The sequence below is a fragment of the Cupressus sempervirens genome, chromosome 8 (genome assembly GCF_028749045.1).
Source record: "Cupressus sempervirens isolate cs-2001-9-10 chromosome 8, ASM2874904v1, whole genome shotgun sequence".
Taxonomy (NCBI): domain Eukaryota; kingdom Viridiplantae; phylum Streptophyta; class Pinopsida; order Cupressales; family Cupressaceae; genus Cupressus; species Cupressus sempervirens.
In genome coordinates, this window is record NC_143125.1 from 751,506,286 (window position 1) to 751,578,374 (window position 72,089).

A 72,089-nucleotide genomic window follows, 5' to 3' on the forward strand; every position below is an offset into this window, starting at 1 on the left:
GCATATTTAAGATTACAATATTTTTCTATATTGCACAGTACATGGCACATCTATTCTTGACAAATTGATGATTTTTTATGGGTTTGATGTAGATGTGTTCTTTATTGAGGTTTTCTTTTTCAATGTCTTATCAAAAGTGAATTTTCACTGCATTGTTAGAACTTTGTTATTGAATTCCACAAGAGTTAAGGATCACTTGCAAAAAAAATTTAAAATAAATATGTACACATAAGAGAAGCAATGAAAATGGAATATTATTAGAGAATTGATATAAAACATACAATATATTATATTGTGTACAAAAATATTAATCAAGATTGGGGCATATGCACCAAGTTGTGGTGCCAAAAAGGTGACAAGTTTTTTTTTCCTTCATATTTTCAGCTATGGCTTCGGTAACCCAAGCCATAGCACGTACACGCTATAGCATGTACGTGTTATTATAAAAATCAAATTTTTATATATGATGGGTTGCACACCTATAGCCCATCATTTTCATTTGAGGTTTTTACTATTCCTGCAGAGCAGCACGCACATCGATTGAAAAATCCAACATTTTCACCATCCCTTGCCAATATGCCTCCTTGCCGAAAAAATCCGAGATCACAAGCACACCCACACCGACGCCGTATGTGATCTAAACTTAACTTTGCTTTGTTTGATATGTTTTTCATATTGTTTTGTAGGGTTTTTACAATTTTTATTTAGATTTGTTTATTTATTTGGATTTCAATTAATTTTTTTATCAGGAAATGTCCATAATCAATTGGAAAATCCACAAAACCCTCAAGAACCTCAAAACCAAAACCCTCCTCAAGAAGAACAAAAAATTCCACAACCCGAACCAATTGCAAGACCTCTGCCAGACACACAAGAAAATATAATAAATGAAATAGAGAGAGGCAAAATTGAATTAAAAGGACTCATTTCTCGGTTGAAAGAATATGGAAAAACCAATCCAATGAGGGCTTAATTGGCATCATCCCTCGAATCCATTAAGACCCAGATAGCCTTAGTTAGTGGTCAGTTAGATATTTGGCGGGTTAAGAGGGATGAACAAAAAAGTTTTTGTGCAAATAAATTGTCATATGAAGATGTTAAAAAAAAAAGAAATACCAAAAGGTAGAATATGTGCATTATTTAGAAAACCCAATGAGCAAATTACTATTAGAGAGGGTACTAAACGATTTCCCATCCATTGGTGCATACACGATGCTATTAGAAATAATTTTTGGGATAGATGGTGGATGGTTTTTAATGCCCCTCCTTGCAACAATCATGAGGTCCCCATGTATTTTTTGAAGAAACTATATTGTGAGTTTATCCTTAGGGAGATCCCCAATTATTTTGATATATTAGACTCCCAGGGTAGAGGTGGGGGGTCATCATTTGAGAGGCCAGGAGCATTTCGTGACCCTAATGTAGTTAGGGCACCTGTGGTCAAGCCATAGTGTGAGCATATGACTATTCCTTCAGTTGTGAAGGAACATGTAGAGGCCAGTGCTCTAGGAACCATTAATGCTTTAATTTAGACCCTAATCCATTCCACGAGCCCATTAGTTGAGGGGGAGCCTTCTATGTGTCATGGTCACATGTGCACTTCATGCGGATCCCTATGCACATTTGGCACTCATGCTGGAGATGGTATGGATGATGGGCTCGTCATTGATCAATTCCTGAATGACACATTTGGCATTGACACACAAGTAAATTCAAATTATAATTTACTAATTTGATCACATTTCATATGTATAGTGAATGATTAATTAATTAGCATCTATTGACATTGTTCAAAATTCAGTGTCAGAGTGTTGCCGGGCCTAGCAGCGATCCTCCAGGCCCATTTTTTGTCCCCTCCATGAGTCCAGAGGTATGTATCAATTTAATCATTTTAATTAATACATATATTTATTAAGTAATCATATTAAGGGTTGATAAAAAAATTATGCATGTGCATCAGTTCTCCACAGGACCCTCAACCTTTACTACGAACTCAGAGAATAGACATCATACAAGCTTCATACAGGTACAGTTGTTTCATTTTAATTTAATTCATTTGATTTTATTTATTTCATGTTTCATGTTTCATGTTACATGTAATATGTATTATATGACATGCAGCTCATGACGTTGGACAAATCTCCTCATCTCCGATAGTCTATTGATCGTGGAGTGGCCACAACTATGGCTAGCTCATACCCATTGACTGAGGTATGAAAGAATTCTCTTCATTTTAGTTGTTTTTTATAATAGTTAGTCTCAAATTTTCTAATTTTATTTATAAGTGATTATATTTATTGAATTGTTGTAGGGTCTCATCATGCCTGATCATCCATGAGTCTTTGAGGTGGACTTACAAAGTGACTATTTGATGGCAGTAAGAAAATAGTTGATTTTGTGTGTACATATTTTTGATTTCAACATAAAATAAATATTGATTCATATCTACTTTTTTTGTATCAGCTCGAGTTAGAGAAGAGCCTCAACAAGAGGACAAGCGAGCATGGCAGGAGGACCCCGTCATCTCCACCATCTCCCTCCACACGATGATAGAAGACATCAAGAGATTTTTTTCCTTCCTCTTGTGGGAAGGAAAAAATATAGTTGATCTAGACATGTATATATATAGGCATCAGTGGACATATTTGATACACATTTGATGTATATGACATTTTATAGCTGATGTATGACATTTATTTGATGTATGACATTATTCGACTTATGATATTATTGGTTAATATATTATATGTTTGTTCATAGTGGTTATTATAATATATTATGTGTTTGTTAATGTACATGACATTATTGGTTATCATTTTATATTATATGTTTTTTCATGTATGACATTAAATTAGATACGTTCATGTATGACATTAAATTAGATATGTGCATGTATGACATTAAATTAGATATGTGCATGTATGACATTAAATTAGATATGTTTATGTATGACATTAAATTCAATACTAATCTGTTCAAAACTTTGATAGAATATTGATTAACAATAAAATTTATCACTATTTAAGCATAAGTTAATCATTTGCAATATGGCATCGTCATATGATTTATGATCTTGTTCATGTTTAAAGTTTTCCTTCTCTATCATTTGTTTATCAAGTTTAATTCAATACCTGATTAGTTTGAATTTTTGATACAATATTGATTAGCAATAAACTTTATTAGTCAAGATCGATTAGGACCTCCTGGCAATAAAATTTATTAGGCAATATTCATGGACCTCCTAGCAATTGGTCACCTAAATGAGAACCTTGAGATTTATTAAAAACTCCATCAAAGAAATCAGTAGTTTGAGAAGCTCTCCATTTGTTAAGCTTCAATACATAACCACCATTCTTTATCATCAATTAAAATATGTCAGAGATAGTAGAGAAAAGATGAATTATTTGCAAAAAATTTCATTTTAAAAATCATAAATGTAACATAATCACTAATAGTTTTATGTGTTTTCATACATTAATGATTGTAACATAATCACCACTTGATTGGAATGTGTTGTTATTATTCTATAGTAACTAGATAAGTTTAATAAATAGTTGTGATGTATAGGAAAGAGAGATATCTCACATGAGAGGGGGATGAATCTAAGATGACACATAAAATACTTGTAAGAGGGAGATATACTTGTTAATTAATTTACAATGCATGTTATGGAAAATCATAGAGCATCTTTAAAAGGAAATTAAAGAGCATGGAAAGTGGAAGGAACATGTTGTTTTGTAGACTTGTATTCAAATTTGGGTGTCGATTTTCTAATGAAGGATTCAAGCACTGCAATTTGGTAGTTTTGGCTCATGTTAGCCTTGTATCTCACTCTCTCTTATTCCCCCCCTCTTTATATTTCTATTTTTTCCATATCTATTTTTTTCCCATATCTATGTATCCATCTATCCTCTTTATCTCCCCCTCACTAATGCGGAGATGTTGAGCAAGAAGTGAGGTTTAAGCACTTTTTTCTTCCTAATCTACCAAACAAAACTTGTGGCCTTCCTAATATCTTATTCCTTTTGGATATCATTTTTGTGGCCTATCCAAAGTGATAGGGTCATTTGTGAACTCCTCCAAGGTGAGTACTTCACCAATCAAGATCTTGCACCTTTTTGTTTTAGAGACACTAGCCCTGTTCCAAGCCAATAACTATAACTCTTCACCAATAGCTTCACCAACCCCAAGTTTCAATTGTGACACCTTCCTTATGTTGAACTAATTGAGAATCAACTCTTGGTTTAACCCTCTAATTGTCATATAGTACAAAATGTTGACTATCATAGAATTCCTTGTAGGTCTTCTACTCTGATTTTCTGGACTTAAATTCCTCTTAAGTTGAAATCTAACTATTCTATGGGTAGATTCAGACACACTTTTGGAATTTATTTAAGACTCCAAAGCCTAGATTCCCAATTCCATTCCTATAGCACCTAACCCATGTAAAGTACATAGACCTAATAAGGTCACACTAGGTTTGGTTTTCAAAGCAATTACTAGATAATTGATTCATGGCCTCATACATCCTCTACTAACCAAAAATAACTCAAATCCAGCACTAAACTACCCATCAATTCAATTCAAAAAATTTAAATCTTTTTGGTCTCAATCCTACATGAATACACTAAGCTATTCAACTTAGGGACTAATGCAAAAATGGTTTTTCCATCGAGACAATTCTTGAGCTCTAGGAATCTATAATTATACCTACCTTACTTGAATTTTCTAGAATCTTAGAGAAATCCACTAGTTCAAATACAAGTTAGGGCTTCATTTGTGGAATGATCTCTTAACAAGCCTTTTCCTAGATTGTTTCTAGAAAACTTGCCTTAAACACTATAAATAAAAACTAAACTATCTCAAACCAATTTAAAAAATTATAATAACACAACTTAGGATCTTCAAAAAATCAACTTAGTTTGTAAGAATCACCACAAATATGATCGCACAACTAAAACCATACTCCCTAAGACACTTCTCTAACATGTACCATGCTTACTAACCTTGTAATGAGCATTTAATCTGAAGAATTGGTGGTCACCAAGCAAGAAAGTTGTGAAAACAAGGGTTAAAGTTCAAGGGACAGACCTATAGCAGGAGATTTGTCTTAATAATGATAGTGTTTGAGTTTGGGAACATGCTTGTGATGAAAAAACATTGATGTTTGCATCTTTGATTTGTTAGAAAAGTGTTGGCACGTGTGGGATTGACCAAGCCCTAGAAACAAGGGTTCTGAAAGGGTAAATTGAGGCTTCTGGGGTTAGGGAACTCTTAGATTGAAATTGAGTGTGGAATCTCCTAATTAAAGACATTTTAAGAGACTATGAAAAATTTGGAAACTAGATCTTAAATTTTCCTATCAATTGCTTTGTAATAGCATCATTCTTACATTGTTGGAAATAGGGGCAGCGTGAAGGATCTCTGATATTTTCCAAAGGGTATCTAAGTTTTATATATGTTTTGTGCAAGGATAAAGGGTATCCAGAAAATCCATTTCTTCAAGGAGTCTTTTGAGAAAAACAAAAGTTATTGAACAATTTGTCTTGCTGCTGTCACCGAATTGGAAAAACTTGCATTGACAACATTTGGGTACATTGAGCATTTTGGCTTAGAAGGTATTGAAACTGAAAGGTATTGATTGGAACATGTTAGATATGCCAAAACAAAACTATTTAATATGTTACTGATATTTATAACATTGAAATGAATTTATTGCTTGTCAATGACTATTTTAGCAATTACCTAGTTTGATCTCATCAATCATAACTTACTCAATTATTCATATTAAGAGGTACTATCATACACATAGCATCATTATACATAGCATAATCAAACTATAGGATTGAAACTCCTACAACATTCTACAATGCATAATTTATTCAATCAATATCTAGTAACATGCTAAAAAAACTATGTAAAATATTGAATGTTAATGACAACCAAAAAATGGATTCACATATTATCAAATCTATACCAATATTCATCAATAAATCAAGTAGCAGTGTTGCATAATTTATGCCTACAATCTCCCCCTTTCACATTAATGGCAACACTCATCTTAAAACATACATTAATGACAACAATTACATATCATAACACTACAACATGACAATACTCACATATCCTCTTGACTTATTCATGGATGAGTACACTCTTATTCTTCAATACTCAGCAATATTTATCATCTTCAAATTATGATGAAACACAATAATGTTTCCACTTTTTTCTATTATATATTCCACCTTATGAAAATACTCATAAAACTAGATTGCAACACTTCTCTACTTCATGTCTCTGCTTGACTCATATCTTAACTATAACACTTCTCTCCCTGAGTAGCATTCGCCAATAGTTCATTTCTCCCTCTTTGACTCATATCTTCTATTTTTACATCACTACCTTTTATATAAGTCCATGCAATATTTTATCTTCATCTCCATATAAATAATCTCCCTATAACCAATCTCCCCCACTTTGACAAAAATTTCAAAGGTAACAAATCATTCATAATATATGCCCCTTTACTTTTTATTATTCTTGATTATAACTTTCTTTCTCTTTATTTATCTTGGCATTACAACATCACACTAAGAATTCTCCCATAGTCATGCTAAGAATTCTCTCTCAATCATGCTAAGACTTCTCCCTCAATTCATACACATGATACTCTTCGTAAGTACATATGAAGTGATACAATCAACATATTCTTACATTGTCGAAAACAGGGGCAGTGTGAAGGATCTCTAATATTTTCCAAAGAAAGGGTATCTAAGTTTTATATATGTTTTGTGTGAGGATAAAGGGTATCCAAAACACCCATTTCTTCAAAGATTCTTTTGGGAAAAAAAAAATTTATTGATCAATTTGTCTTGCTGCTGTCACAAAATTGGAAAAACTTGCATTGACAACATTTTGGTACATTGAGCATTTTGGCTTAGAAGGTATTGAAACTGAAAGGTATTGATTGGAACAAGTTAAATATGCCAAAATAAACCTATTTATGCCTTGAAACCTCCTAGAGTTGACTATTTGTAGATTTTGCCCATCAAGACCTAGAAGGGTCTCTTGGAACACTTATACACTTTTACTCATCATACTTTTATTTGCATCAGAAGGGGATAGGACGAGGTTGGGGATAGGGTTTACTCGACCACTTGGAGCTAATAGAGTAGACAATTTGATCCCATGATGAAAGGCAAGAGAGATTTCGTAGTAGGCAACTTTGTACTGGCCAACACTACAAGTTTCAACATCACCTAAGATGGTATCGTAAAATGAAAATGAAGTGTGACCTCCAAAAAGAGAGAGAGATTATTGTAGGTCTCTACAACATGGTCTTGTAGGAATTGGAATTGCATCCATACCTCACACAAGCTCCAAGATATGCCCCATTAAAGATCACAGCCCTATGGCATTTAGTGACCCTTAGGGACATTCCAGTTTGGCATGCCCGAGAATGTTCGAGCATTGAAGGGGATAGGACAAGGTTGGGGATAGGGTTTACATGGCCACTCAGAGCTAATGGAGCAGACAGTTCAATCCCATGATGAAAGGTGAGAGAGATTTGGCAGTTGGCAACTTTGTACTGGCCAACACTGCAAGTTTTAATATCAACCAAGATGACATTGTAAAAAAATAAATGGAGTGTGATCTCCAAAAAGAGAGAGAGGTTATTGTAGGTCTTTGCAACACAGTCTTGTAAGAACTAGAATCGCATCCATACGTCGCATGAGCTCCGAGATATGCCCCATCAAAGATCGCAGCCCTATGGCATGTAGTGACCCTTAGGGACATTCCGATTTGGTGTGCGTGAGAATGTTCAAGCTCCAAAGGGGATAGGGTTTACCTGGCCACCCGAAGCTAATGTAGTAGATAGTTTGATCCCACGATGAAAAGTGAGAGAGATTTGGCAGTTAGAAACTTTGTACTGGCCAACACTGCAAGTTTTAGCATCACCTGAGATGGCATTGTAAAATGAAAATAGAGTGTGATCTCCAAAAAGAGAGAGAGGTTATTGTAGGTCTCCACAAAATGGTCCTGTAGAAACTAGAATCGCATCCATACCTCACATGAGTTTCGAGATATGCCCCGTCAAAGATTGCAACCCTATGACATGTAGTGACCCTTAGGGACATTCTGGTTCGGTGTGCTTGAGAATGTTTGAGCTCCAAAGGGGATAGGACAAGGTTGGGGATAGGGTTTACCTAGCCACGCAGAGCTAACAAAGTAGACAGTTTGATCCCACAACGAAAGGTGAGAGAGATTTGGCAGTTGGCAACTTTGTACTAGCCAACACTGCAAGTTTCAACATCACCCAAGATGGAATTGTAAAATGAAAATAGAGTGTGATCTCCAAAAAGTGAGAGAGGTTATTGTAGGTCTTCACAACACGGTCTTTGAGGAACTAGAATTGTATCCATACCTCATACAAGCTCTGAGATATGCCCTGTCAAAGATCGCAGCCCTATGGCATGTAGTGACCCTTGGGGACATTCTGGTTCGATGTGCCCAAGAATTTTTGAGCTCCAAAGAGGATAGGATGAGGTTGGGGATAGGGTTTACTCGATGGATAGAGCTAATAGAGTAGACAGTTTGATCCCACGATGAAAGGTGAGAGAGATTTGGTAGTTGGCAACTTTGTACTGGCCAACACTGCAAGTTTCAGCATCACCCGAGATGGCATCATAAAATGAAAAAAAAGTGTGATCTCCAAAAAGAAAGAGAGGTTATTGTAGGTCTCCACAACATAGTCCTATAGGAACTAGAATTGCATCCATACCTTGCACGAGCTCTAAGACATGCCTCGTCAAAGATCGCAACCCTATGGCATTTAGTGACCCTTAGGGACATTCCAATTTGATGTGCCCGAGAATGTTTGAGCTCTGAAGGGGATAGGATGAGGTTAGGGATAGGGTTTACCTGGCCACCCAAAGCTAATAGAGTAGACAATTCAATCCCACAATGAAAGGTGAGAGAGATTTGGCAGTTGGCACCTTTGTACTGGCCAACACTGCAAGTTTTAGCATCACCCGAGATGACATTGTAAAATGAAAAAAGAGTATGAACTCCAAAAGGTGAGAGAGGTTATTTTAGGTCTCCAAAACACAATCCTGTAGGAACTAGAGTCACATCCATACCTCGCACGAGCTTTGAGATATGCTCCGTCAAAGATCACAACCCTATGGCATGTAGTGACCCTTAGGGACATTCCGGTTCGGTGTGCCTGAGAGAGTTCAAGCTCTGAAGGGGACATGATGAGGTTGGGGATAGGGTTTACCTAGCCACCCAGAGCTAATAGAGTAGACAATTTGATCCCACGACGAAAGGTGAGAGAGATTTGACAGTTGGCAACTTTGTACTGGCCAACATTGCAAGTTTCAACATCACCCGAGATGGCATCGTAAAATGAAAAAAGAGTGTGATCTCCAAAAAGTGAGAGATTTTATTGTAGGTCTTTGTAGCATGGTTCTATAGGAACTAGAATCACATCCATACCTTGCACGAGCTTCGAGATATGCCTCATCAAAGAGCCCAGCCCTATGGCATTTAGTGACCCTTAGGGATGTTCTGGTTTGGCGTGCCCGAGAACGTTTGAGTGCTAAAGGGGACAAGATGACATTGGGGATAGGGTTTAGCTAGCCACCTAGAGCTAATGGAGTAGACAGTTCGATCCCATGATGAAAGGTGAGAGAGATTTGGCAGTTTGCAACTTTGTACTGGCCAACACTACAAGTTTCAGCATCACTGGAGATGGCATCATAAAATGAAAATAGAGTGTGATCTCCAAAAAGAGAGAGAGGTTATTGTAGGTCTCCACAACACAGTCCTGTAGGAACTAGAATCACATCCATACCTTGTACAAGCTCTGAGATATGCCCCGTCAAAGATCGTAGCCCTATGGCATTTAGTGACCCTTGGGGACATTCTGGTTCGGTGTGCCCAAGAACATTTGAGCATTGAAGGGGATAGGATGAGGTTGGGGATAGTGTTTACCCAGCCACCTGGAGCTAATGGAGTGGACAGTTCGAGCCCATGACCCTTTTTCCACTAAGTTGCAAATTTGAGTAATTTTTACAACTTTCAACAATGCAACTTTGCACAAAAAGTGCAATTTTTACATTTTTCACTTGATTCCAATTCTATGACTTAGAAAAGGTTTGGAAACAATAAAACCTCAAAGGAATATAGGAATATAGACAATTTTATGGTTATTTCCCAAAAGTTGCTAAATTGTTGCAAAAATTGCTAATGCAGCTTTGCAATTTTTGCGTTTTTTGGAATTTCAACTAACCACCAATCTAAATGAATCCTAATCATTCCAAATGATTATTATAGGACTCAAAACCACTAAACCAACCTAAAAAAGTGCAAAAAATTGCAAAATGCAAAAAGTTGCTAAAGAGCAATTTTTGCAACTAATAGTTGTCAAACTGAAAATCAGATTGTATGGTGTTCTAACCATCCAAATGGAAGTTATAACTATTTTAAGGCATGTACTTAAGATCCCCACACATGTGAAAGGTCATTGTACGGACAGTGGATAGCATTGGTGAATAAAAAACTTAGATTTCATGTCTTTTTTACTATTTTTTCAATTATGTATGGCATGTACGGATTGGTGGTGGTACAAGTCTTATATGGTTGGATAGAGGGTTGAGTCAAGATTCTATTTCAATTTGTTTGAGGTCTTTATCTTGTATACATAAAAAGTTATATCAGTTTTAGTGTAGGTAGGTCAGATTTACTCCAAATTTGAGAGTTTCAGCAAGATGAAATCCTAACTTGCAAACCCATTGTGGGATTTCGATGCCACTTTGTGGAATACAAGTTAGAAGAGGGTTCTTTGAGATGGAAGAGATTTAGGGCTATAGGAGCATGGCATCTATTTTTACCAGCAAGCCCTAGACTGAACATAATCTTATGTATAGTCTAGATTTGAAGGAAAAAAGAAGGATCAAGCTCCCAAACTGATTAATCTGACCCAAGTGAAGGGTGTAGAAGGAAAATTTTAATATATAGTAGAGATCCAAGGGATTGAAACAAGTCTATGAACCCATTTTTTTATGTTTTCCTTGTAACCCAGCCTAAACTAGCCATTTAGGACTGTGACACAAAGTGGGCATAACTTGATGCTAGAGTTGAGTTGGTGGTTAATCTTTTGCAATCTCTTAGGGGATGTTGAAGAGTGTTTAAAAATGAAAAAATAGTTGGGGCTCCTTTGTATGGTTTGGGATTTTGACCCTTAAAACTAGAAATTTTCCTAGTAGGAAGTGCTGGTAATAGTTTTGAAATTTGATTGTTGAGTGTTGAGAAACCTTGAGTTTGGGATTTTTCTTGTTGGTTTGAGTCTATAATAACCATTTCCATCTGAAAAGTCAAGTGTTGAAACCATTTAAGAAGTATTTTCCTTTGTAGGCCTATTGGTGGTAGGGAGCTCCTAAGTGTTGATCCAAGTTGTTTGAGTACCCTAAGTTTGAGGGTTGGGCTTGTGAAGTGGAGTCCACTTGCAGGGTAGAGTCTCCCTATATTAGAAGTCCATTGGATCCTTAGTCCTTGGTGTCTTCAATGAATGTATCTTCATAGAATGACCTTGGTGCCCCTACACCATTAAGTAATGATGATGAACAATAGTAAAATTATGAGATTTGTGCCTACATGTTACAATGAAAAAGTCATATCTATTTTTAAATTAAGAACTATAAAACAAGTTTGAAGAGAAGCTTAGGCTGGAAGACTTTTTTTCTATGAGATGACTACTCTTGGTAATAAGCTACCAAATATTGAAACTACACTCAAATCTAATATTTATAAGGATAAGGAAGAACTTTTGAAAGAAAGTAGCTATGCTAAGTGTAAGAATTTTCTCAAGGAAAAAAATAAAAATGACAAGATCTAGTAGCTCAATCGATAACACAAATTTTCCAATTGTTGGCCAACACAAGTGCAGGAGCACCAAAGTCACAAGCATGAGGCAAAATGAGAAATCCTTAGGTGGATTGGAAGACAAATGGCCTTCTAAGGTCAATAAAATTTTTTATGAGTTTAATCGTGGACATGTGATCTTGTTTTGATCATAGATTGATCATATTGTAATCAAAGCTTTAATGTAAGCCTTAATGGCATTATTGAGCCTACAAGGTACCTAGGGGTCACTAGGAATGGATTTGGATTGATCCTAGGTTAGGGGTGGATAGAAAAGAACTATAAAGGTCTTGAATAATGTAATAAGGCTATCAAAGCCTCTAAAAGATGTAAAAGGCACTAAAAGTGCAATATTTTGTAAAATTGCCAACATTGGCAATATAAGCAATAATGGGCTTAATCAAGTCATGTAAGGGGTCCAAAGGGTAGATATGATTTTTTTTTAATTTCTTTTGTTTAATAAGGTCTCAAAGGACCATATTAATTTAATGGGATATTCATGTAGCAAGGAATATCAAAAACTTGTCAATTGACAACTAAAAGTGTCAATTTGACAACAAAATAAGGTGATTAATGCAAAAAGGTGGTTAGAGGGGTAGTTAGGGAGGTTTAATTTGGTTTTGAGAGTCTAAATGAGTTTAGAACCTCATTCCCACATGTGGGAGACAAGTTTGGATGGTCAAAATTGATTGATAATGTAAGAGTTTGAGCAATGAATGCATAGTTTTCCCTAAAATTTGAGTGCATAAAAAGGGGTATGTGATTGCTCCCAAGATGGATTTAGTGTTTTCTCCAAAAAAAGAGTTGCATTTTATGTTGGAAGTCATCTAATATAAAAAAAGTGAAGGTTTTTGAACCATTTTGGGGTTCTAGAGATGTTGCAAAGTAAGAGTTCTAGAAAGCCCTAGGGTAAAAGGGGCTAGAAAGGAGGGTTTTGTAAAAACCATTGTAAAGTTGATCATGAGACCAAAAAAATAGAATAATCCTTGTATTTGAGTCATTTATTAAGAATTTTTTGGGTCATGGGAGTTCCAAAATTCAAGGGATTGTGAGTTGCTTTGTAAATGGCTTCAAACTAGGCCTAGTTGGCAGACTGAAATAGCCAGTTTTGAGTGATATTTTACAAAACAAGTGTAGTTGGTTTTGGAGTATATTTTAGAGTGAAGAAAATGGTATTCTAATCACCTAATATTTTATGAAGTTATGTGGAAATTTTTGGAGAAAACAACAAATTAGTGACTGGCAAGCGCTAGTTGGAACAAGCCTAGACGAGGCAAAATTGAGAAAGTGTAAGAGATGAGTTGCTAAGAGTGTGCAAGGAGTTGGAACATGTTATATGGGATGTTTTGAGATGATCCAAGGTTTTGGGGCCATGGTATGAAGCCAAGGACGAGTTTTGGTATGTTGGAGGCACTAGGGTACACTAGGTGCATGGTGAACAATGTGAGTGTTTAGAAGACAAACTGAAGATTTGGGTTATAACCTTTTAGACATGGTTGTAGGAAGATGTTACCAAGTTAGAGAACTCCTCGTGAACCCTAGTAGAGTCTAATTCCTTGGGTAGATTCCAAGAATACAAGAGAATCCCAAAGTTGAGATGTGGTTCCTAGGGGAATATAGGCTGGCTTTGCATCAAACACACACACTTGTTGTATAGTCATAGATATTGTGATCATTCATGAACTTGAACAACTAACACCATGTTAGAAATAGTTTTGTGAGAAAGGACTACAAAATAGAGGGAAATGGCCATCAAATATGCATGATTTAAATAGCTACATTAAATAGTCCTTTACTTCATAAATCACTTCAACTCAATCATTAAATTATACAGACAACCTCATCATATGTCACTTGAACAAACCTATCATGTACAAAATGAGGGAAAAATCCACAAAAATTAAATCTTAAAATGTTACAATAGTAAAAACCTCATGGAACACACATGGGATGAATATACATAATCAAGTATTAACCCTTTCCAACATTCCAACTTTATGATAATCATGAGTCAAAGTCCACCAAATTGGAATGCAATGATTGCAAGTATTCTTGGGTATCTATTACAAGCAACCATGGTTTGGAAGAAAATTAAGAGTAAATTAGTCTTGTAGCTAGGAAAATGAGCTTAATAAACACTTTTGAGATGGTCATCTCATGATGATCAAGGATAAATCATTCAAAGCATACGCTGAACCTACCCAATATATACCTGCATGTAGGAACTTAAATCACATTAAATGCTAGAACAAAATCAATAAATATAGTAAAATTCATTAATATAAGAACCATTTTATGGAAGACTAAATTAATTGTCTGTATACTTTTAACTCTTGTCAAATCCATCAATATACATTTTGTATCCTAAAATATCAAAAGTTCGATTTCTTTTTAGTAGACCTAAATAGTCTTTTGGTTCTCTCAACCTATACATTGGCTGATCTACATTATCCTTAGAGAGAACTATATCCGTAACTGCCCCATTATCATTAGATTGAGACCTATTTTCCTTCTTTCTTTTTGATGATTGTGATCCTCTGCAATTCCAGGCATAAGATGATTAACATACAATGGTACTTGAACAAAGAACACTAATAAATATTGAGGATGTGAATTGATAATACCATTTTGTAGATGATTTTGGCATCTCATCATTTATCACTTTTTCTTTGACTTTATTAGCCCTCTTCTTTGATGACCCACAAATGAAGAATTAGCACAGTAAAAAATCTAAGATAAGATTAATCCACTAAAATTAGAGAATGACAAAAATTGAATTTGGCTTTTGATTAAGAATTATCCATTTGTAAAAATCCTTGCTTTCTGAGTTACATGATAACCCTTACTTGATGAGTATTCAAAACTTCTCCCATTGTATCCTTTTTTTCACTAGTTTGAAGTTTCTGGTTACATGCACACAATCATGAATTTACATCACAAAGCATTAACATTCTAACAATTTTCATGTTCTTTCATTACATTTTGATCTAAACAAAAAATTCTAAACTTTCACTTATTCAAATGACTAATCTAAAAATGGGTCCTATTAAAGAATCTAATATAAATTCAAATAATGTATCTAGATTCTAAACAAATCAAAACATAAAATCTATGATTTAAACTAAATCTCATCACTTACACATCATAACAATACGATCCACCTTACTCATGTGGATCATCTGGGAAGAGGTTGTAACATTGTATTTGGATCCAATTGATCACTCTTTCTCTCTCTCCCTCTCTCCCTATTCAATCTAATGAGCCAACTAAATCTGCTCGACATTTTAATGTCTCAAGTATTGCCTCATGGTCTGACTTGTGAACTTTCCAAAGAATCTTATTATGTGGTTTTCCACCATATTTTATCAAGTGGAAATTTGATGCGACAAAAAGGTTTGAATAATGAAGAATCTTCCTCTTTGTTTGTCAATCCTCGAATAACCACAAGTTAGGGTTCTTCATAGAATATCGTTTAAGCCATGTGCCTATTACAACCACCGCACCGACATGGTACTCTAAACCTTCACCATCTATAATTGAGTGATCCAAAAAAAATTTGGCTTAAACAAAATGAAAAAATAATAATATGTCCCTTCTTCATTGTCTTCAAGTGCAATAACAGCAATAACATGGCCTACAATGACAAATGTACAAAATGCGGTCATCAATTCAGAAAATACTTGGGTAAAAACTATAAAGTTACATATTGAAATTACAAAGATATATAAATATATATATTATGAGGTTGCACTAGATCTAACAAGCGGTCAAAGTCAATAGATGAATCCATCTCTACCATTTCCAGTGCTTGTGGGGGATGATAGGTGTCAATTGGGTCCAAAACCCATATATCCCATTTGTCCACCCATTCAGTTAACTCACAGTCATCCCAATTTTCCTCTGCACATGATGGACAATAGCATGTCATTTTTCGTGTGTGGATACTCCATGAACTTGCATCAGAGCTTCTAAAAGAGTGTAACTCACTAGATCTTGTTAGTGTGCAACAATCCTGATATGGTGCAGTGTTAGTATTATCTATCAACCAAAAAAATCTATGAACCGTAGACTCACCTTCCTTACCTAGACCCATTGTAGCATTAGACCATTGGATGATGGATTTTGCATCTATCAATATTGCTCCATCTTTGTACTTTAGTTCTTCATGTGGCAAGGCTCTTTCAATGCATGCACCTGCACCATCGTGCTCTCCCTTACCATGACCAACCTCTGTGAAATTCCACATATATTGAATTCTACACAACCTGTGCATCTTGCTCAACCAATAGAACATCCATGCATTCTTCAATTGAGATGCGTAATTGTCTAACCAAATAATGTGTTAAGGATATGTTATGCCCTTGTTAGCCAAATTTCCATAAAATAGTTGAAAACAACCATGTACAAACTCCATAGAATGTGATCGATCATCGCTAATGTAAAAATGGTACTCTCTCAAAATCTTCTTGTCATCCTCTATACTTGTAGGTGAATGCATGAATGCTATGTGAACAAATATGGAAACCTGTTGAGAAGTATAATACTTTTCTTGCACCTCATTTTGTGGTTGTAGTGTGTACTTCTCTGTGAAATCTACGACTGAAACAATGGTATCTAGTGGAAATGTATCCTTGCACAACTTGAATTGCAAATCCAGCCATCAAGCTCTATGGGTATGCCTTGCATACTCGTAAATAATCTTTTCACAAAAAATCTTCATGAACTCATACACTAGAATCTTTTCAATGACTAAATCACATCTTTTACCATGTTTCCCATCTTTTAGAGCATATGTCACTATCTTAAATTTTTCATAATCTACTATTTCATTTCCAATTGCATGTGTACTATCCATATGTTGACAAGTTGATAAAAGTTGCAAAGAACCACAAAATAAGCATGTACCATCCAAGCATGATGTCTTGTAAAATTTTTGGTCATCCCCTATTTCACATAAAATATTGGATATGAATTCCCTTGAAGATCTTGGTGGCTCATTTATGTCACAATCCTGCAAAAGAAACTGAGAATGCAAAACTACGCATATATGCTTTAAAATATCAAAATGGTTAGAAAATTCAATATGTATCCTACAACAACAAGTTGTGCGTGTGTGATTTATCTTCACATTAAAAGGTTTACCCATCTCAAAAAATCTTTGACTTATTCAAATTTGAGGATACATACCAATAAATTTTGCAAAAAATTGTGTCTGAGTTGAGTCCAAAAAATGTTTTGGATGTGGGTCGCGATTTTGGTTAGCAATCCTCCTTCTTACAACATCTCTTTGATTAGGGGAAACACGTGTGTTATTTTTCCAAAAATCTTTGATCAATGAGTTCAAGGCTTCACTAATTTCTTTATCCTTTTGTGGTAGTCTACCGCTAAATGTCCATAACTCATTTTTTGTTGGATCTTCCAATCTCTCATGCCTTAGCATGGCTCTCCTTAGAGTACCTCTACCAATTTTTAATATTTTTCTTATCTTTCTCATGAGTCGAGCTTTCTTCATTTGGCTACTTACTATTGTTGATGTAAGTACTCATCTTGTGCTATTACTATCTTTGGTGCGTGATTTAGAACCCACTTTGTCATAAGCACTCATTAGATTCTTTACAATATTTTTTCATTTAAATTGTTCATCATTATTAGCTCAAGAATCTTCTTGATAGGCCTAAATTAAAAATTCCTCATCATTTCAACAAATAATTGGCATTGACCTATAATATTTAATTCTTCAAAAAATGATCTCCACATACGATTAACTTTTCTTTGACAAGTACGCTTGCTAATCTTGTCAGGCATTGATTTCAAAATGTTAGTATCAATATCAATCAAATATTTTGGTCTTCTAAAATGAATTCTAGAAGGTGTTATAATCTCTTCCATTCCCTCAATATTTTGAACATCAACATAAGGTCGAGTGTATTGCATACCTTAAACTGAAGATGATGTGCCTTGACAATAAGATGCAAAAGATGGAATATCACCTACTTGATGTGTTGATGTTGTGCCTTCAACATCAGAGGATGATATGACTTCAACATTGGAAGATGGTGTAGCAGACAATATGACTCCAACATTGGAAGATGGTGTAGTGGACTATATGAATCCAACATTGGAAGATGGTGTAGTAGACAATATGACTCCAACATTGGAAGATGGTCTAGCTTCACAATTCAATTGTCTTCTTGAGCATAATAGTCTCATTCATTCTCTTTGTCTTTCCAATTCTTCCTCTTTGTTTCTTTGTACCAGTGGTTCTTGATCCTCTTCGAAAGTCAATTCTTCATTATTGCTTTGAAATTTTCTTTGCTTACATAGTAATTTCATTTTATCTCTTTTAATTGCCAAATCTCTCTCCCTATCTTCATTTTTTTGAGTTTTTTGTTTCTTCCTTGGCATGATGATGATTTCTACATGTCAAATTATTCAAACATCTGAATTACTTAAAATGTGTAAATTAAAAATTATTCAAATACATATTAAAATTATAATTATTTGAATGAATACACAATATATATCAAATGACTTGTCAAATTTCTAACCATTTTGAAATAACATTTCATTCAACACATACAAATTTCAATGAATTCACTATATATTAAACAACATGTCAAATTATAATCGAATTTGTATCTATATATCAACAAAAAATATTTACAATAGATTATACTAACCTTTTTTATACAAGGAATATTCAAAAAGTCTTCAAATCATGTATCCAATGATTGAATTTGGTGTTTGCTAGCTTCCAAAAGTGTTGTAATAGTGTTTGCTATGTTGAAACCCATGATTTCTATCAGAATAATAGAGTGCATAATAGACCAAAAATAGAGAATGGATGAAATGGGTCCCAAAGTTTCTTTTTGACCATTTTTAAGTGATTTCACATAGTGTGTACGCACTATAAAGCACGTACACACTATAGTGCGTATGCACTATGTGAAAACACATCACTCTCTATCCTCCCTACTCTCTCTCCCATCCCCTACCCTCTCTCTCTTCCTACTCTCTCTCCCTTGTCCCATCCCTTACACACTCTCTCTCCCCTCTCCCATCCTTTACTCTCTCTCTCGCTCTCCCTCTCCCATCGCCTACTCTCTCTACCTCTCTCACCCTCTCTCCTCTCCCATCCCCTACTCTTTAGATCTCTCTCACACACACTCTTATCCCCCCACTCTCTTCTCTCCCATCCCTTGCTCTCTACATCTTTCACACACACTCCCATCCCCCCTATCTCTTTCCCTCTCCCTCTCCTACCGCCTACTCTCTCTCTCTCTCTCTCTCTCTCTCTCTCTCTCTCTCTCTCATTCTCTCTCTCCCTCTCTACTCTCTCTCTCTCTCTCTCTCTCTCTCTCCCCCATCCCTTACTCTTACTCTCTCTCTCCCATCCCCTACTCTCTCTCACACTCTCTCATCCCCTAATCTCACTCTCTCTCTCCCATCCCATAAGATCTCTCTTTGCCACCACCTACTCACTCTCACACTCTCTCCCATCCCCTACTCAGTCTCTCTTACACACACATTCCCGTCCCCCATCTCTCTCCCTCTCCCACTCCCTCTCCCACCACCTACTTTCTCTCCCCCATCCCCTACTCTCTCTCTCATCTCCCATCCCCTACTCTCTCACACTCTCACACTCTCTCTCATCCCCTACTTTGTCTCTCTTATACACATTCCCATTCCCCCTCTCTCTCTCCCTCTTCCACCACCTAATTTCTCTCCCACATCACCGTACTCTCTCTCTTTGCCACCCCCTACTCTCTCTCACACTCTCTCCCATCCCCTACTCCCTCTCTTTCATAGACACACACACTCTTATCCCCCCACTCTCTTCTCTCCCATCCCCTACTCTCTACATCTGTCACACACACTCCCATCCCCCCTATCTCTCTCTCTCTCCCTCTCCCACTCCCTCTCCTACTGCCTACTATCTCTCTCTCTCTCTCAAGTTCTCTCTCTCCCTCTCTACTCTCTCTCTCTCTCCCATCCTATACGAGCTCTCTCTACCACCACCTACTCACTCTCACACTCTCTCCCATCCCCTACTCTGTCTCTCTTACACACACACACTCCCATCCCCTCTCTCTCTCTCTCTCTCCCTCTCCCACTCCCTCTCCCACCACCTACTTTCTCTCCCCCATCCCCTACTTGATCTCTCCTCTCCCATCCCCTACTCTCTCACACTCTCACACTCTCTCCCGTCCCTTACTCTATCTCTCTTACACACACACTCCCATCCCCCAACTCTCTCTCCCTTTGCCACCACCTACTTTCTCTCCCCCATCACCGTACTCTCTCTCTCTACCACCCCTTACTCTCTCTCACACTCTCACACTCTCTCCCATACCCTACTCTCTCTCTTTCATAGACACACACACTCTTATCCCCCCACTCTTTTTCTCTCCCATCCCCTACTCTCTACATCTATCACACACACTCCCATCCCCCCTATCTCTCTCCCTCTCCCTCTCCCACTCCCTCTCCTACCCCCTACTATCTCTCTCTCAAGTTCTCTCTCTTCCTATCTACTCTCTCTCTCGCCCATCCCTTACTCTCACTCTCTCTCTCCCATCCCCTACTCTCTCTCATACTCTCCCATCCCCTACTCTCTCTCATACTCTCCCATCCCCTAATCTCACTCTCTCTCTCCCATCCCATACGAGCTCTCTCTGCCACCACGTACTCTCTCTCACACTCTCACACTCTCTCGCATCCCCTACTCTGTCTCTCTTACACACACACACACACACACACACACACACACACACACACTCCCATCCCCCCCTCTCTCTCCTCTCCCATCCCCTACTCTCTAGATTTGTCACACATACTCCCATCCCCCCTCTCTCTCCCTCTCCTACTCCCTCTTGCGCTACCTACTATCTCTCTCTCTCTCTCTCTCAAGTACTCTCTCTCCCTCTCTACTTTCTCTCTCCAACCCCTACTGTCACTCTCTCTTCCATCCCTTACTCTCTTTCACACTCTCTCCCATCCCCTACTCTCTCTCTCGCCCCCATCCTGTACAAGCTCTCTCTGCCACCTCCTACTCTCTCTCTCAAACTCTCACACTCTCTCCCATCCCCTACTTTATCTCTCTTATAAATAAATACACATTTCCATTCCCCCCCTCTCTCTCGCAGTCCCTCTCCCATTGTCTACTCTCTCCCATCCCCTACTCTATCTCTCTTACACACTTCCATTCCACCTCTCTCTCCCTCCCACTCCCTCTCCCACTGACTACTATCTCTCTCTCTCTCTCTCTCACTCTCACTCTCTCCCTCTCTCTCCCATCCCTCTGCCATTTCCTACTCTCTCTATCTCTCTCTCTCCCCTCTCTCATTCCCTACTCTCTCTCTTTCACACACACTCACCCATCCCCCCTCTCTACTCTCCCATCCCCTACTTTTTCTATCACTCACTCTCCCTATCTCACTCCCTCTCTCACCACCTACTCTCTCTCTCTCTCTCTCTCTCTCTCTCTCTCTCTCTCTCTCTCTCTCTCCCTCTCTACTCTCTCTCTGCTACCCCCTACTCTCTCTTACATTTTCACACTCTCTCCTATCCCCTACTCTCTCTCTCTTTCTCTCTTAACACACATTTCTATCCCCACTCCCTCTCCCATCACCTACTCTCTCTTCAATCCCCTACTCTCTCTCGAGCTACTCTATCTTCCCCCTCTCCCATTCCATACTCTCTCTCTTTCACACACATGCACTCCCATCCTCCTCTCTCTTGCTCTTCCTCTCCCACTCTGTCTCCCACCGCCTACTCTCTCTATCTCTTTGTCTCTCTCTCACACACACATAGCCATTCCCCCCCCAACCCAGCTCTCTTTTGGTCTTGGTTTGAAATTTAAGTCTCAATAGTGTGTGCGCCCTATAGCGTGCATGCACTATTGAGAATTCAATGCTTTCAATAGTGCGTGCGTGCTATTGAAAGATTTGCATTAAACCCAAGCCTAAGGCTTGGTTTTGCCTTAGAGATCCAACCCAAAGGTTTGGAGTTTATAAATAGGTCTGAGACGTGTTTTTCAGGAAACATACCAAAAATGATCAGTTTTTCTTGAGTGCTCCCCTTCAAGATTCCTCGTGATTGGGTATTGATAAGATCATGTTACATCGCATTATAGGTCTCTGTGTTAGCTATCTAACCATATAATTTAATTTTAATTTGAACTATTTCAAGCCTTTCATCTATAATTTCTTTTGAATGTATGTTCATTTTTTGTCAAAAACCACCATGTACTAATTGGGCTATAGATTCTAGCTCGTTCATCGAATTTTGCAACAACTTAGTTTTTTAGAAACTAGACTCCATTCTACACACTTTGAAAAAATAATGTTTTGATTTTAGATTAGTTTTCAATTATTTCTAGGGGGAGCACACAGATATTTCATGTTTTTGGGACGTGTCTAGTTAAAAAATTCATTAAAAAAAAAAAAACAAATTATAAAATCACCCAAAAAATCTAGGATAAACTACATAGTGTTAAGTAACTTTTGACTAGAGTGATTAAAGAATTTCAAAAAAAAAAAGTTAAAATTTTAGGAGGGCCACACTTTGTACTATGTTATTTTTTTTGGAATAAACAGTACCACTTTTTGTGGCCCCCTTTTTTGAGGACCTAAAACTAAACCATTTTGAAAAAAAATTAGTAGTTTAGAAACTAGGTTCAAAGGACTATGACTTGTTTTTTTCATATCTTAAAATTTTGAGCGTAAATATCTTCAAATTCTTGTTGAAGTTCAAAATTTGCAGATTTCAGGAAAAAGGTGTCCACTTATACCCTCCTTTTGGCACCACAACTTGGTGCACTTACCCATTGTATATGTAGATAAGGGTGAGACCTAAGACATAATAAGATGATAAATAATATCTTAATATTATGAAACAAAACATCCATATTATATGCCATAATTAATTAGGTAGGAAATTTCGTTTACACCAAAAACTCACTTAAGTGTAACTTAGGTAGAATGGAAAAACATGTTAAGATTCAATTTATAGGCCCTAGTTATACAACCATGTTACCAATTTATAAAAGAATCTTTGGAGAAAAGAGGGGCAAAAATTTATTAAGGCAGAAAGGAATACAACAAGGAGAGCTCAACAAGGAGCTCGATCCTGAGCAACAAGATCATCAAATTCTTGCACCATCTCAAAGGAAAGTTGCCTCCTATCCCTAATATTCCAACCCAGATCATGACTAAAAGCCCATTTGGCTAAACAATCAACAACTGAGGAATATACGTGAACCTAATGAATTGAAAAGAGGTGGAGAAGAGAATAATCTAATTAACAACAGTGGCCAGCTGCCAACTAACATCCTCAAGCTCCTGTGAAGAAAGCAAGTTCACCACCACTTGGGAATTAGACTCACAGATAATCTTACTCCATCCCTACAAGCAACACTGTTCCACAACATATAAAATAGCCCGAGCTTCCATGAGATTGTTAGTGTAATCACCCTTATGAACTGAGAAAAAGAATTTAACATCACTAGAACTACAACGAGCCACTCCCCCAATACCAGCAGGGCCAGGATTCCCACGGGAAGAACCATTAGTGTTAATTTTCAGAACTCCACAAGGAGGAGGAGTCCAATGCCCATCCCGGTTAACTTGACCCTTCCTCTAATGTTGAAGCTACCTGGACATAGAAGGAAACCTTTGAGCTATAGCCCCATCCTGAAGATGAAAATTGAGGCGATTACATATAACAAGATCAACCGGATCCATACCCCATCTAGCTCACACTTCACATGAATAGTTTCTTGAAGAGAATGTGATATCTTCCACCAAAGATGCAAAACACCAAGCCAAACATTTTGGAATATTCGACGATTCCTCTCCAACCAGATATGCCAAAGCATGAAGGATGGGCCAGCAATCCAAGCAACATGGAGAGAAGAAGACTTGGAGGGAGCACTGCCCAAGCGGGCCCAAAACTGAGGCAAAGAGGAAGCATGCCTACAAGAGCAACCCCAAGCGCTCCACCAAAGGTGCCATAGCTGAGTAGAATAGGAGCAATGGAAGAACAAATGGGAGACAGACTCCTCTCCATTACCACACAATACACAATAAGAGGGGCCCTGAAATCCACGTTTACAAAGATTATCCTAGGTAAGATAGCGGTTGTGAACCACTAGCCACATGAAAAAATTGCACTTGGACCAAGAAACTTTATTCCAAACTTGCTTCTACCAAGGGACCTCAGCATCCCCAAATAATTGTCTAGTTATCTCCTAATACCCAGTAGAGACATGATATTTACCAGACAAGGTACCGCCCCAAGCCAAAACATCTGGACCAAGCAAAGAGGAACACTCTCTAGAGGCCAAAATTTGAGAAAGCTCCTAATGATCCATGTTTGTACCTCCAGGAGGCCAATAAGAAGAATGCTTCCATCTGTAACCAACAACAAGTCCCAATTTATAAGGAGCCTTGTAATGAGCCACTTTATCCCATCCAACGGCAAGAAAAGAGTCACAAAGAGACTTAAGATGAGGGTACATGGATAAAATGGAAGGGAATCCATCCCAAGCATCAGACCAAAACAAAGCCTGAGAACCTCCTTTACATATCCTAAACAAACCCCTCTTCACTAACACCACACCTGTCTTCAAAGTATGCCAAACCATTGAGCCACGACCTTCAAGAGGAAGTGCAGAAACATAGCAAGGATCAGCACCATGAAAATATTTATGAGTGATAATACAAGCCCAAAGTTGATGTTGTCCAGAGCACCATCGCCAATAAAGTTTAGCAGCCAATGCTTGACTACTCAAGAGAGCTGATCGAAGACCAAGACCACCCTCCTTTTTAAGCCTACATACAGTTGCCCAACTAAAGAATCTTTGATGATTTGACTAAAGCAACAATTTCTATAGGAAAAAAAAAACCTTCTTCAACAAATAGAAAATAAGAAAGAAAATAAGTACAAGTGAAGGGAGGATCAGTAAACACGATCTTCAAAGATTACTACCATCACTTCAGTACAATATACACCTACCCTAAAGAAAGAAATGTGACTGATGATACCAAATTTTGCAACACAAAATTTATTTATATTTTTAAAAAATAAATATAAATAATATACAAAATTATTAATGTGGTAACTCTATTTAGATGATTAGATATATTAGATTTCCACAATCCATGTAAATGAGATTTTACTTTTTGAATTTGATTGTGTAGAATTTTTTTACCATCAACATCATACTACATGATCTAACCTATTTAATCTATTTAGATAGCCTCCCTATATTACATTATAAATAAAATAAAATTGTAAATAGAATATCATTATCATCTTTTTACACTTTTTGTCTCATCCTTCTATTTATACATCACATCATTTTACCCCTCTTATACATCACATCATTTTACCTTGTATTTCTTTTCTTTCTTTTTTCCCTTTTTTTCTTTTCGTGCGAGCCTAAATTTCCTACAAATCTAAATTAAAACCTAATTAGTCCGATCCGCCCGTGGCTAACTAGCCGACTGGATTATTATATTTAATTTTTTTAATTAAATAAAACAACAAAAAAAGGTGTTAAGATTCACACAATTTGCAAACGAAAATAGCATGCATAATCATGACGAGAGCTGAAAATAGGGCTGGAAGGATCGCAACGTTGCTAGATTTGGTAAGATTTGTTCATTATTTTCTTGTTCCGTTTCACTTCCACCAAGTATTTATGATTTTTTTTCCAATCATTTATATATGCAAAATCTGTCCAATATTTGCAGAAAATATATTCAATTTATTACATTTTGTAGTCAATATTGATCAATACTATCTGTGACAGCTCAGTATTTACAAAAATCTACAACACTTCGATATGAAATCTACAAATAATTTGTTTTTAGTGGAAATTTGGTCCTCTAACCTGCAAATATGCTTGAAAATCAGCCTGGCATTCTCAATTTGATTTCGCGTTTTGCAATTTTGGCTTTGATTTTCCGGTCTATTTTGTGAATTCAAAGGCGATCTTCGATCTGCTAGTATTTTGGCTTTCATTTCAGTCAGATTGCCTCTATAGGCACAGATGAAAACATTAGGTAGCAGAAATTTTCTTCAAAATCTAAATAGACTTCCATTTGGTTGAAATCCCTTGTCTAAATCGGTTTGTGCGCCTAAATCTGCTATCATTTGTTTTGTAAATGTAAAAATCTGCAATTGTTTGTTCAACTCTACAAAGTCAAGTGCATTTAATGCTGTATTGCGTTTCAATGCTCTGTTTTGGCATTATCATCCTCCTCCCCAATTGCCAGCAATTATGAAGTGCCACAGCAGCTTGTTTCCACGGCACAAGCCAAGGTCTCTGTGCGGCAAAGTAACGAGAAGTCAATCCAGGGTTTCTGTGCCGCAACTGCCATGAATTTGGGGAAACAGTGGCCAAAGATTAGGCCGATTTGGTGCAACTCTTTTTTTTCCGCCTTCAATAAGTGCCGAGCAGATCTTTTTAGTACATTTGACCTTTCGCTGCATTTGATTTACTTCACCTGCATATGCAAAGTGATATGAATTTGTCTTTGCAATCTGTATAAATTTGCCTTTTTTGGTGGCGCCTAAACCTGCAACATTTTCAATTATTTGCATTGATCTGCAAAGAATCACTATCCAGCAGAGTGGGACTTGTATAAACTTGATTTGATTTTAGCGAATGTTTCGATCTTTCGGACCGATTTGACATTTCCACAGCGTGCTGCAACATTTAGGACCTGTTATTGATGTTTGGCATCTGACTAGAAATTGTAAGTAGAGGTCGATCTGCTTTTCTAACACTCCGATTTTCCTTCAATGCTGCATTTCAACCAATATTTACATTTGGAAATCAAGATTTTAAAATTCACATTAAAAGCTGCAAGTCGAAGGGAGAAACCAAATCTTATCTATACAAATTGACCTGCTTGTGAATTCAAATTGAAATTATGTTTTGAATGTGTCAGGACAGTGTCGTATCTTTCACATTTTGGCATCGAATCTCAGATTTGACTTGTAATGTGTGTTCAAGTAACTGCTGTGTCCATTTAACACGTGCCGAACAATTTGTGGTAACATTTATTTGGCAGTTTGATAAACCGCGAGTTGAAAGTTCAAATCGCCATTGCAAGATGGGGGAATTTGAATGAAATTGCATATAGATTTAAAACTGCAAGTTGAGTTTTTATTTTATTTTTGGTCTGAGGTGTAATGTGAATTTTAAATCCAACGTCATTTGCTGGCATCCCTCTGTATGTGCTATGGCGGCTGTTTTGGATTCAAACTCACTTTAGGATTACCAACATCATGAATCTCAGAAAATTCCAGCGTTTGAGTTGCTGCTTGGTGTTGAATAGTAACATGACGACGATCCAGTTCAGAAATCATTTGAAATTTGACCTTCAACACCTTGACGGTCTTCGGTAGCAATCTGAAAATTGAATCCGACCTCCAGTTACATTTGCCTCCATTTGCCTTGTGTTTTGTATGTTGAGGAGTGTCAAAGTTTGACAGGGTCATTGAAGAAAGACCTCAATTTTATGGCCATCCTTAAACATTATATATTGAGGGAAAAATTAAGCTTGGAAAAAAAGTCAATTTTCTCTATTTAACACTTTCAATCTAGAAATCAAATTTTAGTGTGTGATGTTTAAGCCGCTCCATCGAAAAGAAAATTAATTGTAAGCCAGGTCACTGTCAATGTTCTGTAGCTTTTTCTGAGATCATTCTCACCTACACTGATCAGTTTCTAAGTTTTCTCAGAAATACACTGTGATGATTCTTAATTCTCTATTTGTTGTAGAAGTTGCGAAGACGATATCATCTCTCTTGAGAGAGGCTCGACTTTGTTCTTTTGTGTCTTTACAGTTCTTGAGCGTGCAGTTGCTGTGTGTCATATATATAGTATTCGCATATACAATCGGTGTATGATGGTTATGATTATTCTTTAAATCATTTTAATCGTATTCAGTCCTGTGAGAGTATGCGAGATATGTGAAAGCAATATGGCAGACTTGTTGATTGAATGTTTGAAAACTTCAATCACAAATAGGAATTCCTGTATTTTATTTGAGAATTCAATAAAGAGATTATAGATTTTGTGGGCTGGGTTTTTCACCTTTAAGGTAGACAGATTTCTCATGATATATCTCTGTTATTTTGTTTTGGTAGTTTCTGGTTAAAGGTTAGGATTATTGCATTGATAATATTCTGGTTTGAAATCTTACGATGGTATGCAGGTCTAAGGTAAGCAATCCAGAATTAGGATAGGACAATTTGATTCTAGAAGAATCATGACTAATAGGTGTCAAATATGTGATTTGATGATATATTGAATATCGAGAAATTCTGACTAATCGCATGATGATGGGAATTTAAGAGTCTATGATATGTAATAGAAACAACAGAACAAATGATGTATTCATATGAGAACATGTTGTTGAAGAATCTTGGATGGTAGAATCTTTGATGAAGCTTCTTACTTGGAAGGATGTGTTGGTGTTCAAATTTTTCATTTTCTGCCTACACCATAACTTTGTGATGGAGAAAGATTTATTTGTGGATTGTGACAAAGTTTAGGCAATAAAAAAGATAAGTATTTGAATATTAATCATTAGTTTTATGAACTTTATTCATGCTATAATATTGATTATAGTGAATCATGTTTCATTCTAGCATTAGTTTGTATATTTTTACTCACAATAGTCTGATTCTATAAACTATCATAAATCTTTCCTAAAAAGCTTCCAAGACATATCAAAAAGCAATGAGATGATGAGAGATTACATGCAAAGTCATGCAAGCTTTAAAAATGTACATAGAAATGTTGCTTGTGGCCATAAGACTGAATTGGTATCACATAGTTTCATTATAGAGGAAGGTATATTTAGTTTGTCATTGTGATTTGTTTCTTTGAAGAGGAAACAATAAGATTCAAAGGGAGCTTGTGTGGCAGAGGAAGAGTACTAGATGTTTTTATTGAGGATTAACAAGTTCATTGAGGAGTGTGATTGCTAAAGCTCCTTGTTTGGTCAACATTGGAATCAACTCTATTTTGCTACGATAATCAAAGTAGTAAAAAATGTTGCTAGGAGGGAGTCTCCATTCAGAGGGAGTCTGACTATCCATAATAGGAAACCTTGGATGAGGAGGTCAAAAAGTTGATATCTTTCTCATAGATAGCCACATCATCATTAGGACTTATTAATGGGTTCTTAATCCTTTGTGAGGGACACGTTTGAGGTGCAATCCCTAGTTAAAGAGTTCTTCTCCAAGAGGGAGAAGTTGAAGGTGTAATCCCTTGTTAGTGAATGCTTCTTTGTGAGGGAGAAGTTCACGGTGCAATCCCTTCTTAATGAGCTCTTCTCTAGATGAAGGAGAAGTTTGAAGTGCAATCCCTCATTAATTATTTATTCTCTCGAGGGAGATTTTCAAGGTACAATCCTTTGTTAATGAGTTCTTCTCCATGAGGAATAAGTTCAAGGTACAATGTCTTGTTAATGCATTCTTCTTTGTGAGAGAAGTTTTTGATAAAAGTTCATGTTCCACCTTCTAGGAATAGCCATGGCGAATCCACCCTCTAAGAATAATCATGGAAGAAGTCATGTGTGAGACTTTATGACCTAACTTTTTTGTTTCTTTCATCCTCTAGAAATAACCATGGTGAATGTCATGCTCAAGATGATAATATTATTTAAGAAAATCTATGATGAAATGTTGATATTAACATGTTTTGGTTATAGCTTCTTATATATGTCATATTGAGAGATGAAAAGATATAAGAACGATATCTCACTTGCTAAAAGAGCGTGTTAGTATTTTGTAGTGGCTGACAGATCATCGTTTTTATGATGATTTGGCAACTTAGACTTGTCGTTGGCTTGTGATTCAACAATTCATATTTTGTGTCATCGTCGGTTCATGCTGTAGTCGTTGGTTTATCGTTGAAGGTTGTTGATCGAGCTTCATTACCGATATGTCCCTTGATCTTCCGCGAGTATCACTACAATCTAATGTGGTGATTTTGTTGATTCGGGTAACACAGATGGAATGGAATCATTGCAACTGTGTTTCTATGATCCATAGCAATAATTTTTTTGTTTCTGAATTTAGATTCTGTGTTGTCAATCATAGAATCATAAAACTTACAACCTCGACACCTTCACTTTTGTATGTATGCTATTAAAGTGATTTTTGGTTCTGCCTAACATTCTTGAGTCTCTAATAGTTTAGTGTCATATATTATTATATTTTCATATACAATCTTTTGGTTTTGATCATTCTGTGAATCCTTTTAATTGTATTCACTTCTATAAGAGATTATGAGATATCTGAAAACAATATGGCAGGCATATTGATTGATTGATTAAAGCCTTCAACGATATGCAATCATTTTTGTGTTTTATTTGAGAATTCAGTAAAGAAATCATAAATTTTGTGGGCTAGTTATTTCATCCGTAAGGCAGAGGCCTTTGGAGGTGGACCTCCAGCCAGCCCTGTTTCTTCCCTTACATTTTCTTGTTAAAGGTCTAATTATTGCATTGATGATATTTTGGTTTGAAAATTTAACAATTACTAATTGTTTTCTAGATTTATTTCAAAATCATTTTGTAAATTTATAATGTACGAATTATAAGGTGTTATATTGGGGATTTTTTATGTAGTATGGTAGGTTGAATGTTAGATTGGATAGTACTATATGTTTTTTTCATCCTTATTAAAATATTACTTTGTATTTTTATTTACTTTTTATTTCTATTAGGTCTTGTTTCTCTTACTATTTCACAAAAAAAATTATTATCTTTCATTTTTCTTCAAAATAGAAACTGAACTTCCTAGAGTGTATGAAATTTGAATTTTTTAAATTTATTTTTTCTTTCTAAAATTTAGAAATATATTAAAATATATCCTATTTTATATTTAATTTGTCTATTCTTGTTCTTATGTCTTACATCCATTTCTTATATTAATATTATCAAAATCATTATTAAGAAATTGATGTGATCACTCATAGAAATTGATACTTGATACTCAAAATTTTAAAGTCATTCATTGTCAAGCCCTTCCCATTTTATTCTCAGCATGAGTTGTCTTACTAACAAGCTTTATATAAATTATTTTTATGTAGTGATATTTAATTCCATTCAATGTGCATTGAAGAATCATCAATACTTATAGGCATTAAAGATAAACATTCTAGAAACACTACACTTCAAAGTGCTAGTTGAAGCTTGGTTTTGCATTGTATTGGTCTAGAGCATTTGCATGATTGAAGAGTGTTATCTTTGATCACTTCTATAATCATAAAGTTGGTCAAGGTTGTTGACCTAAGACAACACAGCCCTTGTTAAAGTATTTCATACTATTTTTCTCCTTGCCAAATGGCCCCTTGAAGAGGAGTTTGTCATTTTGCCTAATGTTGAAGACTTTGAAATGTTCTAGTTACTTGTTTCATAGAGGTGGAAGGTGTAAGGGAAGGCTTGTTCATAATAGAGTCCTTGACTTTTTAATTGACAATAATAAACCTGCATCTTACTTCGTAATGGAGTCCTTGACTTTGTAATTTTAAATCCACCACTGAGGATGAGCTCAATAGCATTGTTATGGTTTTAAACTAATATCGCAAACTATAGAAGAGATTATTTGGCTCAAAAGGCTAGCAATGAGTTATGGACAAGCTAGTGACCATGATTGAATACCACCTTGGAATGGTTTTCTTTACCGAAGAGACATTTTTTTCTTGTAAGATTTTGCAAAGTGACAATGCTGATAGCATGTGAGGTCTAAGCCCTGCTGTGCTTTTAAGAGGGAGTCTACTTACAATATATGCAAGTAATATGATTAATTAAAAAAAAAGATATTTCAACAAAACAAAATAGCACATATTTCTACAAATTTATCTATATATAAAATGACATGTAATGTGTGAACCATAAACATCCCCACTACAAACTGAATTCTTCGAGGTTACACTTTTGTAGCCAATTTTTGTGATTTGTAATTCATTAGAGTTATTTAGTCTTAGAACTGATGAACTTTGTGGTTTTGGCTTATCATGATTTATGATCAGTGTTGTATGAGCCCTTGAATTGTTTAATTATATGGTCCTATTTTAACAACATTTGATTATCTTATTTAATGTAATTTTATTTATCCTCTGCTTTGTTCAATAAATAAAAAATAGACATCTCCGTTAACATTGTCAATCTCAGATTTAGGATGAACTTACATTCATAACTTTTTTGACTTACTCTATGGACAGTGAGAAATAAGCTCTAAAAATAATTAATGCATGAAACATAATCCACTGGAGGACCAAATAGACAGCCTTTCAATCAATCAAAATTAAGGGGATAATTACACAAGTCAGTATCATTCTTATGCCCTTTTGCAATACAAAGGAACAACCGCTCATAAGCAGATGCCATTTTTTCAGCAGTAAACAACAGAGAAGCTCTTCTCCTACAAGTCCTTCCCTTCTTCTCTAACACCAGCTTCCCATCCTCTAAAACTCTCTCCAATCCCTTCTTGAGCGATTCATGAGTTGGATTGAAAGTATATCCAAACTCTTCACTCAGAATAGCGCTCCTTATAATGCTACTGAAATGGGTAGCTAACACAGGCTTCCCACACAGCATCGCTTCAAGCAATGTCATGTCCAATCCTTGAGCCCTCAATGTAGGATTCATGAATATATCCAAAGCATTATAAAAGTCTCCCAACTGATCTGAGCCTAAAGAGCCCACAACCTTGATATTAGATCCCAGCTCCACATATCTAGAAGCCCAGGGCCCATCCCCTGCAATCAGAAAATACACATTTCTATTTTGATTATTCATAAACATCTCTTGAAGAACTCTGAAGACCATAGGATGTCCTTTGTCTCTAACCAGCCTTCCTGCCATCCCTACAACAAGCTCTACATCTTCAGGCACTTTATGCAGGACTCTAAATGCTTGGCCTCCAGTTGGGTCAGGTCTAAACACTCCTGGGTCCACGCCATTCAGAATTATATGTATGTTTTCTTCTGGCAACATATAGATTGTCCTCAACACTTCACCCACATAGTCACTTATGGCAACATGGTGTCTGTAATGGCGAAAGAATTTGACTTCTTGAATTACTATTTTAAGCCTTTCATTTAGGGTTTGCTCTAGGATTCGACCCCTCGGCTCTCCTGGTTCTCTTTGAAGGTCTTGTACAATGTCTGAATGTATGACCTCATACGCTATTCCATGCCACGTGGCCACAACATTTGGTAGTCCTGCGGCATATTTGTGAGGTAAATATACACTCTCAGTGTGTATAATGTCAAAGCCATTCACTTGCTTGCTGATGTCTTGAAAGAGAGACCATGAAGAGAATTTGACTGGATCAGAGATGTTGCTGAAGTGAAAGTGAATGGCTTTGTCATGGGTGAGAACTTCAGCTGGGTCTTGGAGAAGGGCAGTGAAAACATGGATTTGATGTCCTCTTTTAACAAGGATTCGGTTGAGGGTTTGGGCATGGCGTTCTAAACCCCCTGCTTTCCCCTTCCTTGGCCATGTTTTCACGAAAACCGCAATCTTGAGGTGCTTTGGAGATGGATCAGAGCCAAATGTGAGGTCGTTCCATGCTGTCTTTAACTCCCTCAGGTCCCCTGAATAGACAAAATTATTCAGACAAGAAAATATTAAAGTTCCAACATTTACAATCCAATGAAAGATATAGCACTTCACTCTAAGCCATAAGCTCTTTTGCCTTTTCTTTAATGACATTTTGAAATTTCATTCTCTGTAAAATTAATTGCCATGGAATCGTTCATTATGAGTTATAAAATCTTCACATATCTTTCCTGCTCAAATAACCAATACTAATTTTACACTCACTTGAACTAAAATTAATATATAACCATCTTACTTTTCTAACTGAACACTTTACAATATAAATCCAAGTCCCAAACCCATGGAATCCTTACATTAAGAATAATTCGCAGAATCCCAGAAACATTTCTGGCACACTCTGAGAGTGGTAAGGGATGACTAGTTTTAGAGAAAATGTATTTTCAATTTTGGAAAAAATATAACTAGATCTATAAGAACATCCAAACAGCTATATTGAACAATAAAAAAAACAATCTAAATGTAAAATAATCAAAAAGATGAAAAACGCAGTTCATTTTCTCATTAACAAAGAAAGAATAGAGCTGTAAGAAAAAAAAGGTAGTTCAAGAAGTAAATGTCAGTTGGAAAGTAAGGTTAGGACAGTAAACCTACTTAGTTTAAACTATTAATCCTACCATCTGCTGATTATAGCCAGTGATAAATTTTTATATTTTCTTATTCTAAAATGTATTGATTATAACTTATGTTTTTTTACGGTAAATTTTGAAGCTTTTTAACATTTTTGTTTATAATTCAAATATAATATGCATGAACATTGACAATGAACATTTTTATAATGATAAATTACGTTTCCAAATTCTTTTAATTATATTAAAGTTCTATAATGTTTATGATGAATAATTTATCAATTTTAATTAAGAAAAATTTATATTTATGATGAATAATTTATCAATTTTAATTAAGAAAAATCTATATTTTAAAAATTTCTCTATATTTTTAACAATCGATCTTTTAAAGAAAGTTAAAAAATGTCACAAAATATCTAGTTACAGAAAACATATCCCGCTGTCTCATCCTCAACACTTGATAAAACATAAAATTAAACAAAATCAACATAACAGACACAAACAAATAAGCACTCAAAATTAGTCATTAGAAAATCTAATTAAAACATAAATGCAGACAAACATTCCATGCTTGATCTCCTAGTCACATAAAAACTCATATATAAGATACAAAACTAACTAGTAAATTAAAAAATTCTGCTTGAAAAATGCACACTGTCTTGGGTACCTTAAGATGAGCATTTACCTGAATAAGTAGAATCACTAGTTAATTTTGCACTTGAGGCAATGCTGGTTGTAATTTCTGTTGTTCCTCTTCTTGTTGTAGTACGAGAATCTCTCCATAGAAGTTGATCAGAGGAGGAATATAACAAATGAGTATACAAGAGAAGAGAGAGAATGAAAACAATTCTCCATAAGCATGCGCAAGAGCACAACCACCTTCTCAACGTCCATTTAGTATTGAACACTGAATTGCTGCTCATTTCCTCTCTAAATGTTTCTTTTCTTCTTCCCTTCGGGATGATCGTGTTCTTCATCTTTCTTCTCAGATGGGCATGGATATTGCTCCATTGGAGGAAGCTGGTTAATATATGAGATGATGTTCTGTTCTTTGTGGCAACGAGGATGTTCTTTGTCTTTTGATTTGGTGGCTTCCTTTCTGCGTTTGTCACGCTTCTCTTGTTCTCTCCGTAAATCTTTTGTGGCAAACTTGTGTTTTGGCTTTTTCAATGTTTCGTGTTCCTTTGGTAGAGGGAATATGAGTGGAATAGGCATATGAAATTTTTTAAAATTTCAAATTTTCTGTTAGGATGCACTAAATCGGAATTGTGAATAGGAATAAATATTCTAATTTTGACCAAAAAATGAGCATTTGCAATTTCATCTAAATAGGTGGAATTGGAATACGTATTTTTACTCCAATTTTATTTATTTTAGAAAACATAAATTTTTGGGTCCGTGAATTCCCCATCAAATTCGGGCTGAACCAAACAAGAATATGTATACATATTCTTATTTTCTATTCTCGAATAACAATTCCAAAATGTGTAATTCCCATATTCTTATTCCCATAGTTGAACAAACTAGCTAATCTAAATTGAGTACTCAAATTTGTGATTAAAAAAAGAGTGGACTCTATTTAGTTCTAGGAATTATAGGTATCATTTTATTTATTTTTCTATCAAAGAAAGTTATATTTATACATTCATTAAATGCAATTTTTTATTAATTTAACCCATTATTATATTGAATTAAAGAGTTTCTAACAAAAAATCTTTTTTTTTCATATACAATAAGGATGAAATTCAATTAGTTTAAAAAAAATTATACAAAATTATTAATAATTGTTAATGCCTTTATTTTGACTTATTTTGATATTTTCAAATAATTAAAAAAAATTAAACAACTTTTTTTATTTTTTATTAAATTAAGGAGGTTCAAATTGTGAATAGGAATACATATTCTAATTTTGACCAAAAAATAGGCATTTGAAATTTCACCTAAATAGGTGGAATTGGAATACGTATTCTTATTCCAATTTTATTTATTTTAGAAAACATAAATTTTTGGGTCCGTGAATTCCCCATCAAATTCGGGCTGAACCAAACTAGAATATGAATACATATTCTTATTTTCCATTCTCGAATAACAATTCCAAAATGTGTAATTCCCATATTCTTATTTCCATAGTTAAACAAACTAGCTAATCTAAATTGAGTACTCAAATTTGTGATTAAAAAAAGAGTGGACTCTATTTAGTTCTAGGAATTATAGGTATCATTTTATTTATTTTTCTATCAAAGAAAGTTATATTTATACATTCATTAAATGCAATTTTTTATTAATTTAACCCATTATTATATTGAATTAAAGAGTTTCTAACAAAAAATCTTTTTTTTCATATACAATAAGGATGAAATTCAATTAGTTTTAAAAAAATTATTAATAATTGTTAATGCATACAAAAAAAATTATTCTAGTCTTTATTTTGACTTATTTTGATATTTTCAAATAATTAAAAAAAATTAAACAACTTTTTTGATTTTTTATTAAATTAAGGAGGTTCATCTTTTTCACCTAGCCTAGCTGAGGGGTATCCATTCTACTAAATTTGCCTAAGGCAGGATCCTGACCTCATCCCTTTTAGATGTCGGGGGCCTTGCACTCAACAAGAATTGATCCTTGGTGGGCTCTTTGCAAGCCTCTCAACTTCACCATTTGTTTTAATCTAATAGAATGAAAGTAGCTCATTGAAAAAAAAATTTAGAAGATAAAAAATAATTTCAACTTAGTAAAAAGTGGTATTTTATAAATTTCAAACCACATGAAAATTTAAAATCTCAATTATAAGATATTTGACTCTTTAATTGCAAGGAAGTGTCCACTCGTCTCAGATCACATGTGAAATGCCCATTAAAATCAACACCATATGTAATGAAATACACTAGAAAATCCACAATCCATTCAAATGTACCCATACAATAAAAGAAGCATGACAAATGCAAAAAGGAAGCCCCCAAATCAAAAGACAAAGAACATAATTTTCACTACCATTTAAAGGACACTATCGCATACACTTAGCTCACTCCAATGGAGCCAACTGTTACTTGGAGACAACTTTTCAAAAAAAAATCTAAAAAATGAGATTATTACAACTTATATGATATGTCAATATAGTTTATATCAGCAACAACTAATTATTTTTCCCTTTCAACTCTCTATCTATAAATAAAACATGAGTATTTTTTAAAATAAATAAAAGATGGGTTAAAGTTTATTTGAGCAAGAAGAAATATAGAGCATGAAAATCAAGTTCCACTAAGTGATCTAATCTAACTATTAAGACAAACCCAAAGGTAATTGACCCTTATCTACAATATTCTATTTTTGCATTTGATCCGAAGCCCATTTGCTAGACATCTTCCACTTTGTCCCACTCCCTCAAAATATGATTGAAAGTAACTGAATCCAAAGAAGAGCACAAATTAAGGATCTAGTTAACAAGCAAAACTAGTTACCAACTTACATCTTAGAATGGTGTCAAGTCAACAAATGCACCACGTGAATTTGATTCACAAACATGAGCTTGCTCCATCCAAGAGCACATCCAAAGTCCATAACATACAAAATAGCAATGTAACCTCCATCAAATTATTAGCATGATATTTTTTTATATAAACATAAGACATAAACTAAAAAATCTACAAGCTATCTCTCCGAACTCCACCAATACTCACAAGATCTAGATTTCCTCAAGAAGACTTGTTCATGGTGATTTATGGCATACCATGCAAAGGAGGACTCCCCCCACACCCTATTTATCTTCTGAAGAGGGTGTTTGTATCCATTTTTCATGAGTTGGTTTTGTGGAGGATGAAGATGGAGTTAATTGTAGCAAATAACATCCATAGGATCCATAACCTCTATCAAGTCATATTTTATCAAAATATTTTCTCCCAAAGAATGGAAAATAACCCACCACAAGTGGTGGTTCCCCAATAAGAAATCTTGAAAGATATGATAATTCCTGTCCAGCCAAATATGCTAACTAATAAAAGAAGGGCCAAGAGTCCAAGTGGATTGAATAAAATAATTTTTGGCAGGGGCCTTATCCCATTAAACAAAAAGAATATAGAGAAAGAAGAGACATGATAACATGTGCCTAATTCTACACATGTAACACTCCACTGGAGAACCCATGAGAAATCAACCTAACATGTTACAATTTTACTACACTTTTTTTTAAGTTTAAACAATATCAAAGTAACAATGCAGAAGCAATATACAATCAATTCACACATTCATAAATAATACATATTACATTCCTCAAGGGTTCCTTCACATTGAGTCAGATTTAAGAAGTTTATATTAATTAGATTTAATCTTAAGAACAATGTCCACAATCATAAATGAATGACAAATACATAATCTTAATTTATATCTGATATAATAGGGAACATCTAGATAACAACATCTACTACACATGTAGTAGGATATGTAATAATAAATACAAGTACATCAAATACAATACATCAACCCATAGGATCTCAAAATATAAGGTACATAAATACATAAATATATAAGATTATTATTATTATATAATCTAGTAATATATTATTATTATATTAAAATATATAGTATTATATTATTATTAAATATAATATTATCATGAAATGTGTCAAAAGGGTTCATAGGTTATCCTATGACCCCTTTCAACCCATTTGATCAAACCAAATAGGTCCCTAGGAGTCCTAGGACCCCTAGGGACATATGTTGTCATGAAATTAACCTATGACCCCTTTCGACCCATTCGAACAAACCAAATAGGTCCCTAGGAGTCGTAAGACCCCTAGGGACATATGTTGTCATGAAATGCATTGAAAGGGGTCATAGGTTATCCTATGACCCCTTTTGACCCATTCGAACAAACCAAATAGGTCAGGACCCCTAGGGATATATGTTGCCATGAAATGCATCGAAAGGGGTCATAGGTTATCCTATGACCCCTTTTGACCCATTCGATTAAACCAAATAGGTCCCTAGGGGTCCTAGGACCCCTAGAGACATATGTTGTCATGAAATGTGTCGAAAGGGGTAACAAGTTATCCTATGACCCCTTTCAACCCATTCAAACAAACCAAATAGGACCCTGGGGATATATGTTGTCATGAAATGCATCGAAAGGGGTCATAGGTTATCCTTTGACCCCTTTCGACCTATTCAAACAAACCGAATAGGTCCCTATGGGTCCTCGGACCCCTAAGGACATAATTATATTAGATGACTATATATTAAATAGAATTACAATCATAATATATGATTATTAAATATAATAATTATTATAATATATGACTATATAATAAAAAATAGTAATCATATATATTACTTCAATATATTTAATAATAATAATCATAATAATAATTATATATATTGCTATATTGTATTGAAAAATAATAATAATAGTCATATATATTACTACATTATATTTAATAAAATGGGTAAGAGCACAAATTCGGGTCGCAATTCCGTGGAAGTCAATTTTGCAAAACGAGACCTTTTTAGAAATAGGTACTCAATTTTCACAAATCAGGTACCTATTATGGTTCGAGCACCTGATCCATATTCGAAGAATCAAGTATCCAATTTTTGAATATGGATTGGGTGCTCAAACTACGTTTTAAAAATTGGATACCCGATTTTAAAGAAATTGGGTACCCGACTTTAGAAATTGGGTAATTGATTTTGAAAAACTACAAAACCAGCCTTTTTGAGGTTTTTTTTCCCATTTTTATTGAGTGCAAAATGAGAGCTCAATTTTAGCATAGAAACAGGAGCCTGTTTTTAGATTTCTACTGACCCCTGTTGCATTTTTTCAACATACTAGGTATTTTACTTTGTTTTCTGCTATTTCAGTTCATTATTTTCAACTTTATGCTTTATAATTCCATCAATTTATTATTATTTTTTCCACTTTTAATATGTAAAATTGTAAATTTCCATTGTTAATAGTTTTATCTTTAGATGTTTCAATGAATTTAATAAAAATTACAATGTTGAATGATTAGATAGATGTAAATTAGATTGTTTAAACATGAAATTACATTCATATTTTATACTTATTTCAACTAAATTTTAATCAATTATAAATTAGATTGTAAACCATATAACAAAGAAAGTAAAACTAACTATATTCCTAAGTCTAACCTCAAGCTAGCCATAATTGTACAATAATTTAATCTAAATCCTAAACATAAAACTAAGTATTTAATGTCCTCTCTGCTAGAATTATAGATGGAGTAACTAAGAGGGGGGGTGAATTAGTTACCACAAAATCAAATCCATAGATCCCTTAGATGTCTTAAATAATTGGTTACTGTTGATACTCGGTAAACACTATAAAAATGTTGTAACTTGGTATATTAACTTGTTACTAATCATCTAGCATTCATAATTATCAACATGCATGCAAAAGTAAATAAAATGAACATGAGAGACACTAGATTTAATGTGGAAACCCAATATAGGAAAAACCACCAAGTAACTAGCTACCAATTTTCACTCTTATGAAGTGAGCCCTGTTAGGAGCCAAACTTGTTAAAGGTTACAATACACACTATTAGGTGTGACCCTATTAGAGAATTTAATCACCATGTTAGGAGTGGCCTTGCTAGAAGTCTTTACAACAATTCAACTAAACTGTCACCTTGTTAGAGGATTTACAAAAATGGTTGTTAAACCAACTTTGTTAAGAGATTTTGAAATCACTACTACAATGATTAGAAAGTAACAATGAATTGACCTAAATAAGATGCAACTGAATTTTCTAATTACAAATCTCTATTCTGCACTATTAGATCCTTTCGATCAAATATAGCTTTGCCGCTCCTCAATGATCTCTGATCATCCTTCAAAATTCACTTTCACAATAATTAATCTTCCTTCTTATTCACATTACATCAAATCCATCACTTACACTTAGAATTCACAACTTGACCTCTTATATATACCGTTCAGATTATCAAGTCAACTCATTCATAAGTTACATTTACTAATAAACTATACATCAGTTGGCTACAAATATTACTTTAAACAAATAAACTTTATTTCACAAAACAATGAAATCCTTCATTGGCTGACCCTTCTCAGTAAATACTACTTCCAAAACAAATTTCCTGAGTTAACCTTCTTAACTCGATTAATACTGCAAAAGCTGCAAAATCCTTTGGTTGTCGAGTTAACTTGGTAAGAACTAAATTTCCTTCACTATTCATAAAAGCTTGGTTAGAACTGTTTCCTACACTATTTTCTCTTTGATGATCAAGTGAGCTCAGTAGAAACTAAATTTCTTTTGCTAACCTTGAAAGTTTGATAACAACTGAATACACAAGGTAAAGCTTGAGAATGCTCGGTAGAAATTGTAAACCTTCTTTGCTAACCTTCTAAGCTCGGTAGACTCTGTCTGATGACTAATATGAAATTTGTGTACCATCAAAGACAACACACAATTGAACAATTGTATCCAACGATCTCCCTCTTTGGCATTGATGGCAACACAACATGTCATAATAGAATGAAATTTGAAAACAAGTATTTATTGACAGAATACTTCACCCTCTTTCTTAAATATAGTAATCTCCCTCTTTCATAATAATCTCTCCCTCTTACAAAAACTTTCATTTTCTTTCAAATTTCAAAAAGATATGACAATATACTCTCCCTCTTTGACAACACATGCCAAAGACAAAAAACATCAAATGAATAGCATTGTACTTGATGTACTGATTCATATGCAATGTCTTCATTACTTTGCTGCATCAACTGATAGATCTTAAATTCCATTCTTGTTGATGCATCACTAAAACTATATTTTAGTGAGCTTTAGATAGGGGAATGACCCCTAACTTACCTCTTAGATACAAGAATGCATCTTTAGATAAAGGCTTTGTGAATATGTCAGCAATTTGTTCCTTTTTATGGACATATTCTAATCTGATTTCCTTTTCTTGTACCAATTCTCTAACAAAGTGATATTTTATAGCAATATGCTTGGTTTTTGAATGCATCACTGGATGCTTGGATATGTTAATTGTACTTGTGTTGTCACAAAACATAACAATATGTTCTTTTATTTCTTGCTTCATAACTTCCAATAATTGTTTGAACCACACAATGTTTGAGCAGTTTACTATTGCTACAACATATTCAGCCTCTACTGTGGATTGAGATGTACAGTTCTACTTTTTTTTTGTCGAAAAAACCAACCTCTTTCCAAGAAAGAAAGCTCCTCCACTTGTACTCTTTCTATCATCAACATTCCTTGCCCAATCTACATCAGTAAACACTTTTATATCCAGATTTCCTCCAAGTTTATACCATAATCCATAATCTTTAGTTCCTTTTAAATATCTCATGATCCTTTTGATTGTCATCATGTGATTTTCTTTTGGTTTTACTGAGAATCTTGCTACAATTCCTTTTGCAAGGTCAATGTCTATGTGCACTACATACTACAACTTTTCAATCATAGATCTATACAATGTTTGATCCACTTCCTTTGATTCATCATCCTTGGTAAGTTTCAATCTAGTACACATAGGAGTTCAAACTGGTTTGCAATCTTCCACACCAAACTTTTTCAGTATCTCCTTGATGTATTTAGATTGAGTGATGTAGATACCATTCTTAATCTAATGAATTTGAAGACCAACAAAGAATTTGATTTCTCCAAACATTGGTATTTCAAATTCCTTGTTCATTTGTTCTGAGAATTCTTTGCAAAGATCATCATTTCCTGTGAACAAAGTATCATCTACAAATATCTTTGCCAAAACAATCTTATTATTTGGTCCTTCCTTTATGTACAAACTATTGTTATTATTAGTTATTTGAAAACCAATCTAAATAAGATAGTTATGCAATCTTTCATACCATGCTCTAGGTGCTTGTTTCAGACCATACAATGCTTTATGCAATTTGCAGACCATGTCCTTCTTGTTTGGATCAACAAAACCTTCAAGCTATTCAATTTAAACCTCTTCATCCAATATGCCATTGAGAAATGCTGACTTGACATCCATCTGATAAAATTTGAATCCTTTGTATGCAACGTATGCAAGTAAGGTTCTGACACCTTCCAATCTTGCAACAGGAGTAAAAGTCTCTCCATAGTCTACACCTTCTCCTTGAGAGTATCCTTTGCATACCAGTCTAGCTTTTTTCCTTGACACCTTACCATCTTCATTTAACTTGTTTCTGAATACCCACTTAGTTCCAATCACATTTTTGTCTTTAGGTCTAGGTATAAGAGTCCATGTTTTGTTTTTCTCTATCTATTCTATCTCTTCATTCATAGCTTCAATCCAACTTTCATTTTCTAATACATCTTTGACATTTCTAGGTTCAAAATCAGCAAGTAAACAAGTGCCTTTCAACTTACTTCTTGTCATTGTTCCTTCTAATTTATCTCCAATGATCTATCTGGTGCATGATGCTTCTTGACATACTTAGCTAACATAGGCTCCTTGCCTTTTGAATGACTTGCATTGTTCTCCTTCTGTGCTTCAACTTCTGGTTCTAGTTCTGGTTGCTTGGGCTCAGTAGGTGTTGACTCGGTAGCTTTTGTTTGGAACTCAGGTTCTTGCAACTTGGTAGGTATTAGCTCGGTTTGAACTTCCTGTGACTAGATTACTGAAGACTCAAGAGTTGAAGATTCCTGATTGATAGGTGTATTTGGCATTGTATCAGGTTCAATGTAAATAAATCTCCAATAGTCCTTAGGTTCCTTTTTGCTTTCTTCTTCAATTCTTTCTGCAAACTCATCAACTTTCAAATGTGCACTTTCTATGACTTTATGAGTAGACAAATTCAAACATCTATATGCTTTACTTTTGCAAGAATATTCCAAAAATATTCTTTCATCATCCTTTACATCAAATTTACCTTTTCTAGATTCTATCAAAATGTAACATTTGCTTCCAAATACTTTTAGGTAACTTACATTGGGTTTGTAGCCATACCATAACTCATAGGGGGTTTTGAATGAGTCCTTTTTTAGCTATACTCGGTTCAAGGTATCAACTGTAGTGCTAATAGCTTCCTTCCAGTATTTGATAGAAATCCTCTTCTCAATCATTAAGGTTCTTGCATAGTCCATGATAGATCTATTCCTTCTTTCAGCTATTCAATTTTGTTTAGGAGTTCCAAGTGCTGAAACCTATCTTTTGATTCCCCTTTCAATGCAAAAGTTATCAAACTCATGTGAAATGAATTCACCACCTCTGTCAGACCTTAAACATTTCACTCTTTTCCCTGTTTCCTTTTTTACTCTGGCCAAATACTATTTTAACTTTTCAAATGCTTCTGATTTCTCTCTTAGGTACATGACAGTCATCATTCTTGAATAATCATCAACAAAAGGAATGAATTTTTTTCACCAGTATAACTTTCAATGCCAATAGGTCCATACAAATCAGTATGCACAATCTCTAAAATTTCTTTAGACTAATAGTTCTTGCTTTTAAAGCTATTTTTTCCCATCTTACCAATTTGACAATTCTTGCATAGACCAACTTCAGGTTTCTTTATGTTAGGAATGCCTCTTACTTTTCTAAATTTACTTATTTTTACCAAGTTGTCAAAGTTTACATGACATAACCTCCTATACCATAACCAACTTTCTTCAACTTGAGCAATAAAACATGAACATTCACCAAGTTCAAGATAAAACAAGTTACCTTTTGTTTGAGTGCCTGATCCAATCAAATTTCCTTTGCCATCCAGCAGTCTTGCTTTTCCATGCATGAATTCCACTTTGAATCCATTATTGAGTAGTTGTGCCACACTTAACAGACTGTGCTTTAGTCCTTCTACCCAATATGCATTATCACATACAAGTTCCTTGGTTAGTGAGATTCTTGCTTTTGCTTTTATACAACAAGGTTCATTGTTACCAAATCTGACACTGCCACCATTATAGTCTTCAAAATGTTCAAACTTAGTTTTATCACCAGTCATGTGATGAGAACAACCACTATCTATAATCCATGTATCATTTTTTCTCACATGAGAAATGAGTGCCATTTCTTCATCATTATCAAATTCATCTTTTACAACAATGTAAACAATTTCATCTTCTTCTTCTTCATTAGAATCATTAGAATCTTTAGCCATGAAACATGTTTTCTTACTTTTATCCTTGAATGATTTGAAGTCTTTCTTGCCATTGCACTTGTGACCTTTCTTCTCATCCTTATTTGGGCACCTAGCAGCAATATGTCCAATTTCTTCACAAGAAATATAGATTAGAGGAGCCTTACCTTTGTATTTATCTTTGCCTCTTGAATATTTCCTTGCTAGTAGAGCTTCAACCACCTTAAGATCACTGTCTGAACTCTATTATGATTCTTCATCACTATCTGACTAAGGATCCTTTATCTTCTTGCCTTTTTCTTTGAGTGAAAGCTTGGCTTTGAATGCTAATTCAATGTTCTTGGTAGCTAGATCATAATTATCATAGTTGTCTAGCTCAAATGCAATCAATCTTCCAAGTATGGCCTCTAAATTTATTTTATGATTTGCTTCACATCTTCTTTCTTGAATTGCAGAGACTCTAATTGCATAAATAGGAAGTAGATTTCTAAGATCTTTACTTATAATTGTCTCCTCCTTGATATCTCCTCTAGATGCTTTGATTGCACTAACACATGCTTTAACTCTTTCAACATATTTTGCAATGTTTTCATCCTCTCTCATCCACATTTGATCAAATTGTCCTCTCAAACTTTCTACTTTGGCTCTTCTCACATTATCATCTCCTCCATAGATCTCTTTCAGCTTGTTCCATATTTCAAAGGTAGTTTTGCAATCCTTGATGTCATCAAATTCTTCATAACTCAGAGCAGATGCTATATCTATCATCATGTTGTTGTCACTAATACATTAGGGGCCAATTTGTGATGCCAATTTGCGACACCAATGTGTTTTTTGGATTTTTTTTTACAACGTCACAATTGTGACGTCAGGCAACTTAGGTGTCACAATTGCAATGACGTCGGGCTCTAATTGAAAAAAAAAAAACATATATATGCACCATACAATATATGCCCGCATTTCAAACATTTTTGTCGCGTTATTTGCAAGCAGCATGCTCTAGCAGTTGAGCATACCTAGCTATCTGTGTTCTAACAAATGGAGGCTCACAAACTTACAAATATTTTCCAAGGAATTCTCTTGAAGCGGCTATACATGTATGCATCCTAGGTAAGATGTGATTCAAGCCCTAAATCGGACTAGCTTATGACTACCTTGGTTTCATTTGTAATCTAAACATCATCTGTTGACCATGGCAAGTGTGCTACAAGGAATCGTCTCAGAAGTAAAAGCTATTCTTCATAATCTAGCAGCAGTTTAAAAAATTAAGGATTCAAATCTTTGCCTGCTCACCTACAGCCAATTAAAGTGCGTAAAGCCTCTGTCATGCATCTGAAAAAGGTTAGGTTGTTTAAATCTTTTGAAATTTGTGTTGAATTTTGCATATTTTTTCACAAGTCAACAGATCAAATGGAGGATCTTGGCACCTTCGATCTCCTACTTCTCTATATGGTGTGCCCCTATATAGATTAAATATATGAGGGCAAACCCCATAAACTATTTGTGTTACAAACCCCTATTTAGCTTGCTTGTCTACATATACCTCTTTCAGGACATCTTCTATAAAAAGAAAGATCAAATCAAACTACACTTCCAGAAAATACAAGGTATACTACCCCATTCAATTTTAGTCAAATGAGCCTTGACCTGGGTAATTTTTTTTTCTATCTCAGCTCTCTTATATATCTCTTTCAAGAAATAAAAAGACCCAACTCTAAAAAATATTGTACAAAGAAATCTAATCAATCTTGACCTAATAAGCCTTCGCTGCATCAAAAATTGAGCTTTGATCCCCACCATGTCCCCAAACATAGAAAAATAGTGTTCATTTTTCACAAAGTATGTCCTGACCCTAAAATGTTACAAGTTCTCTATTTGATGACAGTGAAAGCTGGATGTTAGGAGGTCACCATTAACACTTGTGCATACAAAGCAATAATATAATAGATTACATTCCAACATATGATCTTGCTCATGCAACCTTTTAAAATATAACATTATTCAAAAATTAATTCCATTATGCATGAATAAAGTGCAAAATACAGCTTCCATAACAGTTAAATGAACTTTATACAAGAAAAAGAATACGTACTTAGCTCCAATAGAATCCATTGTGTAGATAAATAGTTTGTTGTCATCCCCTAATCTAGCAATCACTGGTTCACAAAAGTATGGACCAAACCTAAAAAAAGAAACCCAAATTAGCTTTCCAAAATGAGTAACTCACTAAAAATATTTTAATTCACTTTCAATACAATCACAACTAATCTGTTATGGGAAAATATAAAGAAGCAATATGGCATAGCGTTTAAGACACCTTTTCATATAAGATAGATAGCCCATATTCATAAAATTCCTATAAAATTTTCCGATAACGCTGTTAATAACATAAATTTAGCTTTGATATTAAGATGCAAAGTACCAAAACCTATATTTCCATACACACATAATTGTGTGCACAGGCACACAAGTGTACCTAGTAGTTCTTTGTTAGGTGAGAAATGATTGGATGTAATTGCAATATCCTCCCATGCAATATTTAAAAACTATCATGTTAAAAGTGTAACGGTGTCCCCTACTGATTTTTATCCAAAGTAAGAATTTCACAAAAAACTTTGTATACAAATTGTTCTCTATAATTAAACATATGATAGTTATTGAAACTTAAAGTAAATAAACAACTAAACTACTAACATTTCATATGTAGAAATAATTTATAGTTTTATTTAGAATAGCCAACCATATTAGGGTTTGAATAGGGTGCCCTAGAACATTTTCCACAACTAATCCCAAAGGCAGGATACAACAACCCTAGGCCCACAAGTGGCAAGAACACATCCACCCAACATGGTGTGGTCTACTTACAAGGCTAACCCATCTCTACCCTCACTACTCATGTCTCCTTATTAAGCCATATATGATAAATTCCAACCTTTAGTTCACTTCTACAAGCAACCATTGTAGACATTGGAAAGGAAAGAACAATAGGCTACTCTGGAACTTTCGCCACAACAAAGCCCAAGGGCATGATGCAATGCCCATTGGCTCATGAGTGGCAAGAATACATCCATCCAACATGGGGTGGTCTATTTAAAAGGGGAACCTGTATCTGCCCTCCCCCCTTGTATTTCTTTGCTAACCTATACATGATTTTTTTGTAGGAGAATATCAAAATTTGATAAATAGATAAATAATCTAAGTTGCTTAGTATTTCACATTATTAACTATACCAAATTCATAAGATATTATAAGTTAGGCTGCATCTTCATCATACATATCTTAATAATTGCTACAACACATAATGCCTGCTGTATCCAGTAATGATCTAATCCAATTACTTGATTGTATCATTTGAGCTATTATTGAGTGATGATTTAAGCGATTGTTGATTAGATTATTGATGTGTGATGATGTAATAAATTCTGGTCTGATACATTTTTTAGTGATGATTGAATGAATGCTGATTTGATAAGGAGATGCTTAATTGCTGAATTATTTGTTTTCATAGTCCCAAGATGAAGTTGTGATTGATGTGATTTGATGATTTTTTGCTTGATCTTGCTGATTGATTGATGCTTGATTTCTTGAGGGATTAATGATTGATAGATGAATTAAGGATTTGTTTCAACTGAGCCATGAGTGATGATTGATAAGTCACCCTTCCAAGCTTGGAATGAATTGTACTTTGTGCTTTATTGGTATAAGGAATAAAGGATCACCACCTTTAATTAATTGAGTTACTATGTTTCGATTTTTCCTTTGAGAGTAATATATTATCCTCCAAATTGATCTCCCTTGGGTGTACTCTTCAAGTGAAACATTCTCTTGTTTATACCTTGCATGTGAGGGAGAGTTGTACCTCTTCATCAAGTTTTCCCCCTTTGCAATGTGTAATTTCCTTTTCCTAGTTTGCCTTATAGTTCACCCTAAATTCAAAAATCCAAATTAGATAATAAAAAAATTATAGTCAGAGATATAACTCTAACCTAAAAATAAGATGAAATAAGCTTGTCTTGGAACCTGCAATCAATTAGATAATAATAATATAATCATAATGTATGTAATACACCTGTTGTGAGATTTACACATCATTGCCACATTGCAAATGGAAACCACCCTCTTTTTGCTTTAGCAGTGGAGGTAGTTCTCTTAATTGGTCTTAGATGGTCTTGGTGGAAATTTCTAGGTCTCTAAGTTGAAAAGATGAGTTTGGGCAACTTTGGCCTACTAAGTAGTTGAGTTTGTCCAGGGTGTGAGGGTGTGACCAAGAGTTGGGCTAAACTAATCAAGTATATGGAATTGAAATCAAGGGATTTGTGATAAAATGAGTTAGAACCTTTCGAAAAATACTTGTTCCAATGAGTGATAAGTGTTCCATTTATTCTCATGAGAGATGGATTCATGTTGATACTCTAAACCTTATAGTAGATAAGCTTGATGATGATGGTTGTAAGGTTTAGGCTAAAATTTATTTTAAACTTCAATTTGGCATATGGTAGTTCTACTTATCTTAATCTTTATTTTAAGTGTTCAAGTGAAATATATAATTGGGTTTAGTGTTAGGGTTGAGATTTGATTTGGTGTATGGTTTATATGTAATAAGGATGTATATTAATTATTGGGAAAAAAAAATAAATAAAGATGTAAATGTAATCATTTGATAAGATAATAATTAATATTGTAAATTATTTAAAATATTATTGATATATAGTTAGCGAAGTTTCAATACAGTATTTATGGTTAAAGTTCATATTGGTTAAGTTGTAAGTGTAGAGTTCAACATGGTTCAACATTCAATTAGACTTGGTGGTGATATTAGGGTTCAATCTAGTTTATTGTTTCATTTGGTTTTCAAGTTTAATGTGGTTTAATGTTAGGTTCTTGATTTGGCAGCAAGAGCCTACAACACAACTTCAGCTATTTACCATTAAAAAAATTCTTGATTTGGCATGGGATCAAACTTCAAAATGTTTTTTTTTTGTTAGGGTTCAATTTTTATTTTATTGGGGTTAGGGTTGAGTTTCCTGCTTTTCCACCAGGTGCATCTCAACCTCTTCAGTTATATCTTGTTGCATGGGAGTTTCAAAAATTTCAAGTCTTTTTTCACTAGAATCAACCTCAATAGAGTCATTATGGTTATATGAATGGATTCTTTGCCTTAGAACACTAACATCTTCAAAATCCCATATGAAATCTATATGACCATTTCATTTCTTCAATATTCCCTATGGATGTCCCTATCTAACTATAGATATATCTTTTAATTGCATATAATAACTAATTTATGTGCTTTTTCATGACTATGTTTGACTCATATAATTGTGATCTCTTTAGCACTATGATTTCATTTAATATGTCTTGCTAAAGCTTGTAAATTTTGTTCCTTTTGCCACGTCATGTAATATGTCTTTCCTTGTAGCTTCTATGTTTTGAAATTGTTGTTAGGCTTTGTAGCTTGTATAATTTGATTGCTAGAGAGCTTCTACAGCTAAGCAAAAAGGCCATTGCACGAGTTATAGTCGTGCGCTTAGCCGGTATGAAAATTGTATATTATTTTTTTATCTAATGTATATTTTAACTAGACTTGTAGCTTATATGCTTTGAAATTGTTGTTAGGCCTTGTAGCTTGTATGATTTGATTGCTAGAGAGCTTCTACAACTAAGCAAGAAGGTTGTTGCATGAGTAATATAGCCACGCGCTCGGGTATAAAAATTGCATATTTTTTAATCTAATGTATATTTTAGCTAAAATTTTAGCTTATATGTTTTGAAATTGTTGTTAGGCCTTGTAGCTTGTATGATTTGATTGCTGGAGAGCTTCTACAGCTAAGCAAGAAGGTCGTTGCACGAGTTATATAGCTGCACACTCGGGTATGAAAATTGTATATTTTTTAATCTAATGTATATTTTAACTAGAATTTTAGCTTATATATTTTGAAATTGTTGTTAGGCATTGTAGCTTGTATGAGTTTATTTCTAGAGAGCTTCTATAGCTAAGCAAGAAGGCCGTTGCACGAGTTATATAGATGCGCGCTCGAGTATGAAAATTGTATATTTTTAAATCTAATGTATATTTTAACTAGACTTTTAGCTTATATGTTTTGAAATTTCTTTTAGTGGCTTAATGTTGTAAGGTCTCTTGAAATAAGACCTTCAGGCAGTTGGTCAAAGTTTTACAAATGATCTTATCTAGAAATTTGCCTAGAGCAATTGACTGAATGTTATAAAAGGTGATTGGATTAAATGTCTTAGGAATAAATTAAAAGAAAGTATTTTTTAAATATTAAAATATTTAGCTAGGTCTAAGAAGATTTGTGTACTTTTGATAGTTTTTCTTAGTTTGTGAAAGTTGTAGATCGAAGTTTTCATAGCCTGATTTTTGCTTTCTATGAAGAACAATCATGTTAGATAATATAAGTGAAGAACAAAATAGGGAGACAATTGCTAGATTATGGTCTAACTTGAAAAGAAAAGGTGATGGAAAATGTTATTGTCCTTGCAAAATTTGTAAGGGCTTAAACCGTAGAAGACTGCTAATCAAAATAGCTAAGAGACATTGTAGGGAGAATGGTCACATTGAATGGGGGCATGACTATCATCCACTGGTAAGTCGTTCATTATATCATTTTAACAATTTATATACATATGAAATCACTTGATGATGAGTTGGTGATCATGGTTTATTTATGTTAATCAATTTTATATAGGTTGATCTCCCCAGGGAAGTACATGATATGAACCACAACAATTCAAAGAATATGGTTTTCGAAGTGGAGGAACATGGAGGTGCAAATATCCAAGGTGAAGATAATGATCCCATGGAAGATGATAATCATGCGCCAGAAAACACAATTGAAGATAATGGTATAAATACATTGATGCATGACACATTTAGTCCAAGCGTATTTGATCATGATGATGATGATAGCCTCAATGTACCTCTACTTGAGAAGGCATACGAGCCCCTATACAAAGACTCCCAAACAACTCTTCTCTCTGTTGTATTGTTGTTGTTGAACTTGAAGGTTATGAATGGTTTATCCAACATAACAATGTAACGTATGTGAAGGTATGTCATATATGTCTTTATAGTTAACAAAGGGTGAATAATGTACCACTCATATTGTTTATATTAACAACTTATATTTTTTGCTGTAGATTGATAGGCGAGTTTCTGTTATCATCATCAAATATTCTACCTTGCTCATATTGAGAATTATCTGTTGTTATGAAAGATATTGGAATGGAGTATTGAGCAATACATGCTTGTCCCAATGATCATATTATATATTATAAAGAACATGAATTTGCAACACAATGCCCTGTATGTCATACGAGTAGATATCAAACAGATCAACTAACAAAAAAGGTGCCTCAAAAGGTTCTTCATTACATCCCCATTATTCCACGGATGTGACAGTTATTCAGGTGTAGTAGCTTGGCTCAATTTATGAATTATCATGCACGCAATAGAAGTAGAGATGACATTATTCAAATCCTTGTGGATGGTTCAGCATTTTTTCACATAGAAGAAAAGTGGAAACACTTCAAAGAAGAACCTCGTAATCTCAGGCTTTCATTGGCAGCAGACGGTGTCAATCCATTTGGAGAGATGAGATCTGTTTACTCGGTGTGGCCTATTTTTGTTATCAACAATAAAATTCCTCTGTGGATGTCAATAAAGAGGGAGCACATTATGTTGGCAATGATTGTTCCAGGTATCTTATCATTCAATAGTTATTAATTTACATGTACTTACAAATCTTGTAGTAAAACGGTCACAATAATTTTGTAATGTTACTGTTCATTCAAGTAGGTAAATATCAAGTTAAAGATATGAATGTATATATTGAGCCTCTTATCGATGAGTTGGTGGAGTTATGGAACAGTGTCACTATGTATGACGTGTCTAGACCAATAGGACAAAGACAATTTCAATTTCATGCAATACTTGCATGGACAATACATGATGACCCAGGGCTAACACATTTTTGTGTATGTTATAGTGAATTCAAGTTGCGCACGATAATTCCAATTATAAAAATCAACATATTTAATACTCCAATTATATCATTATTTTGTAGGTATTCAAACAAAGGGAAAATTTGCATCTCCAGTTTGTGGTCCAAAAATGAAATCTCGTCATTCAAAAAGTTTAGGAAAGCGGGTGTTTGATGAGTGTAGACACTTCCTCCACAGGAATCATAAGTATCGAAGTATGAAAAAATATATTTTTAATGGGAAAGAAGAGACTACATCAAAGCCACAAAGAATGACACCTTGCCTATGGAAGTTGGAATATAATAGAATTAATCGTTGAGGTAATGTCGTTCCACCTAATGGTTTATGTTTGTAATTTATATATTTCTATTGTGATTTTTGTTTACTAATTGTGTAATTGATGATCGTGAAGGTCGTCAAGGCAATATTGACAACCTTCCAAAGGGACTAAAAAGCTATCCCAGACAATTTATCAGGTTGCCCTACTACAAGCACTTAAAAATTGTGCATTTGTTTGATTCTATGCATATTGGAAAGAATATAACAAAGACTGTGGAAAATATTGGATGGAAGGCATGACAAAGAAAAAATTGTCAAAATTTGTAATGACATTCATGAATCCAATCATGCATTGAAGAATTTCATTCACTCAAATAGTAGTAGAGATCATATTAATATAAGTGCCCTTCCTTGGTTATTAACGGAGCAGCAAAGTGATGCCATAAAAGAAGCCATACGAAAAATTCAATTTCCCATAGGATTTTCTGCAAACATAAACAATCTCATATAAAAAAAAAGTGAATTTGGGCCAGGGCTCAAAATGCATGACTGGCATACTTTCATCAAGGTAAGTTATGTTCTTATGTATTTACAATATATTCATAAACTACGTGTATTGTTCATTATGTTATGTTAAAAAAAATGAAATGATTGGTTTATAATTACTGCAGTACGTGCTTCCTCTATCTCTCCCAGAGCCCTTCAACAATAACGTCAAATAAGTGATATACGATCTTGAAAAATACATGAGGTAAGCAGTAATATCTATTCAATTTTTTGTATATATTTATTATATTCATGATTTTTTTTTCTTGCTATGTAATCTATTGTATATTATTTTGTAAAGTCTCATATCTATATATTTTTTGTGACTTGAATCTCTTAATGTAGGTGGTTGTCATCTAAAGAAATCCATAAAGAAGATATAAACTATTGGAAGAGAAGAATTCCTCATTTACTGTGTGAAATACAAAAGTGTCTACCTCCAACTTTTTTCAATGCACAGGAACACTACCTCATACACCTAGTTGAGGCGATTGAATTGTGTGGACTTGTACACACTAGGTCAATGTGGATGGTTGAGAGGCACTTGAAATCTTTGAAAGCTTTGGTTCAACAAAGAGTACATCCTGAGGGTTCTATGGTAGAGGGATATATGGTATACTAGACTATGGTGTACATTACTGAATATCTTCCTAAGTTTGCATCAAATATCTGTGTAGATTGCATTTGGGATCTCGAGCCTTTTAAAAAATTAGAAGGGGAGTACTTGATGGGTAAAGGTACATTGAGGAAAGTGAGAGATAATAAATTATAAGATGTTATTGTAATAAATTATTTCTTAATTTTCAAAATAAATCGATTGTAAGTTGTCTATTTTTTTTGTACAGGTGCTCGAGAGTGGGATGTACTACATTTGTATATTGCAAACAATCTTGATTGGATGACGATATGGATTGAACGATGTCAACATTCTGGTTGGACATTAACATGGGAAGGTGTATCTTCATTGGTTAGAGAAGCTCAATCCTAATGGAGATTCCAATGTTACACAAAGGGAAATAGATTTAGCATGTGGTTTAAGAGATTTCTAGGTACGTACAAATTTGTTAATCACCCGTATGTTTATCAACTCATGATATAATAATTTTGACATGTTTCACATATTATTGCAGGTTAAACACCACAAGGCTATGTTCTGTAATGGTCAAAATTTTTGTGTCAAAGTGTTGGATGACACGAAGAAAACTTGTGATTCAGGAATAACTGTAGTCTTTCAAGTGACTAATATTTCATCTAGAAATGACTTACGTCCTCGAGAGTCTGAAAATCGATACTACAAAATTTTGGATGATATACTAGAGTGTGACTTTAGTTCCTTCAAATTAGTACTCTTCGTTGCCAAATGATACAGGCTACGACTTAATCCAAATGATCCTAATAGAACTGTTATTGAACATGATAATGGATTTACAATGGTTAATACAAGGTCATTTGAGCCAGTTGGTGAGCCAGTTGGGGATGAGCCCTATGTTCTTCCAAGCCAATGTGAGTAGGTATTTTACTCAAAGGTTCCACATAAATCAGGTTGGTCATTTTTTGTTAGACATGAACTAAGAGGAAGGCCAATAAAGTATAATGCGATAGAAGAAGAAGATATCGAAGAAGTAGAAGATGATGTAGATGCTGCTACTGATGATGATGATGAAGATGATGTTGATGTTGATGATGATGATGTTGGTGATGACGACGATGATGACGATGATGATGATGGTGAGGATGATGATGAGGAGGAGGATGATGATGATGACGACGAGGATGATGATGATGAAATTTAGAGGTATGCCATCAATCCTTAATCTATTTAATATTAATTTCTTGATAGAAATATATTTGTCTTATATGGTTACATAGTTTATTCATTATCTATTTAAAAGCTACAAGTTTCAACTAGAAATAGAATACTGCTAATCTAAATTAACTATTATTCTAAATTAATTAAATAAAACTATTTAAAACACATATTGATGCGTGAATGTATTGAGCCTTATTTTCTTTTAGGTTAAAAGCATTTGTAAGTGTTTAGTTTAGAAAAGGGAATTCATTAAATATCTATAAAAGGGAGTTGTACCTAGAATAAAATTCATAGGGAAAACATAATATAAGTGCTTAGCCCTTCACTATGCCTACTTCGCTAGTAGGCTTATAATGTGAGCTTGATTTAAGTGTTATATTGTGTACCTTTTAATGTTTTTAATTTTTATGTGATGCTTATGATGGATGTGATTATGATTATGATGTGATTATACTCATGATAATTTAATTACATTTGCAGGAAACTGAACCCCTTTCAGGAGCATCCTGCATAGTCTCATGGATCAACAGGTATAAGTCAATACTCCTTATAGACAGTCTATTTAATACACTTATCAATAGTAAGATTGATGTCTCTTCCTCGAGTGAGGGAAATATAGGAATATAAGAGGAAAGTGAGACATGCAGTTTATCTAGAATAGGGAGATTAACTAGAGGTCAAAGGACTAGAAGGAAATTCAATAAACACATGAATTTTTTCCTCGCTCAAGGGGGGTCATGTTCTTATGATGATGAGATGGAAGGTGACATCAAGGTGCCCTTGAGGTACCAACATCTACAAAAACATTGGGTACCTAAGGAACTTCCTCCAATAAACACTAATTTTTGTGTTAATAAGAGGATATATTGCATAGCAACATCATCATTACATGGTTTGGGCCTATTTTCTATGGACAACATAAAGTTGTCTTACAAAAAAGTTTCTGAATTGATGAAGTATGTTGGACCATGTTACGATTACAAAAGTTGGATGCATATTGTTCAATATAAAAAAAGTATGCATAGGTATGCCCTCTCAAAAAATTATATAAAATAGCAAGACAATAATCAAAGTAAAAGTGTGGCTATATACATTGATGGAAGGCCAAAAGAAATAGGGAATACTGTGGGTTTTATAAATAGTACACGACTTGGGTCAACTATAAAGCAACCCAATTGCATATTTGAGGCTCACGAGGGAAATTGTGTATTCATCTGTGCGATAAAATCAATACGTGTAGGGAAAGAGCTTCTTATTGATTACAATTTGAACCACATAGATACAAATGAGGCTACTATCATGGGAGTGGTACATACTATTAAACCAACTTCTAATCAATGATTCCAACATACCATTTAGTCAATAAATGTTTGGCTAACATTTTTATACTTGATCTTTGACACAGGGGCACAATATGGAGCAACCACCCAGAGGGGATGTTGGCGATGTTCCCGACTCATCTACACATGAGCACGTAAAACTCATTGTAATTGTGCAAACTAGACAGAAGCAAAATGTTATTTTTTTAATGTTGTTTTCTTCATTGTTTTGGAGTAATTTTGATAATAATAATACTATTATTGTCATAGAGGGCCAGTGGTCGAAGGGAGGGAAAGGAACCTGCACTCCCTCTGTAGTCCACCCCTGAGGAGGACCCATTTTATATTGATTTAGTAGAGACTGATGACCCGATCAGTTCGATTAAAAAGTTGCTAAAGAAAATTGGCAGAGAAATTATACGTTTGGAAACCATTAAGCCTACTACTCAGGAAATAAAAAATAGGGCATCTGAATTGTTGCACATCTCTGAAACCTTAAAAGTAAGTATTAATGAAATTTTTAATTATAACAAGAGTTCAATAATGGTTTTTATTTTATGCTCTTTTATGACATTAATTAAAATATGGATGCGTTGTCTTTACAAAGTTTTTTGCGTGATTTTGAGCCCCATTCCCATGATGAGGGTGCTACAGGTGGTTTAGGTAGATTGCATGTTCCATTCCCCACTTGTGTTTTCCATTGAATATAGATAGGAATTATCATAATCATTGACAATACATGCAATTAAGACTAAATTTATGCACGCGTTCTATATTTATGCATGCTCTAACAATTTTATTCTTCAGCTTCGGATCCTATGATGATGCCACCTCCATCTAGGACAACCACAAATCTCTTTCCGACTGCTGAGTCGACAACACGCAGCTTACAGGCATCGACTGTTGCACCATCTACTGGTACACAAATCCCTCTTTTTCTCTCTTTTGTCATGTGTTTAAGTGTTATGTGTTTACGATGTAGATTGTAATGACCCCCGTTTGGTAGTCACTCAATGTTTAAACTTTTTCACAATTTTTTTACAACTATTTATTTGATACCCCTTTGGTTTTTATAATTCATGTGAATGATTAACCAGACTCACATGTCTACTATCTTTGAACTCAAACATTACTTTTTCATGTATTTTTCACATCTTCTTGCATGAATCATCACCTTCTTTTGACTGTTACAATTGCTAACTCTTGTTTAGTTGCTATTTCAATGAGTACACCAAGCCTGCACAAATTATACTTGTTCACTGCAGCCTGAACAGATTTACACTAACCACTAAGCCTGCAAAAATTATTCATCAAAAGAGGATGAATGCACATATGGACACCAACATAGTGGCCTGAAATAGGCACTGGACACATTATGCAAAGATTTTCTAGGAATTCTGAAAATATGGACACTCATATTTATTGATTAATTATAGATGTAATATCCCATTTTTGGATAAGCAAGGAAATAGGGATAATTACCTCTACTTCCTTTTTCACTATGCCAAATAAATGCAAAATAAGCAAGTAATGAAAGTTACACTTAGATAAACTTCTATATACAAATTGAAATAAATGCGATAACTGATATAAAAGTGTTTTATCCTTATGGATATGGTTTATCACTTTATTGATATGAATGTGCTACTGTATCTCATGTAGCTAACAATCTTATGCAAAAGATTTATTGCTTTCAGCAATGGCTGTGATATCTGATAGGACAAAGTATATACCCAACAATTGATGAGATGATGTTGCCTATGGTGATAGAATTTCTATACCTTATCTTATCTTTATAGTTTATGCAATGGAGTGTGATATGTTGCTTATAACAATGATATTTATTGTTTACATACAGAGTTTTGTACTTGCAATGTCTGATATAGAGATTGAGTTGCAGTGTCAAATATGGATATATATTCTTGTAAAGTTAATCTGATGCTATTTTGGATGTCTATCTATTATATGCAATCAATGATGGATGCCATGTCTGATCTATTACCCTTAGTCTCTGCAATTCTTAAATGCATCTCTGATTTGCCAATATATGCCTGTACGAAAATGCTAATGGCAGTTTCCTCTAAATAGAGCATACTGGACTGTTAATTTATCTGAAATAGGTTAATTTATCTAAACTTATGAAACTTTTTGCAATAGGATCTGCAACATCATTCCCTAGATGTTCCTATGTTCCTAGTATGGGAATGGTGAAGGATGTCATATTGATCGTCAGCGACGATGAAGGCATTCCATTAAAAGTATCCAAAGTTTGAGGTACTTTAAAGTTATTATTCTATAGTGATATAATATTAATTTAGTTTTTGATCACTCTTCATCGACTAATGATCCCATGATTGTTTTGTAGGGAATGATGTTTTTTGGAAAAAACTTGGTGATTAGTATTTGCGAATATTCGGGCCCATCGTGCTTACCTGGTGGAACATCATATCCTAACTAAAACCCCAAACCACTATTTTGATTTCATATCATTGCTAGAATAGTTTTCCTTTTCATCCATTTCTTGAACTATATTAAAGGTAGCTTCACTTCATTTATGAGTCTAACATGTTTTTTTTTACTTAAAAGGTGGAATCTCCAAGACAAAAAGTTGAAGGATGATCTTATAAAGAGCATGATCCAACTCTTTGGACCTCATGCATTCAAGAGAAACAAGCTCCTTGAAAAAGTTGGTTTATGTTTGAAGTATATTAGGGACCAGTACAGAAAAAATTTACGGGATAAACCTAGGTACGAGCGTCCGCCCTATGCTCCTGAGGCTAAGTGGCAGGTTCTGATTTTGGATGGAAAGTATAAAGCTGACAAGAAAAATACAATTACACCAGTAGAGAGTACACCAAGGTATGTGATACTATTGAGAATGTAATTATGTACTAATTAACCTCTATATTTATACTATCTAACATATTTCAAACTTTTCATAGATTGCCTGACACATCAAAGGCAACAAAGGCAAGACTAGAAAAGCACGGGACACACAAGCTCGACTTTGGTGGTTTTTTGAAACTTCAAGCACGAGTTGTAAGTATTCCTAATCCTCAACTTTTGCAACTTTTGTATTTATTTTTGATATTTTAACTATCCTCCATTGGTTGATGAAATAATGCAAGTAAAATTCACCATACCACGCAAAAATGTAGGGCTCAGAGTTAAAGAGATGCCTCACAGAAGAGGATAATAGAATTGGCTTCCAACAAGGCTATAGAGCTGTGGCTGAATGGCTACGAGCTGAAATCAGTGTGGGAGGTTCTAATAATGATGCATCTGAGCCACAGGTAAATAAGCTAAATGAAATTTATTTCAAATTGAATACTTTACCAATTAGTCTATCTGATGTTAAGTTCCAATATAAAGTGAGTATATCTGTTTTAAGCAAGCAATGATAACAATGCATAGGATGTTGGAATGCATCCTAACAATCCTTCTACACAATCTGTGAATGCTGAAGGTTTGCATGATGTGCATCCCAGTGGTGGAGGTATACATTTTCTATTAATTATTTTACATGTAATTGCAATTGGTGTTTGGATTAATGTAACATTTTGTATAGCAGCTATAGAGGATCGAGGGGTTGATGTTCATGAGCATGTTGACGTTGAGTCTAGACAAAATGATTTGGTTAGATCAGGTAAAGAGTGCCATAGTTATGTTATTTAAAATAATTAAATACTTGTAACAATTATAATAAATTATTTTCAATTTAACTCTTTTATTTGTTATTGCAGACGACCCCCCTTTGCAACATCATAGGAATTTGAGATCATCAAGAACAGAGAAAAGAACTGATGAGGGGGGAATTGATGATGACACTGATGCTCCTCTTAGAGCTTACATAGAAAAAAGAAATAGAAAGAAAAAAAAGAAATGATTGTCATCTACATACCTTAATTGATAATGACTGAATTTCATGTCTCAATGAATTTAATTATGTGCTAATGAATGTTCATGAATTATGTGTTAATACAAAATATTGATGAATGTTGCATGTTTATGAATCTAATGTGTTAATGAATGTTATCATGTGATATTGATTGAATGTTACATTTTATTAATGGTTGAAAGAATGAATGAATGTTAGATGTTAACGGGGAATGTAGAGTGATGTTAGGGGGAGGGAGGTGGGGCCAAATGAGCTTCCACCTTCACGTGGTTGGCCCTGTTTAATAGAGAATAATAAACTATTCTTGAAACAAAGTGAAGCTCAATAAGATGTAAGTGAAGCTCAAATTGGCACAAATAGGGAGTCAATATGATGTAAGGGGTCATTTGAAGTCCTAGGGTGTCCTAGGAAGAGTTATGGGTGGATGGTAGTGTTTACATGATGTAATAGGCTATTAAAGCCCCTAAATGATGTAAAATGCACTCAAAGTGAAAGATCTTGTAAAATTGCCAACATTGGCAACATAAGCCAACTTAGGCTTGAATGGGGTTAGTTAAGGTTATAGGTGTGTGAAGAGTGTTTTAAAAGGTCTTTTAGAGTCATTTAGGAATGACATTATAGTTGTCATAAGTCTTTAGCCGAGAAAAGGTCACAAAAGATAATCAAAGGTACTGATGTTAAAAAAGGTAATGAGGTTTTTATCACTAAAAGTGAAGAGCTTGTTGCTTTTTGAACTCCACTTCTTAGGATACTTGGATTATTTCCATATTTGACAACTTGTGAACATATTTAATTATAATATTATTGTCTTTCGGCTTAGTGAATACCATTGTGGTTTCACTATCAGAGATCAAAAAACATCTATTTTTTGTTTCATTAGTATTCTTTGTAGCATGCAATAGTGATTTCTGTCAACTGATGCAGTTCTAGAGAACAAAGGTGAAACTATAGAGTTGGAGGTATATGAATTTAAAGGAGATGGAGGAATAGCATTAGCTATGTACAATACTGATGAGGTATGTATTCCTCTCTTTTATGACAAATATAATGTCTTGTTCTAATTCTAATTGAGAAAATCTCAAATATTCAATTATGATTAATTATTTCTGTGCAATCTATTCATGCATTTGCTGATGCATCAATGGCAACAACTTATGAGAAGAAATGGCCACTTTACCTGAGTACTAAAAACCCAATTTTTAAAAAATATGATGGAAGGTATGTTTTCAAATCAATACAAGGATTGATGACCTTATTTTTACCTTTTTCTCTAACACACCTTACTTCCCATGTTATCATTCTTTATGATTCTCTAGCTTAATGATCCTCATATTCTCGGAGATTCTTCTTATATGTGAATTAAATTGGTAGGTTTAAAGATATCTTCCAGGAGGTATATGAGGCTAGTTGGAAAGCTAAATATGATGCAACAGGAATCTGGTTGGTTTTGTTTCTTGGCACAATAATATAAAGATTGCAATGTTGATTATCTTGAATCTGTCGGACACACAATAACTTCTTTCAATGATTGATTCATGAATAGTTTTTTCCTCCCTTCAAAAATTCCGTATCAAATCTATACCTTCTTGATAAATAATTATATATTTGTGAAGAGGATTCTCTCCTCTAGTGATAAATATAATTTTTAAAATTTTTTTGATATGATTTACTATTTTTTTTCATTTTTTGAGAGAGCATCTTCTGAAATGTTGAAATATCAACTTATAATATTTTTAGATTATAACATATTATAACTAATCAAAAAACTCAAAAATTTATATAATGATGATATTGAATCTGAGATCTATACAAGGGTATTTTTAGTTTTTGAAAAAAATTGAGTTTTGATAGAGAAATGAGATTTGACCAAAATAGGTTTTTGTATCACAAACGATGACACAAATCTGTGCTTTTACCCATGAGCATTGGCTTATTGATGACATGGTAGCCTATGCTTTGAAGAGTGAGGGTGCCTATGTTTGGACATGCAAAAATTATAACAGTGATGTGTAGAGTGATTTCCTTGCACAGGGTTAGTGGTGCAAAATACTATTTTTCATTGAATCTAGCTTTGAACTGATCATTATATCTAATCTTACATATAGCTATTGCTTTTTTAAGGAAGGAAACATGATTAATTTCTTTAGAAGCAAACCTGACTAGATTTTTTGTTTTTAGGATTTGGATCTCTTGGTCTGATGACATCTGTCTTGGTGAGATTGTAATCCACTTTACTATTATATATAACTTGGTTCAATTACCTATTTTTTTGGTGTATATGTTTTCTTATAGGTAAATTGTTTTTAAACATGAGATTATTTAACAATGTTTATGTTATTTGTTAGTAAACATGCACACATTCATCATATTCTATACCCTCATTCTTATTCATACTTTAAGTTGGTTTAGATTTGGTTCATGAGCTATATGCTCTAATTAAATATTTTGCTGAATTAAGCTCAATTTTCATATCCTGTACTTGGGGTATTGCCTATCATTTTTCATGGCATTCATTTTCGAGAAAGCTTGTCTACATGTACACACCATGACATCTTTACATGGACATTATGTGTTGCCACTTTTATCCATTGGTGGAACTGCATGCATTTAAATGTATGGAAGATGTGTCCATGATTCTGTGTATTTTTGTAGCTGTGAAGAGCTTATATTTCAAAAGTGAAACTTTGGGAGTTAGATCTACAAGATTGCGTTTGACATATTCTATTTTATCACTATATTTTTATATCAACAATTATTACAGTCTGCACCTTCAACTAGATCTACTTCATTAAGATCATATGATGCAGCATTTGTACTTGGTATGCATAGCATACTGCTAGGGAATTTAGAGGTAGATGTCTCAACATGCATTTTCACTTTTCATGCAAAGATTGCATGCTAACCTTTCTAAAGGTTATTTTAGAGTGTGAAATATTTTTAGGTCTTCGAGTAAATATTCTGTTAGATGGAGTTGTTAAATTGTAATTCTATTGTCAACTAGGATGGCAATGCTATAATTGTAATGTTTTTTACATTACAGTAGTTCTTTATTTTTATTGAAGGCAATTTAGATTTCCGGCAGTGACTAATTTAGTTGTTGGGTCTGCTGTTAAAGTTCTCAATAATCTTAGTTTAACATTAGAAGCATTGCCAAGGCTATCTTCCATCTTTGTTTCTAGGCATACACATAAATGCTGCTAATTTAATAGTATTCGAACAAAATGCCTAGTCATCTATAGATATCTCGTGGTTCCCTTCCAATGAAATGGCCCAAAAATTAGGAGTGCATATTTGAATCACACAACCTGACGATAACTATGCACCTCTAGAGCTTGAAGAATGTCTTTGACTGGTTCCTTGTGGAACATTTACATTAGCTAACATCAATTTCCTGGCCTACCTTGGCCTCCTAAAATATGATGATTTTTCATCAAGCCCAATTTTGAGGTGTAAAGGCTGTTAATATTTTCCATATAGACTGGCATGTAAATTTAGGAACCTATTTGAATAAGTATGTGCACTCTTTGCTTCCTGATTGTACGCCATGATCCATCATCAAGACAGTGACCTAGGGAAGAGAGGAGTGAATAGAAGATCAAGACCAATGGAAGGAGTGGTGTGGGCTTAATGAGAAATGGAAATTTTGTTTTTGTTTTACTTCTCTTACCGTTGCAATTGCGACACTAATCCCAAAAATTGTGACGTGATTTCCATCGCATCCACAGTAACCCTATCACAATTGCTGGGGTTGGCATCGCAATTGCGATGACTTGGTCAAGTATTACAATGGGGTTTCTGTAGATGCAATGGTAACCCCGTCGCAATTGTGATGGAAAGCACAGGAATTGTGATGAGGTTGATGTCAATATAAGTGGTTGCATAGCGACTGATAGGCGTTGTAATTGCGACAGAAAAGAATAGACGTCGTAATTTGTGACTAAATAACTATGACATCTATGTCTATCATAGTGGTGAAACATTGTTGTCATAATTGTGACACATAGCCGTCACAAATTGTTGCCAAATCTATTAGTGTGTGAGTCTTTTTTTCAGCAATATCATTGACAGATAATGTACTAGCAGGTTCTGCATATTTTTCATCAAGGTACTTTAGTCTTGAATCACCAATAGAAGCCAGATGAAGTCTCATCAATCCCTGCCATGCTGAGAAGTTGTCCCTGTTAAGTCTTGGAATTTGCCTCTTGTAAGACATCCTAATCTTTAGCTTAGATCCTTGAAATCTTTTCCTAAAAGCACCAAGAGCTCTGATACCAATTGTTGGAATTATAGATGGAGTAACTGAGAGGGCGGGGGGGGGCGGGGGGGGGGGGGGGGGGGGTGAATTAGTTACCACAAAAATAAATCCATAGATCCCTTCGATGTATTAAATAACCAGTTACTGCCGATACTTGGTAAACACTGTAAAAATGGTGTAACTCGGTAGATTAACTTGTTACTAATGATCTAGCATTCATAATTATTAACATGCATGAAAAAGTAAATAAAATAAACATGAGAGACATTAGATTTAACATGGAAACCCAATATGGGAAAACCACCAAGTAACTAGCTACCAATTTTTACTCTTCTGAAGTGACCCCTATTAGGAGCCAACCCTGTTATAGGTTATGATACACACTGTTAGGTGTAACCCTATTAGAGGATTTAATCACCCTATTAGGAGTGTCCTTGCTAGAGGTCTTTAGAATAATTCAACTAAATCATCACCTTGTTAGAGGATTTACAAAAATGGCTATTAAACCAACTCTGTTAAGAGATTTTGAAATCACTGCTACAATGGTTAGAAAGTAACAATGAATTGACCTGAATAAGATGCAACTGAATTTGCTAATTACAGATCTCTATTCTACACTATTAGATCCTTTCGATTAAATATAGCTTTTCCACTCCTCAATGATCTCTGATCATTCTTCAAAATTTTCTTTCACAATAATTAGTGTTCCTTCTTTTTCACATTACATCAAATCCATCACTTACACTTAGAATTCACAAATTGACCTCTTATATATACCATTCAGATTATCAAGTCGACTCATTCATAAGTTACATTTACCAATAAACCATTCATCAGTCAGCTACAAATATTACTTTAAACAAATAAACTTTATTTCACAAAATAATGAAATCCTTCACTACTCAGTAAATACTGCTTCTAGAAATAATTTCCTGAGTTAACCATCTTAGCTCGATTAATACTACAAAAGCTACAAAATCCATTGGCTGCCAAGTTAACTCAGTAAGAACTTAATTTCCTTCACTATCCATGAAAGCTTGGTTAGAATTGTTTCGTGCACTATTTTCTCTTTGATGACTGAGTGAGCTTGGTAGCAACTAAATTTCCTTTGAAAGCTCAACAATGGCTGAATACACAAGGTAAAGCTTGAGAACGCTTGGTAGACACTGTGAACCTTCTTTGCTAACCTTTTGAGATCAGTAGACTCTGTCTAATGATTAATTTGACATTTGTGTAACATCAAAGACAACACACAATTGGACAATTGTATCCAACACTCTCTTACCCTAAAACCATAATTTTAACTCTAAACCCTAGATTCATGTAACTGTAATCATATGCTCAACTCTTTAATCCTAACATTAACTAAATATCCAATCCTAAACAATTGTACATAACCATTTAACCTTAACACAACCTTAGCCCTAATTATGACATTTAAATGTAGACGAGCTCCTAAATTCTATTTGTGATTTTCAATAAACTTAATGTTTTAGGGTCAAAATCAAATTTAATTTTAAATCCCCCACTTCAAATTATCTGGACCATCATATCCATGATTTATCATTTCATTATTTAGTTAGATAAGTTTTACAACAAAAGTTTCAATAATTTGATGACCATATTTTTTTTTACAAAACTACACATTAAGCGTAAACATAGTATTAACCTTGATGTAAAATCTCACTTTCATCATAATTCTAAGCCTAACCCTAACATTGATTAAAATTTTAACCAAATTATGTAATTAAAATTGAGAAACCTAACCCTAATCATTAATAAACTTAATCCTAAATGTTAAACCTTAATTCTAATTGTAACTTCAAATCTTAAACCTAACACTTGATCCCTAGCTAGGTAACCATAATAGTACTTAGGTCCATAATGGAAAGTAATCTTAATCCTAGGTATGAAAACATTATTTAATGATTTTAAATTGGGTTGAAGAAATATTGAAATCTTAAATGATAAACTATAAAATAGTACTTCAAGAAAAACTTATTTTGTACACTTATAATCTAATCATATTAATTTGTTAATACTTCTCTTGATAATGATATTTTATAATTTATATTCTTTTAATTTCTCCACACAATATGTAGGACTTAACTTTTCACCATGTAATTTATGTAGATAATACATTTCAATCGATATGGATTTTATCTTTAGATGTGTGTTTGATTCTTTTAGCATGAGGTTTGTTCACATTAGACATGTTTTTTTGCTATTTAAACATAATTGACTTAAAAAACTATATTTAGAATGGTTTTTATACTTAGAAATTGGTGTAAATAATTTCATGTCTATGTCTATGTCTAAGTTAATTTGGATTTTTTTCTTGAAGCATTATTTGGTCAAGATTTTTATTTTTTGGGAAATACAACTATCTATTGTAATATCTAGAGTGTCATGAATTTGACAAAGAATCCAATCTTCCATAAGAAAGAAAAACACCAATACCATTTTTCTCAGATGAGACATGGTAGAGATAGAAATGTAAAATTGGAGAAAGTTGACACTTAGTCGAATATTGTAACTACCTTGAAAAAACCTATGAGCATACACAAGTTCAGGTGGCATTTAGAGTTGATAGGCCTCATGGACCCTAATAATTGATATCTTGTTATTTTAGTTGACTCTTAAAATATATTCAATGAGTGAGAGATTCTTAGAAATAACTATCTCAATCTTTGATTATTCTTGTTATGATTATTTATTTATCTTATTATGTAATTGTTTATGTTCTTTTGATTAATGGTATTTTGTGGACCTCTTTAATTGATATTAAGAATTAATTCAATGATGTGGTAAAATGTAGAAAGGCTCTATGAAAAGTGTAGGTTGTGCATATGCTTTACATATTGAATTTTTGATGTGCATGCTCCTTTCATATTAAGTTTTGTATGGACACAAATCTTACCACCATGGACACCTCTATTCAATTCTTGAAACATCACCTAGTTGAGAAGGGAAAGAAATTTCAACTCCTTTTTTTTTCTACATATCACTTGATTGTTCTTTAACATCTAAACCTCTTGAGAAACCCTTTTGAATAGTTTAATTCATAGGGCACATTTCATTTTCCTTTGGTTTACTAAGATCCAATAGGATTGCAAAAAACGTGGCAATGATAGTGTTCACATGCATTGCATGTATTACTAGGTCATGCCCAAAAATCAACCTTTTTAATACTATCCAAAATCACCCCTAAGAAAAGCATTTTTTTGTCTTATATGAGTAATCCTAATCAACATGTCCATATGATGGCACCTTAAGTGTAGAGTGTTGCTACTGGAATGGAAAGGAAAATTTATATATTTTTTATAAAGCCATGTTTTCCATAACTATAAACAAAATGAAATTGTCATTTCCATCTTTACATTACCAATGCATACTGCCCTTCCACTTTTGGATATGGCCACTAAGGGAAATGAAATGTCATAATACTTCCCTCTTCCATTTAGTGGTATCACCATATTAACTCCACTTTTGAGTAATGATATTGATCACCATCTAGATTTCTAAGATGGTATGCCATGCTTTCTTAGTCCATGTTATTTCTTATGACACATTTTGCAACCCTTTTTCTAGGTCATTTCAACTTCCATTAGCTTTTCGTATATATAGAAAATGAAAATATCTTTACATGTTATTATTATCTATGTGATTGGTCTTAACCATTTTCTAAAACAATCATAATGCTACTCCTAAATATTATATTTTATTCCTCAATCATAATGGTAATTACTCTACCTAATTGTAAATGGATAACCCTAAATCCTAACCCAAAACACAATCTTGTTTATATGTTCAATCCTAATTGTTTTAATATTGAACCTAAATCATACAAATTTGCTAACACATAATCATAAACATATTTATATAAGATATTTTTAGAATTCACATTTAAGTTGATTTATTAATATAGTTTTTTGGAGTATTATTTTATGATTAGGCTTAAATTTGGTATAATGTTCAATTAGCTTTAACATTAAAGTTTACTTAAGTGTTTAACTTTATTTATTTAATTGATATGGTTTTAAAGACTTTTATATTTATGTAATTGATATTTTAGATTTATTTTATTAAATAGTAATTTTGTGATTTTTTATGTTGTTTAAACATATATGCAGATTATATTTGATGGACCACCTGGACCCCCACCCCCACCCCCTCCCCGCCTCTACCCTCTCCATCTCCACCTCTACCTCCACCCCCACCTCCATGACCACCTAGTCCTCCTCCAGGACATACTGCAAAGGATCCAAGGGAGAGAATGAGGCACAACCTTCATGACCTCATGCATGATATTGAGACCATTAAGTGTGAGACTCACCCCCTCCGCCCCCCTCACCTACTTTGCCTTGCAAATAGTATGCAAGGCATTGTTCACTCTATCAAGCATTTCGATTATGATATCGATAGCTTTAGATTATGGAGGCAAAACATGCATGCATTTTATTCTGATGACTTATCATATAGAGAGGTCCATAAACTCAAAATAAATAAATGAAATTTTACAAGATATTTAAAAAACCCTAAGATGGGTCTTGAGATTAGTGAGAAGAAGCCTCAAATTTCTATTAGATAGTGCACACATCTATGTATATCAACTCACTTTTGGGAGAGGTGATGGATGGTATTTGATCGTCCAACACACACAAATCAAGAGGTGCTCATGTACTTCCTTAGGAAGCTATGGGCTGAATTTGAATTGGCTTTGAAACCCAATTATTTTGATATTAGATCATTTCAGAGGGTTGATGGAGGGATGCCTCAAGATAGGCTTAGGGAAATGCTCAACAATAATATGAGGAATCACATACGGCCTCAACCTCTTGTACCTCTTCCTACACCAATTGTCCTAGCCCCACACCATCATCAAGCAGTGTCATCTTCTCTTACCTCATTGAGTGCCCTTTTAGGAAATTTAGTAGAGTAGTGGATGCAGGTGAGAGATATTTGTCCACTTGGACACATTTGTACTAGTTGTGGAGATATATGTAGAGGCCCCCAGAGTGATGTTGATACAACACATGATGGAAATTATGTTGAGGGTGCTGATTTTGATGATGATGCATACACTACCCATGGTGATGGTAGTGATGATACTAAGGTGTCATCATTTGTTGACCTTCTGTAGGGAGAGCTTAGAGACAGTCAAGAGAAGTAGGTAAAATTTTAATTAAAATTTAAATAAAGTACATAATTATTTACTTCTTATGTACATGTGTAATTGTATTAACCATATTAATGTATGTTGATTTTGAAATAATAGAGGATGGATGATAATGTTCCTCCTAGGAAGCAGTATAGTCTTTTTTAGAGACCTACAGATGTTGGCATCCCTCATACGGTATGCACTTTGAATTACACTATAAATAATGTACATTCAAACTTGAATTTAATAACATGTGATCATATGTTCTTTTATCTGATTTGTAGGGTATGTCATTTGCTACACAGTGTGATGTTTGTACAAGTCTTGATCCATTGACCACCAAGGCACAACCTCAAATACCTTTGGTATGAAATTTTGACTCAAGACAAATAATTTATACTATTTTTATGTATACATTGTTATTAAATTATAATCTTCAACTTTGATTCATGTATAATTTTATGTGTTTTGGTTTTATGAATAGGAGATGGATCATACTTATCCATGTAGGCCTTGTTTATTTTGACTCCATATTTCAACCATGTGAGACATGCCCATGATCATCATGGTAACATATATTTAGACACATCTTTGACATTGACTACTACTTAGGTATGACACACACACACACACACACACACACACACACACACACACACACACACACACACACACACACACACACACACACACACACACACACACACACACATTTTTATAGTTTATAAAAAATGTACTGTAAATTATGTAATTTTTAATTTATGTACTTTGTAATTCATGTATATATAATCATGACTCAACATTTATGTATCCATAGTTTTAGGACTATGTCACCATAAGTGTTGTTGAGAGTACGGAACTAAGTCAGATGGAGGTACCTACATCATCCTTTGAGGTTAATATTGTGATTTATGTACAGACATAGTTCATTATGCTCTTAATCAAATTTTAAAAATGTATTTATTGTAAATTACAAGACCTCGTCACTGCTGCATTTGGTAGCTTTCACAGTGCACCTCCTGTCATTATAGAGGAACACCCATCTCATGTGGTGTTATTTTTGTTATGTAGTGAATATTTAATTTATTTGCAAGCTATATTTTGAAACCCACTTCAATTAAGCATGTACATGATGAGACACGTAATGTTACATAGGATGATCCATCTACCTCATGGGGTGTCCCACGTGATGAGACAACTCATGTTACACAAGGTGATCAATCTGAGTCCTCTTTGCATGGACTAAAGAGGACTATAGATAAGATAGATTAGGTCTTTTTGACACCTTTAGATTGTGTTTTTATGATGTACATATTTCTTGTTTTGATACACTTTGTATTATGACAGTTAATTGTACATTATATGTATTTTTTGAGTTCATAGATCATGTTATGACATGTTAGACCATGTACTATGTTTTTACAACTTCTTATCATGCTAGTGTATGCCGTATAGATTATTATGATATCATGTTGTATGTATGAACCGTTTTCTTTATTGTGACATATTTTATTCATGTTATGACACATTTTGTAAGTATATGGTACATGAACAATGATTTTAATAATTTTAATTATTTATATAG

General features: G+C 34.3%; 2 long non-coding RNA genes across 2 annotated transcripts; both read left to right on the forward strand.

Moving 5' to 3' along the window:
* Positions 1-25,340: 25,340 nt before the first annotated feature.
* Positions 25,341-35,452, forward strand: LOC149544603 (uncharacterized). Its single transcript, XR_016355062.1, has 2 exons — positions 25,341-25,579; positions 34,914-35,452. It is a non-coding gene; the product is annotated as an uncharacterized LOC149544603 (long non-coding RNA).
* Positions 35,453-50,888: 15,436 nt separating this feature from the next.
* LOC149544604 (uncharacterized) lies at positions 50,889-51,822 on the forward strand. Its single transcript, XR_016355292.1, has 3 exons — positions 50,889-50,939; positions 51,019-51,106; positions 51,748-51,822. It is a non-coding gene; the product is annotated as an uncharacterized LOC149544604 (long non-coding RNA).
* The last annotated feature ends 20,267 nt before the right edge of the window (positions 51,823-72,089 follow it).